The sequence below is a fragment of the Sorex araneus genome, chromosome 7 (genome assembly GCF_027595985.1).
Source record: "Sorex araneus isolate mSorAra2 chromosome 7, mSorAra2.pri, whole genome shotgun sequence".
NCBI lineage: Eukaryota > Metazoa > Chordata > Mammalia > Eulipotyphla > Soricidae > Sorex > Sorex araneus.
Genome location: NC_073308.1, coordinates 76,991,197 through 77,043,297, shown reverse-complemented (window position 1 = coordinate 77,043,297; position 52,101 = coordinate 76,991,197). Strand labels below are relative to the sequence as shown.

At 40.2% G+C, this 52,101-nt stretch overlaps 1 protein-coding gene across 2 annotated transcripts; it reads left to right on the top strand.

Moving 5' to 3' along the window:
• The first annotated feature begins 1,849 nt into the window (after nucleotides 1–1,849).
• ADAD1 (adenosine deaminase domain containing 1) lies at nucleotides 1,850–43,416 on the top strand. Of its 2 annotated transcripts, none has more exons than XM_004606217.2 (11): nucleotides 1,850–2,024; nucleotides 2,420–2,608; nucleotides 4,795–4,962; nucleotides 13,820–13,888; nucleotides 16,123–16,248; nucleotides 18,160–18,283; nucleotides 22,324–22,494; nucleotides 25,644–25,873; nucleotides 28,884–29,121; nucleotides 35,948–36,080; nucleotides 43,303–43,416. In XM_004606217.2, exons 1-11 carry the CDS (start codon nucleotides 1,853–1,855, stop codon nucleotides 43,414–43,416), a joined length of 1,734 nt encoding a protein of 577 aa, XP_004606274.1. In that variant the 5' UTR covers nucleotides 1,850–1,852. The 2 variants fall into 2 exon arrangements, with proteins under 2 accessions (XP_004606274.1, XP_004606273.1); XM_004606216.2 differs by having other exon boundaries at nucleotides 1,853–2,024; nucleotides 22,357–22,494.
• Nucleotides 43,417–52,101: the final 8,685 nt, after the last annotated feature.

Sequence of the window (52,101 nt, the reverse complement as noted above, 5' to 3'; positions counted from 1 at the left end):
CTCGCTATTCCTCTCACATGAGCGCGCGAGGCCACACACGCACTCGCCCCCGCCCGCACACGCCTCCACACCACACGAGCCCGCACACATACCCCCGCAGGTGTGCCCGAGCACACGCCCCACGTGACCATACACCTCCACACGCACACCGCCCCACACCACATGCCCCCACATGTACACGCGTGCCCGCGCACACGCCCTCACACGCACACGCCCCACACCTGCGTGCTGGGGCCGCCTCACGCACACCCCGCCCCCTCGGCACCATCTGGGTTCATTGCGGCCCAGTCCGGCTCAGGAGCCGCCCCGCTGGAACCCCCGGAGCCGTGGGCCCGGACCCGGGGCTCACGCAGGATCCAACCGCCCTGCTTGTGAGTGGGCACCCGTGGCCCTGAGGCGAGGCCGCCCCCTGTGGGTGGGGTCGCGCTCCAGGTTAGGGCGGGGATCCCCCCATCCGGGCTGCAGCCTTTTCCAAGAGGCAGGCCAGGTGCACGCAGGGGCCCGGCCTGAGGCGAGGCGAGGAGCGAGGTTAGCCGTCGCGCCGTCCCACGGCCTCTTCCGGCCGCGCAGCCAGGCGGTCTCACGCAGGCGTTGCGTGCAGGCCCCTCCCCCTGGCTCCAACTGCGCAGGCGCGGCTCCCCGCCCTGCTGCTCTGGGGCGGTTGGTGATTGGACGAGAGGGTCACGGGGCCCACCGGGCGACGCCAGCTTTTGAAGGACTCGGCGCTGCCGCGTGACGCTCGCACAGAACGGCCACAGCGAGGTCGAGGCTGGGACGCGGCAACGGTGGCGGTGCTGTGGGCCTAGCCCGCCTGGCCGCCGCGCCGGCAAGAGGGCAGCGTCGGTGGGTGGGGTGTGCGGCCCGGGGCCTCTCAGTCCTGAGGCGGGCGGCTGCGGGTGCGGGGGTCCCACGGGGCGCCCTGAGGTGAGGGGGGCAGTGGGGGCCGGGGCTCAGCCCTCAGCCCTGAGGCAGGCGGCTGCGGGCCCGGGGGTCCCACGGGGCGCCCAGAAGTGAAGGAGGAGGAAAGGGGGGCTGGGGCTCTTCTCAGCCCTGAGGCGGGCGGCTGCGGGCCCGGGGGTCCCATGGGTTGCCCGGAGGTGGGGGGAAAGGGGGGTCGGGGGCGGGCGGCTTTGGACGCGGGGGTCACACGGGGCGCCCCGGAGGTGAGGTAGGGGAGAAGGGGGGCCCGGGGCTCTTCCCTCAGCCCTGAGGCAGGCGGCTGCGGGCCCGGGGGTCCCATGGGTTGCCCGAAGGTGGGGGGAAAAGGGGGGCCGGGGCTCTTCCCTCAGCCCTGAGGCAGGCGGCTGCGGGCCCGGGGGTCCCATGGGTTGCCCGGAGGTGGGGGGGAGGGGGGCCGGGGCTCTTCCCTTAGCCCTGAGGTAGGCGGCTGCGGGCCCGGGGGTCCCATGGGTTGCCCGGAGGTGGGGGGGGAAGGGGGGCCGGGGCTCTTCCCTTAGCCCTGAGGCAGGCGGCTTTGGACGCGGGGGTCACACGGGGCGCCCCGGAGGTGAGGTAGGGGGGAAGGGGGCCCCGGGGCTCTTCCCTCAGCCCTGAGGCAGGCGGCTCCAGGCGGGGAGTGGGGAACCCCGAGGCATGCGGGACAGGGAGCCTCGCAACCCCGAGGTGAGGGAGGAGACGGTAGGCAATCCTGGGGCTCTAGGTGAGGGATCGCAGGGACAGATCCAGTGGGTTGGAGGGTCGAAGAAGGGATTGACTGGGGAATCACGGGCCGGAGGAGCAGGAAAAATGGCGTGTGTGTCAGGGGTCTGAAGAGTGGGAGCACCATGGGGGCTGAGGCATCTCATCGCGCAACTCTTCCTCCACAGTTTGCCTGTGATTGGCGGGTGAGAAAATGTCAGGCCACAACGACTGGTTCCAGAGCTCCCGGGTCCCCAGCTTCGCACAGATGCTGAAGAAGAACCTGCCGGTGCAGCCACCCACGCACACAGTCACCGCACCGCCCGGTTACTCACGGGAGAGCTACAGCCTGTCCTCCATGGCCTCCAAGGTCACACCAGTGACAGGTGAGGCCCTGCCTTCTGACGTGCACCCCTGAGAGCAGAGTCGGTGACATAGTTGTCACTAGAAACTGTAAAATTGGGTTGACCTAGTTACAAAAGGCAGGAGATGCAGCTGAAGGGTACCAGGTCCCCCACTGCTCGGCCTGGTGAGTACCCTGGCCTTACTAACATCCACAGTGCCCTATTTCAGTGGAAACCGTGGAGTGTCTTCAAAATAATCATCCGTTCTACAGTAACTAGTCACACTGTCCACATGTGCCAAAATGAGCGAGTAGCATCTCTGATGAAAAGTACGGGTGAATGAGTGTGTTTGGCGCAGGCTTACATTTTAGGGGAGAATTTATTTTTTGTGCTTATCTTATGTTACCAAGTTGACAAGTGTAAACGTTTATTTTTAGGTAATTTTCCAGAGCCACTGCTTTCCAAAGGTCTTTCATCTATATCAAATCCTGTCCTTCCTCCAAAGAAAATACCAAAGGAATTTATAATGAAATACAGGCGTGGAGAGATAAACCCTGTGTCAGCCTTGCACCAATTTGCACAAATGCAGAGGGTTCAGCTTGACCTTAAGGAAACTGTAACAACAGGCAAGTTTAAAACTGGTTATTACTAGAAAATTATTTCCTATTAAAAGCAGAAAATAAAACTGATACTAAATTTATTCTCTATATTCATATAATGTTTGGCTCAGTCCAACAATTAAATGTTTTGAGAACTATACTTTTAAGAAATTTTTATGCTCACACTTCTCGGTTATTTTGTTTTGTTTTTGGATTATGCCCACTAGTGCTCAGAACTTACTCCTGGCTTTGTGCTCAGGGATCACTCCTGATGGGGCTCAAGGTATTATGTTGTACCGAGGATTGAACCCCTGGTCAACCACATGAAAGTCAAGTTCCCTACCCATTGTATTATCTCTCCAGCCCCACACTTAACTATTGAAGCTTTCGTGAGTGATACACATCACTGAATTTTAACTTGTAAATTATGCCTGAGTAGTGGAACTGAGAGCCCGGCAAGCTACTGAGAGTATCCCACCCGCACAACGGAGCCTGTCGAGCTACCCGTGGCGTATTCAATATGCCAAAGACAGTAACAACAAGTCTCACAATGGAGAAGTTACTGGTGCCCCCCTGAGCAAATCGATGAACAATGGGACGACAGTGCTGCAGTGGAAGGTTCTTTGTTCTCTTAACCACCTCTAAGACACTCTTGAAGGCATTCCATGCCACTCTCTTCCTCCTGCGCAGCTCAGGTGCCAGGTCATTCATCATGTTGAGTTCTCGACCTAGGTACACATAACTGCTGCATTCGGAGATGTTCATTCCATTGAGAGCAAATGGAACGTCAGGAACTAGTTTGTTTCTCATGAACATTGTCTTCGTGAAATTCAGCTACAGTCCAACCTTTCCACACTCATGGTCAAAGTTGGCCAGCATTCGTGTCACTTGGCTAATGTTTGGTGTTATTAGAAGCGGAGGTGGTGTAGTTGCCAACCATCTATCTTCAGTCCCATTCCAGTCATTGCATGGTGTTCTCGAGGGTGGCACTGAAGAGTTTCGGTGAAATGGTATCGCCCTGCTAAACCCCTCTCTTTACATTGATGATCACTTCTTTGTAGAATGGTGAGATACTGGTGGTGAATCCGTAATACAGCTCACAGAGGATCCAGATGTACTGAGTTTGAATGGCCTGTTTGGCTAGGGCTTCAGTGACCACTTCAGTCTCAACAGAATCAAAGGCCTTCTTTAAATCAGTGAATGTTGATTCATTGCGGCATCTTGTCTAATGGTTGTCTAAGTCTAAATGTCATCTTGTCTAAGCAGTTAATGTAATATCTGGTAAAATGATAATGATGAAATACTAGCCATCCATAATTAGTACTGAGACATAACCCTAAAAGCTTAATGTTTGAATACCAACAAAGGTAACTTGAAACTGGAAAAACTTGGGGGAAAAAAAATGTAGATGATTTTAATTTTTTATCGAAGTAACTGTAGATTCATGGAGAGAACTTGGTGATATAGAGCATATACCTTGTGTGTGCAAGTCCCAGGCTTTTATTCCCAGCGCCACCAGGATGATTCTAGTGGCCCCTAGCCTACCAGGTCCAAGGAGTGCTGCATTACCAGGATGACCACTAAAAACTCAGGCCAGCCCCACCAGCTTGAGCATTGCTGAAAATGACCCCCTAGAAAGGGTCCTATATGAAAGTAAATGTGTAAAATTAAAACTTCTAGTTGTTTCTGGTGTTTGGATGTCAAATTATTCAGGATGTATTTTAAGCATATGTGTTGATTTTCCTTGTGAGTCCTCCTGAGGAAGTGATGGGTTGAATTGCTTAACACGACTTCTTTTATTTGGTGCATCTTAAAGAACTTAACAGGAATCCTTTTTCTGGAGATTGTGAGGGTATTCGTAGTAAAGGTTTGAAGACTAGAGATATTTCCAGAATCTATACATTTTACCTCTCATTGGTCATTTGATAAATATGACCATTGCTGGATTATATAAGACATTGTCACTTCCTGTTTGACCTATACTTTAAAGCTGGCACCACTGTTCACCCTAAATCTGTAGCAAGTGTGACTACTATTTCCTCAGCTATTTTAGAGGCTCTCCTATATTTCCTTTAGCTTGTGTTGACCCTATAGAAAAACTTAAGGCCAAGATAGTTTCTAGAATATTTGTATTGGGATGTTTTCCCACATAAGGTATCTTTTGCAGTTGATTACTAAAGTATTGTAGCATTCATTCTGAGTTCCTTTTCTAGGCAATGTGATGGGACCATATTTTGCTTTTTGTGCTGTGGTGGATGGTATTCAGTACAAGACTGGACTTGGACAAAATAAAAAGGAGTCTAGATCCAATGCAGCAAAATTGGCTCTGGATGAGCTTCTACAATTGGAAGAACCTGAACCAAGAATTACAGAAACATCAGGTAAAAATTCTTATTATGAAGTGTTTGTAAAAGGTATCATTTTCCAGAAGCAGTTACCAGAAAATAAAGAGTTACTTGGCGAATACTGGTAGCACTGTAGCACTGTTGTCCTGTTGTTCATCAATTTGCTCGAGCGGGCACCAATAACATCTCCATTGTGAGACTTGTTGTTACTGTTTTTGGCATAACGAATACGCCATGGGTAGCTTGCCAGGCTATGTCATGCGGGCAGGATACTCTCAGTAGCTTGCTGGGCTCTCCAAGAGAGATGAAAGAATCGAATCTGGGTCGGCCACATGCAAGGCAAACTCCCTACCCACTGTGCTATCGCTCCAGTCTGGCAAATACTGGTATTTCATAGTAATTAAGGTGATTTTAAACAGCACCAAAAGATGTGGCTGAATTGCCTAATACCTTGTCAGATTTCCAGTGGGTGACAGTCCTGAAATGGCTTTCTCTCGTTTATTATACTTTCATTGTGTACTGTAATTTTGTGTAGGTTTTTTATGTAGTTTTGTGAAATTTTCCTGTGTGAAACTTAGTAATGGTAGAACTACTTGAGAAAATAATGAACTCTCAGTAGTGGAGCAAATAGGTTAAGAATGTATCACAAATCACGAAATCCCGTTAATCACCGATTTCTCGGGCAGGCTCAGTAACATCTCATTTCGTCCTTTCCCTGAGATCTTAGAAGTCCATCTCGACTCAGCCCTCCTAATGATGTTGCACTGGGGGCTTTTCAGGGTCAGGGGAGTGAGAGCCAGCTTGTTACTGGATTTTGCATATGAATATACCATGGGAAGCTTGCAAGGCTGTCCCATGTGGGCAGGAAACTCTCAGAAGATTGCCAGTTTCTCCCAGAGGGAGAAGTAGGTTATAAGATATCGCTTCTGAGAGCTTACTTTTAAGTCTCTTTCTGGATGTTGGCCGTTGATGGAATTACACACACCTCTGCCGGTACGTTCATGCATGAGGCCTGTCCGAATGTGTGGAGAGGGGCCTCCAGCATGGCTGTAGCTAGGTTCGGGTGGTCTTCGGCCACCGGGAGCTCTGCTTGGGGTGGGGAGGGAAGCTGGAGCCCATCCCCTCCGAGGGGCCCCGGGGAAGACAGCCAGGCATGCGGGCAAGAGACTCTTGCCGCCACAGTGGGGCTAAGCGAGCACACGGGGTCGGCGGTGATGTCGGCCACCCCCCCAACCCGTCTTGAAACACGGACCAAGGAGTCTTAACACATGCTCGAGTAAACTCCAAAAATAGGATGAATATTTCAGCTGAACTGTAGATCCTGAAAGGACAAGAATTTGCCGTCTAAACCAGCATATATTTACTGAGAGGCAGAATATTCAAAGTGGGTCACAGCCTCAAATTGCATAAATGGGAGGACCACAGCACAAGGCAAGGAAGCCAGTCTGTAAGGCAGGGGGGACCAACAGGAAGTGAAAGAACTCAGAAGGGGGCTGTAGTCTGAAAAAGTTTGAAAAGCATCACTCTAAATCTGTTTGAACATTTGAAGACTGTAGACACAGTGATGGTCACTACCTTCTATGGCTGTCATAAATAATAGTATATCTAAGCCTTTAACAAGTGCCTGGTAAGCAATATATAATCAAATGATAGGAGGTCATATAAATATTAATCAGAGCATTTTATACATAATACCATAATGTGCTCTTTTGTCAATATTCATGCTCTATATTTTATCTGTGAGTCAACTTTGAAAGATATTTGTTTAGCAGTCATGATAAGTGCATTCTTTTTTCAAATTGCTAATTTATTTTTACTACTGTGCTATTAAAGTTTTGGTTTTGCTTTTAAAACTTTTTGTTTCAATCATCGTGAACAACTTTGTAAACCACAGTGTTTATATAAAGTGTAGCACTGTAGTACTGTCCACTGTCCTCCCGTTGTTCATTGATTCGCTTGAGCAGGCACCAGTAACGTCTCCATTGTGAGACTTGTTGTTACTGTTTTTGGCATATCGAATACGCCATGGGTAGCTTGCCAGGCTATGCCGTGCGGGCAGGATACTCTTGGTAGCTTGCTGGGCTCTGCAAGAGGGACAGAAGAATCGAACCTGGGTCGGCCACATGCAAGGCAAACGCCCTACCTGCTGTGCTATCACTCCAGCCCATATATAAAGTGTAAGGGGAAAATAAAATTTAAAATACCCAGAACTTTTTGTTTCCAGGAATCAGAGAAGTAGCTCAATGGGCAAAGTGCGTTCTTTGCATGCAGAGGTTCTGTTTCAGTCCTTGGCACTATGTGTTCTCCTGCACACCTCCAGGAGTGACACCCCTGAGCACAAAGCCAGGAGTAGTGCTATCTCTAAGCACCATACGATGTGACTTAAAAATAAAAGGACTGGAGCAAAAGCACAGTGAGAAGGGCATTTGCTTTGCATGCGGCCGACCCGGGTTCCTGGTGGCACTCAGGGAACCTTTGGGAATACTGGGGATTGAAACCAGGTCAGCTGTGTACAAGGCAAATGGCCTACCTGTTATACTCTCGCGCTGGTCCCATTCAGCTTTTCTATCATATTTTTCTTAGTCACTTTGTGATTTTTTAATTTGAATTCTTACATGATTTTTAATTTAAAAAAGTTAACAATTTAAAACTATATTCAGCCATATGGGCTGGAGTGATAGCACAACAGTAGGCCATTTGCCTTACACACAGCTGACCTGAGTTAGATTCCTCTGTCCCTCTCGGAGAGCCCGGCAAGCTACCAAGAGTATCTCGCCCGCACGACAGAGCCTGGGCAAGCTACCTATGGATATTCGATATGCCAAAAAATAGTAACAAGTCTCACAATGGAGACGTTACTGGTACCCGTTCGAGCAAATCGATGAGCAATGGATGACAGTGACAGTGACAAATTCAGCCATATCTCATGAATTGTGAAGTGAAATCTTATTTACATAGTTTGTCATAAGTACTTGGAAAAGAAAGTATTTTCTAAATTTTGATGCTATTTTTTGTTCACCATTTTTTATATTTACTAATTTTTAAGGCTTTGTATGATTTTGGTAGATGTCCTACAAGTGCTGTCACTAAAAGTCATTTTATTCTTTATCAAAATATTTTCCTTTTTGCATTATTTGATCTATGTAAAACAATGAGGCAGTGCTCTCCTTTTGTTTGCAGTTTACAGGTTTTTTGGTTCAATAAAAAACCACCAGGGGCTGAAGAGATGGTACAGTGGGTAGGACATGTGTCTTGCATAGGACTGACCTGGTTTTAGTCCCCAACACTCCATATGATTCAAGGGTAAAACCAATAGTAAGCCTTGAGCAAAACCAGGTTGTTGCCCAGAAGCCAAAAAATTACTTTTGCTCAGAAGAGATGGGAGATTGGGGAAAATTTTAGGTTATTGGCTTTGCCTCTGTACTCAGGAGTGACCCATAAGAGGCTATACAGACCGTATGTGGCACCAGGAGCTTTAACAGGGGTGCATTCAAGGAAAGTGCTTTACCCCTGTACTCTCTCTCTGGCCCTAAAATTGCTATTTTATATATCTATAAATTTCTTGGCTTGGAATCTTGCAAAAGGGCCAAGAAGTGATGGTCTTGGAATCTCGTTCTAATATCCCTGATATTGCTTCTAGTTAACTTTTTATTTTATGAGTGTCTCTGATTTTATTTATTTATTTTGCCTTTGAACCACACCTGGAGATGCTCAGGGGTTACTTCTGACTCTGAACACAGAAATTACTCCTGATGGTGCTCAGAAACCATATGGTAAGCCAGAGATTGAACCTGGGTTGGCCGCGTGCAAGGCAAGAACCCTACCAGCTGTACTGTCTCTGGCCCAGATTATTTATTTTTTTTTTTTGCTTTTTGGGTCACACCTGGCGATGCACAGGGGTTACTCCTGGCTCTGCACTCAGGAATTACCCCTGGCCATGCTCAGGGGACCATGTGGGATGCTGGGACCTGAACCCGGGTCGGCCGCGTGCAAGGCAAACGCCCTACCCGCTGTGCTATCTCTCCAGCCCCCCAGATTATTTTTATTTTAATGATTTTAGGCATAAAATTAGGTGCTTGTGACATAGAACATATTTTAATATGTTACTCAGTAGAACACAAGATTTAAAGGCATGAGGCCCTAGATTTAACCTCCACTGCCAAAAATAAAACAAAATATTTTAATAGCATTTAGCATTTGAAATTTTTGTTGTTGGGTTTTTTCTTAGTTGGGGCACATCCAATGATGCTCAGGAGTTTTTCCTGGCTCTGCACTCAGGAATTACTCTTGTGATCCTTGGGGGACCATATTTGATGCTGGGGGCTCTAATCTGGTTCAGCTACATGCAGAGCAAATGCCCTACTTGGTATGCTATCTTCAACCCCAACATTGAATTTATTATACATATCACATGAGTGTCATGTTTCTTCATTTCATTTTGTCCTCTTTAATATGTATAACTTTTTTGAGATAATGATTTTAGCCTAGATTCTGTTTTATTATAATATGAAGTCAGTTTTGACAGCTTGATTTTTATCTCTTTATAATTTTGCTATTCTTCCCAACTCTTTGTTTTTGAGCCACACCCAGTGTTGCTCAGTGATCATTACTGGTGGACTGGGGGGACCAAATGGGGTGCTAGAGATTGAACTCAGGTCAGTCACATGCAAGGCAAATGCCTTACACACTATATTATTGCTCTGGCCCCACAATTCCTATCGTTGTAATTGATCTGTTTGCTCCTACACTCTTTATTATAGAACATACCCTACCCACCTGGAGCTTAGTGTGGTTATCTTTCAGGTTTTTAAAATACATGTTACTTTTTTAAAAGTGCTTACTGCTGAAGAGATACTACAGCAGGGAAGATGCTAGCCTTGCATGTGACCTACCTGGTTCAATCCCTGGCACCCCATGATTCCCTGAGACTGCCATGAGTGACCCCTGAGCACCTCTGGGTATGACCCCAAAACAAAACCAAAAAAATGTAAAGTGTTTACTTAATAAGTCAATGTGTCTGGGGGGGAACTCCAAACAATAATAGTGAGTTTTTTGTTTGAATGTAATCAAAGTAAAGAGAGAGTAAACTGAAATTTATCAGCTACACAGGCGGGGTGGGAGGAGGTTTACTGTGGTTCTTGGTGGTGGAATATGTGCACTGGTGAAGGGATGGGTGTTTGAGCATTATGTAACTGAGACTTAAGCCTGAAAGCTTTGTAACTTTCCTGGTGATTCAATAAAAAAAAGTAAGTCAATGTGAAATATAGATCCCTTGACAAATACTCTTTTAAGGCATTCCTTCCATGAACGAACAGAAATCCTTTATAAGATTATTGTCAACAATCATCCCCTTAGTTTTATTACCCAAGGAACCCATTAAAGAACCCTCCCCCTCTACTAAGCCTATGACATTTGCCCTCATACTTTGTTCTACAAATATGACTACTATAGATACTACATATAAGTGGTGTCATTTTTACGACTGGCTTATTTTACTTAATGTCCTCAAAAGTCACTTTGTAGCAGGTGTCCATTTCCTTTATAGAACAAAAAATGCATTATATTTAATATTTTGCTATTCACTCATCTTTTGGAAATTGGGGTTCCCTCTAGGCTGCTGTGAAATAATGTAACTGTGAACATAGATATGCAAACATACTGTTGTACTCACTCCCTACTTCAAATACTTGACTTCTATACCCAGAGGTATAGAGCATGATAATTTTACTCTTTTCTTTAAGAACTGCCAGGTTGTTTTCCATAATAGCTATACCATTTTACATTCCTATTTAAAGTGCACAAGTGTTCCATTTCTACACATTACTACCAACACTTAATAGAGTAGCAATCCCAGTAGGTTTGAGATACGGTGAAGTCATTCTGATTTTATGATTTCAGTTTGCATTTTCTAATTAGTAAGATTGTGTTTTTTTCATGTGCTTAGTAAGCACTTGGTGTATAATCAGAGAAAAGTTCTCAAGTCCTTTGTCCATTTTTTAATTGGATTTTTGTTTTAGGAGTTCTTTATATAATATAAATATCAATCCCTTAATTGATCTAAATAGATCTGTGGTATTTTCTCCATATGAGAATAATGTTATTACCCTGTTAATAATGGACTTATGTTCTTGAAAGTTTTTGACAGTTTATTTTGTCACTTTTTACTCTGATTTCCTGAATTTTTGTGTCATACCAAAGGAATTTTGCCAAATTCAATCTTAGTACATTTTTTCCTGTTTTTTTTTTCTGTTTTACAGGTTTAACACTTGTGCTATGATCTTTGATTCATTTTGTAATTTTGTATATATGTTACTAGATAAGGACCCAAATTCTTTAGCATGTGGCCATCCAGTTTTCCTATATCATTTCTTGGAAAATATTTCTTTTCTCCACTGAATAGTATTATAGTAGTGTTAGTATTAACCTTGTTGAAAATCATTTGACCAAATATATAGATATTCGTTTCTTGACTTCCTTTCTGTCATTTGTGTATATATCTTCATGCATTACTACATAATGGCATTTTGACTATTGTCATATTGTAATTGGCACATTTGATCACTCTGTCTTTATTTTGTACTTTGTGTTATATTTTGAATTCAGGAAGTATGAGTCCAACTTTTTCATGACTATTTTGCTTGTTTGTATATGCTGTGTGTTTATGTACCAACTTGTGTTGTTAAGTTTTTGAAATCATTGAAATTATTTGAAGCTACTAATATATTTAATAGCTTTTTATTTCATTTGAACCCAATTCTTGAATAAATGGGAAAATATTTCTTTGAATTTTTGAAGTCCTGGAAGCTGAAGTCGGATGTGTGTATATAAAATCAGAGGTTTGTATCAGTATTCTAATTTCTATATAATATCACCTCTTGCTCAAAATAAAGTCTGGATCATCAGTTCTTTTTCCTTTGTGATCCTTGAGAGATCATGATGACTCTAGAACTTTGCATAGAGCCTCTTCATTTAAGCTCTTTTCAACTTTTTCTTCCTGTTTTCTTCTTGTTTTTCTTTTTTTTTCCTGTTCCCTAACTTGAGAACCAAATTGGAAAGTTAATACAAATAAAGGGATTAAAAGCTTTCAATATCCATTTATATATAGATCTCATGACTTCATTTTTCCTGTGGCTGTGTAGTATTCCATTGTGTAGATGTTCTATAATTTATCAGTCATCTATTCTCAGATTGTTTCCAGATTCTGGCTAATGTGAGTAATGCTACAATGAATATTAAAGTGAAGATGGCTCTTCTGCAGTGTTTCATGCTGAGTGAAATGATTCAGAGAGGGACAGACATAGAATAACTGAACTCATATGTGGGATATAAAAAAAAAACATAGTATGAGACTAATACCCATGGACAGTAGAAACAAGGGCCAGGAGGACTGGTCCTTGGTTGGAAGCGTGCCACAAGTGGTGGGGGGGAAGGGCAGTTAGGATAGGGAAGGGACCACTATGATAAAGATTGTTGGAAATGATTACTCTGGATAAGAACTGAGTGCTGAAAATAGGTAAAGGGACAAACAAACATGATAACCTTTCAGTACCTTTATTACAAACCAAAATGCCCAAAAGGAAAGAGAGTGAGTGAGTGAGTGAGTGAGAGAGAAAGAAAGAAGAAAAGGCATGCTAGGGTGAGGGGGTGGGAGGGAAACAAGGGACATTGGTGGTGGGGAATGTACACTGGTGAAGGAACATTGTATGACTGAAACCCAATCATAAACAACTTTGTAACTGTGTATCTCGCAGTGATTCCATTTTTTTTAAAGCTTCAATATAACATTTTCCTGGACAAAACTGCACTGTACTGTACTGTCATCCCATTGTTCATCGATTTGCTTGAGCGGGCACCAGTAACGTATTCATTGTGAGACTTGTTACTATTTTTGGCATATAGAATACGCCATGGGTAGCTTGCCAGGCTCTGCTGTGTGGGCGGGATACTCTCAGTAGCTTGTCGGGCTCTCTGAGAGGGATGGAGGAATCGCATGCAAGGCAAATGGGCCAACCCGGGTTCGATTCCCAATATCCCATATGGTACCCCAAGCACCACCAGGAGTAATTCCTGAGTAGATAAGCCAGGAGAAACCCCTGTGCATCATTGGGTGTGACTCAAAAAGGAAAAAAAATGTGGAACAAAACTAAGTAAATTACCGTTTTGATAGAATATTAATTTGTTTGCAGAACATTACTAAATATAGAAAATATTTCATGAGTATCTAAAACAGGTGTCATGAAGACTGGAGCAATAAGACAGTGGGTAGGGCACTTTGCCTTGCATGAAGCTGACTCAGGTTCAATCCTTAGCATCCCATGTGGTCCTCTGAGTCCACCAGTAATAATCCCTGTGCAGAGCCAGGAGTAAGAACTGAGTACTGCCATGTGTGGTCTTCCAAAAAACAAAACAGGTGTCATGCTAACAATGTTCTAATAATGAATCTATTATGGAACAAGCTATTATAGCAGCATAAAATTAGGAAACCCAGAAATTTGTTTGCATAATTGATTTTACTATCACTTGTATCACTTGTCATCACATTGCTCATCAATTTGCTCAAGCGGGCATTAGTAACATCTCCATTCGTCCCTGTCACGTGCTAGTGTAGCCCAACAGTGTCTCCTCGCTCCAGGAACACGAAGAGCCTCAAACAGTTCATTCAGGCTCTTGACGAAGAAGTCTGACCATCTCGTAGGTGGGCAGCCAGGCATTCTTTTGACAACCTGTGGATTTCACTATGGGAAAAAAATATATCAAGGCTGAGCTTAATAGATATTTGGTAGTACATAATTATTATTATTATTCTTGGATTTTTCTATCACTGATCAGTAAGGTGTGATGTGTTCTTTGAAACAGACATTTCTTCATATGTTCTGTTTTGCTTTGTTTATAGGTCCTCCTCCGATCCCTGCAGAACCTATTGTTTCACCTGAACCAGTGTATGTTTCAAAAGTACATTACGGTAGGAAAATTGTTTATAATATCTTTCAGAAGAATTAAATCCAATTAAAAATTTATAATGGAGGTGCCAGATCTATAGTACAGTGTGTAATGTGCATGTTTTGCATATGGCCAACCTGGATTCAATCCCTAGCACCTCATATGGACCCCTGAGCCCACCAGGAATGATTCCTGAGCATAGAACCAGGAGTAAGCCCTGAACACTGCCAGACCCCCCCCCAAGTTAAATCATAATGGGAAAATAAATTGTAAGCCATATTTAATATATAAATATTGAAACTATTTTAGTCAAGCTATTAAGTGGAGACCTTCTTTAATATTTTCATGGAATTAGGGACCAGAGAGATGGTACAACAGGTAGGTTGCTTGCCTTGCATGCAAGCGACTTGGGTTTGATCTATGGCATCCCATATTATCTCCAGGCATCATCAGGACTAATCCCTGAGCACAGAGCCGGTAATAACTCCTAAGAAGCACTGAGTATGGCCCCAAAACAAACAAATTTGAAAAAAACATCATAGAATTAGAGAACAAAGATAAAAAGATGGAAGAAATGTTCTTTTTTTCCCTATAATAAAAGAGAGGCAGGAATAGGTACTAGGATAATGGTAGAGGGAACTGACATGCAGGTGGAGGGTGTGGTGCTGGAATGATTTGTGCAAGAACCCCTACCATTAATAGTATTATAAATCACTGCCTAAAATAAAATAATTTTTTAAAAAATAGAAAAGAAAAAGGAACTGGTTTATCAATTTTATATAATTGCTTTTTTGACACTTCTCTGCTTAAGTGGACTTGAAATTAATGAAAACCTTTGGTTTTCCTGGTGCTTTGTGGTGGCTTGGAACATTAATTTCAAATAACCTACATTCACTTAATTTTAATGGAAATTTGACACTAAAACCCTTTCAAAACTACAAAGACAATTGAAGTTATTAGTTGAGTGACCTAGGACTACTTACTTTGTATACCTTCATATGTAAAATGGCCCTATCAGCAATTACCTGTAGGATTGTTTGAAGAGTAAATGAATGTAGGTAATTAGGGTCTAGCACACAGTAGGTACTCACTAAATAGTAATTATTATTTTATTAAGCACATAACAATACTTTCAGTATTCAAAGTAACCTTTATATTAGTTTCCATAATGACTACCAATAATATGTTTTGGTATTTGGGGTTTTTTTTATTTTTTATTTTAATGAATCATCATGAGATGAGATACAATTACAGACTTACAGACTTTCATGATTGTATTTCAGTGAAACAATGTTCAAGTACCCATCCCTCCACCAATAATATATTTTAATTGTCATAAAGATTGGGAATGACTGACATTGTTCAGGGATTATTGCCTATGTGGCAATATATTAGACAGTCTTGTAAGCAAAGAATTGCCAGGGTCCTCAATGACTTAAATATTTCAATTGTAAATTATTGATCTTCATGTAATGCTAAGACATCTTTTTTTTTTATTTTTTTTTAATTTTTTATTTATTTATTTATTTATTTTTATTTTTTTTTAATTTTATTAGTTTATTTTTAATTAGAGAGTCATCGTGAGGGTACAGTTACAGATCCATACATCTTTATGCTCATGCTTCCCCCATACAAAGTTCAATAACCCATCCCTTCACCAGTGCCCATTCTCCACCACCCGTAAACCCAACATCCCTCCCCCCCTCCCCAGACCCGTCTCCCCCCACCCCACCCTGCCACTATGGCAGGGAATTCCCTTTTGTTCTCTCTCTCTGATTAGGTGTTGTGGTTTGCAAAAGAGGTGTTGAGTGGCCATTGTGTTCAGTCTCTAGTCTGTATTCCGCCCGCCTCACCCTTCCCCCACATGACCTCCAACCACATTTTGCTTGGTGGTCCCTTCCCTGAGTTACCCAGAATGAGAGACCAGCCTCCAAGCCATGGAAACAATCTCCTGGTACTTATTTTTACTATTCTTGGGCGTTAGTCTTATAGTCTATTATTCTATATTCCACAGATGAGTGCAATCTTTCTATGCTAAGACATCTTTTTATAAGAAAGAATACTGTTATCCAAGAATCTTAATAGCTTGTGTTATTTTTTAATTGAATGCTTAAAATCTCATCTATAACTTAGATTACAACTTTTTTCTTAGCCTTTATAAATTATCTCAATTTTAAGGTGATAATCTGAATAATTGAGATATTGAGAAAAAGCACAGTGTTCATAAAATTCACATGCATTTAATTTTTTTTCTAGAAGGAAGAAATGTTCAGTATGCAAAAATTTCACAGATTGTTCAAGAAACATTTAATCAACTAATCTCTAATCATTCAGATTATCTAAAATGTAGCAATTCACTGGCTGCATTTATAATTGAAAGAGGTAAGTCCATATATTTTTTATGTGTTTGTGAAAAGCTACTACTTTTCACAAAACTACTGTCTTGCAGCGGTTTTGAGCTTTTACTCCTGTTGACAAACTGACTTATTTGAACAGAGTCCTTTTCTGTTCTCAAAGGTAAAGACAAAATCTGATCAGCAGCCAAAAGAAATCTGCAGAATGCCATAATGGCTCACATTAAAAAAAAAAAATAGTATGTGGAACCCTTACTAGTCTAATGTTACCATGACATATTGGAAAGGGCTGTATAAAAATCAACATTTTTTTCTTTTCGAATGAGAAATGATTAATGTATGAAATATTATGAACCTCTACTTTCCCCATAGTATTTAATTGTAATCACATGATTACATGTAGTCATGTGATTACAATTAAATACTATGTTTTTTAACCCTCTGGCATTCTAGATTAGTTATTAATTCAAAGTGTTTAAAGTTTATAATGATTTATGAATCAGCTATTAAGCAGTATTTGAGGTATTTTGAGTGAGAGGTATTTTGAGTGATTTTGTGGTCTGGGCTGGAGAGAGAAGGTATGTATACTAGTTAAAAGTCTTAAGATGGTAAGACTTTCATGGAGAGAGGAGGAATTTTAAACTACCACCAAGGTATTAAGTATTTGGATTAAGGACAGGCCCTGAGTTTAACTCCAGCATCACCCCCTGAACACTGCCAGGTGTTGCCAGAAGTGGCTCCTGAGCACTGCTGGTGAGGCCCCCGCAACAACAAGAAAACCCAAGTAAAGCCCTGACTGTGGCTTTTGCTCCCGTATATTGAGAAGCTTTGTCATAACTCTTGAGTCAAGTACACAACTCTTTAGAATAGTTGTTGATGACTTTTTTACCTTATCTGATGTCTCTCCCTCTCTGAGGAAGTGCCTGTGGCCCCTCTGCCTAGATCTATGGAGTTAGATCTTTTGACTGGCATGCCCTTAACCTAAAGCTGAAACTTAGATTTCAGTCTGATTGGAGAGGAATTTGCATATAGAGATAACCGTCCCAGTGCTCTTAATGTCAGCTCTACATTGTTGATCTGTTTTGTTCTTACTCCTAGTCAGAGTTCATTGCCAGCACATATCAGTGCTTATTATACTTCGTAGAACCTTAACAGTTTTTGTTGAATTAGAGGAAACCTTTCATGGCAAATGTAAAACTGTACTTAAAAAAAAAAAAAAAGGAAGCTATCAGCACAAGTAATGAGAAGTAATGAGCTAGTGACTAGTTTATAGAAAGCCTTCAGCTGGACTGTGAAAGGAAAACACTGTTCAGCATCTCAAAGAAATCTCATAGAATTAAGCAAAAAGTAAATGGATCAAAATTGCAGGAAAAAAGTGTTAAGTGGCTTGACTCCTAAAAAAAGTCTTTTTCCATCTGAAACCTATATGTGTGTGTGTGTGTGTGTGTGTGTGTGTGTGTGTGTGTGTGTGTTTCTGTGGGTGTGTACATATATATATATTCTCTCCCTCTGTCCCAATCTCTCTCCATCTCTCCCTCCCTTTCCCCTTCTCCCCCTTTCCCCTTCTCTCTCTCTTTCCCTCTCCTTTCCCTCTCCCTCTCCTCCTCCCTCTCCCTCCCTCTGCCACACACACATTTCTCTAAGTAAATCTATTTTTCACAAAAAGGAGAAGGAAGCCTAGTCTCAGTAAAATGTAGAAACTATTATTTGCTTTGTCGAGATAGAAAATGGATTAAAAAATTAGAGGCATTGCGTGTAGATAATTTGCTTAAGACAGAAGTAGATGCCAATTAAAATCTCCTGGAAAACAAAAGTAATCTAGCTGTAGAAGAAATAGATTCATATTTGAAAATCATGTCTGTCAATTTGGTTGTGGTAAAAAATTTAGGTGAAATGTAATAAAAGACACTGCTTTTTAAAATTGAAACTTTCCTTTCAGCTGGACAGCATGAAGTGGTAGCCATAGGCACAGGTGAATACAATTACAGCCAGTGCATCAAGCCCGATGGACGGGTGCTACATGACACCCATGCTGTTGTGACAGCAAGGCGGTCTCTCCTCAGGTAGGAACACAGAGAAAGTCAAGCCTTCACCCAAATGAGCCATTACATTATAGGATGCTTACAGCCAAGATGAAACAGGCTATTACTCATTCAAACCATTGTTTTCCTTTTGTTTTATATAGATAAAGTTTTATATAGATAATGCAAACTCAGCCTTTGCATTATCTATATAAAACTTTATGTAAAAGTTTACATAAACTTTTTGGGAAAACATCATAGTCACTGCAGTATCTAATGTGTGGATTCAGTAACTTCTGTTATAAAAACGTTTTAAAAGGCAAGAGCTTTATTTTAGTATATAAGTGTTAAAAAAAAACTTTTCCAGTGCCAAGAATAGGACCTAGGACTTCCCACAGGCAAGGCAATCACTGCCACTCGTTCACATCTCTGCCCCTATTAAATTTATCTTTTTCTTTAAAATATAAAATATATATATAAAACGTTACCAATTAGAAAGTACATTTTTAGGTATAGACTGCAAGCTGAAGTGTTGCTATTGATTATAGCAATACCCTTTGGTCAGACTGTTCTTAATGGCTATGAAGTTTGCTATTTTGCAGAACATAGATAAAGTATTTCTTAAGCTGGTAATTCTCAAAAAGAAGTGAAAGAGTTGGAATGGGAATGACTAGGCTTCTTTTTCCAAATACATGATTCATTGCTAGAAGTGCATTGCATGTAGGAAAGAGAAGCCAGGAATATTCTTCTGGATCTTCCTTGGTACAAAAATATGAAAAGTAGATTAGTGTTACTACCTACAATATCTACCAACTTTTGATTCTCAAGATGTTTTGAACAGGAGTCAGACCCATGTGAGGCAAACTCAGCCTTTGCATTATCTATATAAAACTTTATATAAAAGTTTACATAAACTTTTTGGGAAAATTTTAAACATGTGAAAATAGGGTAATGCTACTCGATAAAAAATTCTGATATCCAAAGGTAACTAAAGTAGAGAAAGAGTATTTTGCAAATTCTCTGCCACACAGGCAGAGGGAGGTGTGGAATGGGGGCTTGAGGGGATACGGGGGATTTGGGTGGTGGAAAATGTGCACTGGTGAAGGGATGGGTGTTTGGTGATTGTATGATCAAAGTTTAAACATGAAATTGTTACTGTACCTCACGGTGAATTAATAAAAAAAAATTAAAAAGAAAATATTCTGATATCTGTAGTCAGTGATACCCAGCTATCAGCATTTTGCTGTTCTTAATCCTTTTTTTTAAATTTAGGTAGATCTTAAAAACTTAGAGTCATATAGATAGTACAAGGGATAAGGTGATTGTTTCCATGTGGCTGACCCTGGTTTGACTCCTGGCACTGTGTATGGTTCCCCAAGCACTGCTGGGTTCCCTCTGAACAGAGGCAGGAGAAACACCTGGATACTGCTGGGCATGGTCCAGAAAACAAAATAAACAAATTTAATTACAAAAGAATTCTATCATATTAGGAGGGAAGACTTATATGGTCTATGAAAGTAATGCTGCTCATTGTCCTCCCATAGCCCTTGATGCTTACTGAATTATTTAAAACTACAGTCACCTCTCTGAGCTTTATTCTTGCCAAACTGTTACCTACTGGTGCTTGATTTTTTTTTTTGTTTGTTTGTTTTGATCACGATCACAAAATCCCGTTGATCGTCGAATTGCTCAAGCGGTCTCAGCAACCTCTCTATTCGTCCTGTCCCTGAGATTTTAGAAGCCTTTCTCTACTCGGCCTTCCCAGCAATGCCGCATTGGAGGCTCTTTCAGGGTCAGGGGAATGAGATCCAGCTGGTTACGGCTTTGGCATATGAATACACCATGGGAAGCTTGCAAGGCTTTCCCATGTGGGCAGGAAAGTCTCAGTAGCTTGCCAGTTTCTCCCAGAGGGAGAAGTAGGTTATAAGATACCACTTCTGGGAGCTTCTTTTTAAGTCTCTGGATGTTGGCTGTTGATGGGCTTACACACACCTGTGTTCCTCTGCCAGTACCTTCATGCGTGAGGCTTGTCCGAACGTGTGGAGAGGGGCCTTGAGTATGGCTGTGGCTAGGTTCCGGTGGTCTTCAGCCGCCAGGAGCTCTGCTCGGGGAGGAGGGTGGGGGTTGGGGGGTGGGGGGAAGCTGGAGCCCATCCCCTCCGAGGAGCCCTAGGGAAGACAGCCAGGCATGTGGGCAAGAGACTCTGTTTTGATAGTAGCAAAACTGTTTTGATAGTTTGTTTTGATAGTAGCATTAAAGTGTGTTCCACAGCAGAGCCTGGCAAGCTACCGTGGCATATTCAATATGCCAAAAACCGTAACAAGTCTTACAAAGGAGACTTGTAAGACTTATAATGGAGTTACTGGTGCCCGCTCGAGCAAATCGATGAGCAACGGGATAACAGTAATACAATGTTACAGTGATTAAATTTTTTTAATTTTGGAACAGATAATAGTCTCCCCAATTTAATTAGTAGCCATCTTTCACTGGTTCTTCCATTTTAAACACAACTTACAGGGGCTGGAAAAATAGTACAGTGGGTCAGTCTTGCACACAGCCCACCTGGGTTCAATCCCTGGCATCCCATGTGGATATATAGAACCAGGAGTAACTTTTGAACAACACCAGGTATGGCTCAAAAACCAAAACAAGAAATGAACACAGTTTACAGTTTTCACAGCATTATTTGTATGCACCTGTGCTTTTCAGAACCACTAAGGAGCAGGAACCAGAGTTGTGTGTGTAACTTCCTGGATAGGAAAGAAGAATAGAAAAAAGTGAGACAAGACAGGGACACTTACCTCTGTTGGGTGCAGAGCTGTTGGAAAAAGAAAGTAGGATTTAGTAGACTATTAGTTCTGTTGGGTGGGAGTCCTCCAGGAGTGTCCCCAGGCTGGTCCTTTGCTGTCCACCTTTCATACTTTAGGTTGATCACAGAGTCAGGGCTAAAGTCATTTTTTCTCATCAAAGGGACCTGGGGCACGTTCTTTCTTTTTTTTAAAAAATCTCTTTTTTGCCATGGCCAATACTTTTCTGGGTTACTCGTGGCTCTGCACTCAGGGGCCTCTCCTGTTGGTACTCAGGGCATCCTTTGGGATACCGGAGCACAATCCAAGTCCGTGCCTGCAAGGCAAATGCCCTCCCAGTGTACTAACCTCCTGCCCTCTGGGGGAGTGGAGTTTCTTCACGTGTTTGGGGCTCAAAAACATTTGGCAGAGTATTTTGATTGTCATATGTTCCTCATGCATTCAGTCTATTCTGGGGGGTCCAGGGAGGTGCAGAACTTTTAGAGAACACAGAGTGGAGGTGGGGGAATGCATCAGTGTGGGTTCACTCCTCCTGCCTCTGCACTTAGTCATCACTCATGCAGTGCTCAGGAACCTTTTGCAAGATAAGAACCTCACCCACTTTGCTGTATCTCCAGCCACTTTGTACAGGAAATTTTGAATTATTTTTAATTGCAGTTTGGTACCAAACCACACAGTGCTCAGGACTTACTCTTGGATCTGAGCTCAGGCATCGTTCCTGGTAGTGCTGTGGGGAACCTTTGGACTCTTGAAAATTGAACCTGACTTAGCTGCTAGTGTGAAAAGCAGCCTGTCAACTATCCTATCTCTGCTAACCCTCTATAATTTTACTTTGCCCCAGAAAAAAAGTTTCTGCTTCACCTGCCAAGTTTCTGAGCACCAGGTTCGATTCCTCCACCCCTCTCAGAGAGCCCAGCAAGCTACCAAGAGTATCCTGCCTGCACGGCAGAGCCTGGCAAGCTCCCCGTGGCGTATTTGATATGCCAAAAACAATAACATCTTAAGTGGAGATGTTACTGGTGCCCGATCTAGCAAATCAATGAACAGTGGGACGACAGTTAGTTCTTCAATAGAACTCAGAGTGTAACAGAGGGGCCATAAGAATGATCTCTCTTGCAAGTCAGAAAGGTTCTATCTGAGAGCTTCTCAAAGGTCTTAAAGGCTGAGACAATTTTAGGAGACAGAGGGAAATTCATTGCATGTGTTGATACTGTACTCATTAGGATACATTATTTTAAAATATCGTTTGATAAAGATGTAATTCATTTATTTTAGGTACTTTTATAGACAGCTTCTACTCTTCTACAGCAAAAATCCTGCTATGATGGAAAAGTCAGTATTTTGTACAGAACCAGCTTCTAATTTGCTAACTTTTAAACAGAATATCAACATTTACCTCTATATGAACCAGTTGCCTAAAGGATCAGCCCAGATAAAGTCACAACTGTAAGTATCACAGTTTTTTTAGGCAGCTAGGATGTTTGTCTTGATTTCAGTCCCTGCAGCAGTTTGACAAGTATGTCTATCGTCTATCCATCTTCTCCCTTCAGCCTTGAAGTATAGACTTGGAAGCCACAATCAATTCTTTCATTTAGTTCTTTCCACTCAGTCCTACCACTTCATACTGAAAATATTACTTGTGTTTTTCTCTTCTACTGAAAATCCATTGAATTTTCAATAGAAAGATTCCTTTCTACTTCTTTTAATTTAATCTCTCTTCACATCTTTAATGTAGAAGTTAAGGAATACAGTTTGTATTCCCTGGTCAGTCTATAGTCAAAATGTCATTATCTTGATAAATGAGTAGCATCAGTCAACATTAAACTGTATAGACAAGCACAAAAAGATAGTAAGAGTCTCCTCAACTTCAATAATCTTGAGATAATCATGGTTCAAAAATCCTTTCCGTTACAACTTTGTTTTTTATTATTATTTAAATTTTTTTCACTGACAGAAGGAAGTTAACACTGGTAGAGGGATTGGTATTGAATTATTGTATGCCTAAAACTCAACTATCAGTAACCTTGTAAGTCATGGCTCTTTAACTTAAAAAAAAAATTGTGGGGTTATTATTGCTCAGGGCTTACTTCTGGCTCTCCTCTCAAGGATCATTTCTGACTGGACTTGGGAAACCATATGTGGTGCGGGGGATTCAGCCTGATTGACCATGTGCAAGGCAAGTGCACTATCCACTAAACTGTTGCTCCCATTTCCTCTTTAAAAACTTTGAAGGCAAGAGGAGTGGACATTCCTATAAAGTTCATGAAGATTAATTATTTTTTACATCATTTCTTGGAGATACATCTTGTTTTATAAACTTGCTTTATATTTAATTTTTTTCATATGAAACTAGAGAGATAGTACAAAAATTAAGGCTCTTACCTTGCACACATCTGGCCCTGTTTCAATTTTCAGCACTGCATATGGTCCCCAAACAATACCAGGAGCAATCTCTGAGCACCAACAAAGAATTTTCATATAAAGATAAAAATAATATACAGATAATAGACTAGTAGGAATACAGTTTAGGCTTTCAACAATATGTCCAATAATAAATGAGTGGATGAAGAAATTCTGATAGGAAAGAAATTCTGATAGACACACCCTGAAATACACTATTCAGCTATAGGAAGAGGTGAAAGCTTTAGTTTCCCACGGTGTGGGGTGACATGCTGAGTGAAATGAGTCAAAGTAAGAGCAAATATAAAATGGTATCACTCATGGGGAGTCTCTGTCACTGTCATCCCGTTGCTCATCGATTTGCTCGAGTGAGCACCAGTAATATCTCCATTGTGAGACTTGTTGTTACTGATTTTGGCATATTGAATACGCCACGGGTAGCTTGCCAGGCTCTGCCATGTGGGCGAGATACACTTGGTAGCTTGCCAGGCTCTCCAAGAGGGGCTGAGGTATCGAACACGGGTCGGCCGCCTTCAAGGCAAATGCCCTACCATTGTGCTATAGCTCCAGCCCACTCATGGGGAGTATAAAGAAAAATAATAAGGGAATAAAATAGCAACAGACCCTGAGAGTTTTCCTATAGAACAGAGTTTTCTAAGAAGAGATAGAGGTTGGAAGGGACTCTAGAAACTGGTGCAGGGATACTCACACTCTGATGGGCATGGGATATCAATGTCGTATTCTTGAGACAGTATTGTCACTGTTGTACAGGATGTGTCTTAGAAATAAAGGACTTCAGGGGCTGGGGAACTAATTCAAGTGGTAGAGCACATGCCTGTTTCGTATGAGGCCCTTTTTTTGATTACAGTACCATATCCCCCACCAGACCCCCAACCCCACAAGCACTAGCCAACTGAGCATAGCTGGTATGTGACATCTATTATTTTTTTAATTTTAATTTAATTAAAGAACTGATTTACAAAGTTATTGATATTTGGGTTTTCACTTGTATCACTTGTCATTCCATTGCTCATCATTTGCTCGAGCAAGTGCCAGTAATGTCTCCGTTCATCTCTGTCACGTGCTAGTGTAGCCCAATGGCATCTGCTCGCTCCAGGAACACGAAGAGCCTCAAACCGTTTGTTCAGGATCTTGACAAAGAAGTCTGACCATCTCGTAGGTGGGCGGCCAGGCATTCTTTTGACATCCGGTGGAATCCAGTCAGTAATGGCTCTTGTCCAGCGGTCGTCTCCAAATCGCAATACATATCCAGCCCATCTGAGTTTTGATGCCTTGGCAAACAAGGCAGCAACCCTGATTCTCAATCATCGACGGAGGTCGGCGTTGAGTTTTAGGATATAATGTTTTAACATCTCACCACTAATATCAACTTCCCCTCCACCAGTGTTCCCCATATTTCATCCCCAGTCCCAAACACTGCCCCATCCCCTGCCTTTCATGTTAACAGGCACATTACAAATTTCCAGTGGTTGACGCTTCGATCTTATTTTCAGTATTGGGTCTGTGTTTAGATATATGGCTATACCTCTCACTCATAGACCAGTGTAACTGAAGCCCTGACCCCTGTATGTCCATTACTTCTCATTCTCTTCTTACCTCCCTCCCCTTTGATTTCTTTCCTTCTCCTCTCTAAACTCTGGGGTCAGGGGTGGTCTAGGCATCTCCTCTTTACTACAGTACATTTCTTCATCCAGTATTCTATATACCACAAATAAGTGAGATCATCCTGGCTTTACCTTTATTCTGTGTGTTCTCTGTTTAAAAAAAAAGTTACATTTGGGGGCAGAGGGAGTGTAGGGTGCGGGGGATGGGGGTAAGGTATTTTTGTAGCATGCAGTCAATCCCATTAGATCGCTGACACCACATGTAGATCCTTGAGGACTTCTGATCACAGAGCCAGAAGTACTGCCAAGTGTGGCCCAGAAAAAAATTTTCATTAACTTTTAAGAGAGTAAAGAATGGCAGTAATACCAAACTTTGCCAGATGCTCTAAATATAGTTCATTTCTGTTTGACATTAATTTTGTCTAACTCCATTTCTGCTTTGCCTGTGTTTATATCTACTTTGGCATTGAAGCTAAGTGCATGCTGACTGGTCCACATGTGTGTAAAACAGTTCTTTGATACGTGTAGATTTTAGTCAACTTTGTTTTTAATAAATTAATTTTTCTCTAGGCGTCTTAATCCACATTCTATATCTGCATTTGAAGCCAATGAGGAACTGAGTCTCCATGTAGCTGTTGAAGGGAAGATTTATCTGACTGTCTACTGTCCTGCAGATGTTGTCAACAGAGTCAGTAGTATGTCTTCCAGTGACAAGCTGACCAGATGGGAAGTGCTGGGTGTGCAGGGAGCATTGCTGAGCCACTTCATTCAGCCTGTTTATGTCAGCAGTATTCTTGTTGGTGAGTGGGATGTTATGACTCCTGCCTCTTCCACCTAAATGCGCCTCTTCCACTTAGTTGCATTTATTAGTATAAAATCAGATGTTGGTTGCATATACAAAGCAACATTATTTACAGTAAAAAATTTACATTGTTTCATTGAGCTTCTCATTTCTTTTTTTTTTTTTTTGCTTTTGCTTTTTGGGTCACACCCGGCGAAGCACAGGGGTGCAGAGCTAGGAGTAACCCTATGCGTTGCCGGGTGTGACCCAAAAAGGAAAAAAAATGTATTTTGGAAATTTTGTGGGGTAAGTATATAAAAGTTATATACTGTTATATAGTTATAACATAACAGTTATTCCATATATTAATGGAATTAATACACTTTATAGTTATAAAGTTATATACTGTTATACTTGGTTGGTTGTATCTGGTGGGGGCATGGAGTAAGTCATAATCCATCAGTACTCCAGGACTAGCTGCTGGCTCTGTACTCAGGGATCACTCCTGGCAGTACTTGTGAGACCATATGGGGTACTAGGGATCAAACCCAGGTAAGCAAGGCAAGTGCCCTGCCCACTGTATTATCTCTCAGGCCCCTGTATTTCTTTATATAAGTGTATCACTGTATCACTATCATCCTGTTGCTCATCAGTTTGCTCGAGTGGGCACCAGTAACGTCTCCATTGTGATACTTGTTGTAACTGTTTTTGGCATATCAAATACACCATGGGTAGCTTGCCAGGCTCTGCCATGCAGGCGAGATATTCTCGGTAGCTTGCCGGGCTCTTGAAGAGGGGCAGAGGAATTGAACCCAGGTCGGCCGAGTGCAAGGCAAACAAACAAAACAAAACAAAAAAAAGGGACCACAGAGACTGTGGTAGGGCACAGTACTGTGGTAGGGCATGAGCCTTGCACAAGCTGGGTTCAATCCCCAGCATCCCAGATTGTCTTCCCAATGAAGGGATCCCTAAACACAGAGCTGGGAGTAAACTCTAAGCACTTCCAGGTATGACCTGAAAACAAGAAGCAAAGCAAACAACAGCAAAATGTTAAACTCCAGAAACTATTTTATAGAAAAATGGAAACCAAAGTCCTTCACATTAATCATTTCTCTAAATGTCAATGGACTGTACTTTCCTATCAAAAGACACAGAATGGGTGAGTGGACAAGGAAACTGTCTTTTCCAACCTTCTACTGCTTACAGGAAAGACTGGAATTCACAGCACAAACACAGGCTCAGAGTAAAAGGATGAAAAACAATCATACAAGGCAGTAAATTGAAGAAGACAGACCTTACTTGTATCAGACAGGAGCACTCAAGTGTATATAAATGTATCACAATTTTTACAGACTGTAGGTTGAGGCTATTTTGGATAGTTTCTGAATTTTTGTAGCTTAATTTGTTGTTCTTGCATGTTAATTGAGTGCCTGTAGTGAAACTGCTTGTCAGTGATATACAACTTTGATAACAAATAACCACCTCACTCCCCAGCTTAATTCACACTCATTGTATGGGCAGACCTGTTGCTGTCTATTGTCTACTCTAGGTATTTCTGATTATCCTTTGTGTATATAATTCTTATAGAGGGTGCACTACTTAAATTTTCTAATTTGGATATAAAAGTTCATCTTCAGGGGCTGAAGAAATCGTACAACTAGTGGGACACTTGTCTTGCATACAGCTCATCCAGGTTCAGTCTCTATCATAATAGTCCACCTAGCCCTGCTAGGAGTGGTCTCTGAACTCAGAGCCAGAAATAAGCCTTAAGCACCATCAGCTCTGGCCCAAAACACACAAACAAAATTATATATGTTTTTTTAACCTATTCAATTTGATCATTGCAGACATTCCACCCTTTTCTCTGTCTCCTTCAGGAAAGTAACTGAGAAAATGTACTTCCTCTAGCAGGTAGCTTTGTCAAGTAAAACTTCCTTTACTTTGTAAAGGAAATTTTTTGTTTAATTTGTCATTTGTATGACTTAATTGATGTTAAAAGGATGATCATAATGTTTTCTTTTCAAAAAGAGAAAAAAGAAAAAATAGATTTTTAGAGGGTCAGGATGATAGTAGAGTGGGTAGGGCACTTACCTTACATGAAGCCAATCCAGGTTTGATCTCCAGAACCCTATATAATCCCCTGAGCATCACCAGGAGTGATACTTGGGTGTAGGGCCAGAAGTAGGCCTTGAGCACCACTGGGTGTGGCACATAAACAAAAAACAAAACAAAACAAAAAGCTATATATTTATTGATTGGAGGGACAGGAGCTTTAAAAATCTAGAGCTCAGGGCTGGAGCAATAGACAGTGGGTAGGATGTTTGCCTTGCACACAGCCAACGGGGGTTCAATTCTGGCACCCTGTATGGTCCCCCAAGCCTGCAGAGACAGGAGTAAGCCCTGAGACCCGCCAGATGTAGCCCAAAAACAAAATAAATAACTAGAACTCATTTTTTTACTGCATGTTTGGCAACATGTTTATTTTTGGGGGGGTGAGGGGTTGGTTTGGGATTTTTTTTTTCTTTTTGAGTCACACCCAGCAATGCTCAGGGGTTACTCTGAGTGCAGTAATTCCTGGCTCTGCACTCAGGAATTACTCCTGGCAGTGCATTGGGGACCATATGGGATGCCGGGGATTGAACCCGGGTTGGCAGTGTGCGAGGCAAATGCCCTACCTGCTGTACTATTGCTCCGGCCCCCAAGGGTGTGTTTTGAGGTCTGGGAATACACATTTTTAAAAAGTCACAAAACAAGATTCTCAAATTCCTTGAATAGCTAGGATACCATGTGGTACTAGGAATCAAACTCAGACCTCTCACATGCAATGCATGAAAATTAACTCCATTGAGCTATCTCCCCGGGTCCTGTGTAGAAATTCTGTCTTTACTTTGTATGCTAGAGAATATAAAAGCTAAGTGATTAGATATTAGAAGATTACTGCAAACCAGGAAATGGACTTTAGAATATTATAATGATTTATTCTGTTCTTGGTATTGAGCTGTTCTGAGTATTTTGTTTTTGCTTTCCAGGTGATGGAAATTGCAATGATACTAGAGGCTTAGAAATTGCTATAAAGCAGCGTGTTGATGATGCACTCACTTCAAAACTCCCAATGTTTTACTTGGTCAACAGGCCTCAAATTAGTTTAGTTCCTTCTGTATATTCTCTTCAAACAAACTCAGAGTATAAATCCCTGAGTTTGAACTGGGCACAAGGGGACATTTCTTTGGAGATTGTGGATGGTCTAAGTGGGAAGATCACTGAAAGGTCAGTATTGCTAAATTCCCTGAAATCACATTATAAGTAGAAGGCATTTTAATATAGTTTTTATTATCAAGACTTTTTGCTATATTTATAATTAAAAACACTAATAGTAAACTATTCATTAATTGTAACTGTGTTGTAAACAAAGTGTTAATCCAAAGAAATATTTTTCTGATGATATGACAGCCCTGGAGAAGTCCCATACAGACCCCCTATTTTCCAGTAGCTTGACAGCACACCCACAAACTGCCCCCAGCACCCTGTAATCCCTAACAGCCAAAATCCAGAGACTATAAAACAACGCTTCTGGAAGCACGTGGCCTCAATCTCTTATTGTCTAGTTCTCCGTCTCAGAGAACCTGGCAAGGTAACGAGAGCATCCTGCCCACATGGCAGAGCCTAGCAAGCTCTCCGTGGCGTATTCAATATGCCAAATACAGTAACAATGATGGGTCTCATTCCTCTTACCCTGAAAGAGCCTCCAGTGTGGCACCACTGGGAAGAATGAGTAAAGAGAGGCTGCTAAAATCTCAGGGCAAAATAAAATAAAATAAAATCTCAGGGCTAGGATGAATGGAGACATTATTGGCGCCCACTAGAGCAAATAGATGATCAACAGGATTACAGTGATTACAGTGATACAGTGCTTAGGGAGTGATGGAGCCAACACTCATAATCATCTTTAGAACTAGTTCACCAGCATCATTTCATGATCTTAGGGTTAGAATCATGTAATGCATTAGTTTTAAAATTCCATTTATTAAAAAAAAAATTCCATTTATTCTGCTGAATCTAGGACTTAGGAATGTATTTTTAATGTGTTGTGCAAAATACTACTTGAATGCATTCACTTTAAGATATAAAAAGCTTGTGCCATGTTTTTCTGCCTTCTGATAATAACCATGTAGATTATGTGGTATTGTTTACAGATAAAGACACTGAGTTTCAAGCCAAGTTAAATATCTTGCTTAAAGTCATCAATTGGTATTGATACCTGGGATTCTGATACCGACATTTTATCTCCAAACCCATAAAACCTATACCTTTCAGATCTTCCTTTATAATATCCCTGCCATTAATTATTAAATAAGACGAAAATCACTTTATATAAAATCACTTTATTGTGAACATATATTTATAATGAGGTGGTTAATGTTAAAAGGTTAGCACTGTTGTAGCACTGTCGTCCTGTTGTTCCTCGATTTACTCGAGCCGGCACCAGTAAAGTCTCCATTGTGAGACTTGTAGTTACTGTTTTTGGCATATAGAATATGCCACAGGTAACTTGCCAGGCTCTGCCGTGAGGGCGGGATACTCTCAGTAGCTTGCCAGGCTCTCCGAGAGGGACGAAGGAATCTAACCGGATTGGCTGCATGCAAGGCAAACGCCCTACCCACTGTGCTATTGCTCTAGTCCTGGGCTTGACAAATATAGAGTAATTTGTACTTGCCACTAATAGCTGCTGTGAAGAGTTTTACTATCCTAAAAATACCTTGGTACTTCATATTTATTTCATCTAATCCCTGAAACACCTGCTCCACTGCCTTTCCCAGGATGTCCACTGGTCTACTACAGAAACACTGTCCTCTCTGATCAGCCTTTTCCTGCTAGGTACATATGCATTTGAGTTTCCTCCACAGCTTTTCTTAGTTGGATATCGCATGTCATTCTTAGCATGGGACAGTAGTTTATTGCCAAGATATGCCAGTTTATCAATACATCTACTGAAGGTTATCTTGCTTCCAAGTTTTAGAATTATAAATAAAATCTTTGTGATTTTATTTTGCTTCTTTGAGTAAACAATCATGCTTTTTCTTAGTGGCTGTGCTGGTGCTAGCAATATACTTTTACAATTAATCAAAGTCTTCTTGAGTTTTTAATTGGGACCTGCAAGACTCAGGGCTTCTCCCCTGATGCTCAGCCTGGCAGTGCTCTGGGACCAGCATGGCACCATGGCTGAGTTTAGGAGCCGCCAAGGACAACTCAATGGTGCTAAGGGGTCCATGTAGTACAGAGACTCAAACCCAGGGCTTTGCACATACTATCCAGGTGATCCATCACTTGAGTTCTTGTCCTGGATCCCAAATTTACTTTCAAACAACACTGAATTGCTTCACAGTAGCTGATATTACAAAATATTCCTAATTTTGCCTCTGGTTCCCTTTGCATTCATTTATACATATTAGGAAGTATAGAATGTTATTTTGAGGGCTGGAGTGATATTACAGTGGATAGGACGCTTGTCTTGCATGAAACTGACCTGAGTTCGATCCCTAGCACCCCGTATAGTTTCCCCCCAAGTCCCACCAGGAGTGATCCCTGAGCAGAGCTGGAAGTGATCCCAAAGATTTTGTTGTTAAATCAACCCTGCAGCATTCCTCAGACAAATGCAACTTTTACAGATTACTGAACTGAATTTAATAGTATCTTGTTTAGAATATTTGTGTTGAATTTGTGAAAACATAATACAGTTTTCCATTTCTGTAAAATCTTAACATTGATTTTAATATCTCTGGTAAGCGAGTGATCAACTGAATGGAATATTCCCTCTTTTACTATTCTTTGGGAGAGTAGAAAGGTTGCAAGGTTAACAGGTTACAAATTCAGAGACTGTGGATTTGGATAGGAATCAGGAATCAGTTAATAGTCGAGGTGAAAGACTTCTGTAAACAACAGATCTTTTAATTCTTCTACCAGAGCAAGTGAAAAGATTGATTTGTCACAAGATCATGATAATGCTGTCTCTGAAAGGTAAACACTCCTACAAAAATTCACTAAACTTACCTAAAATTATGCCCATAAAATACATTCCCTTTTGTTTTACATACCCTTTTCTTACCTTAGGCATAAAAATAGCTTTAAAGCTTTATATTCAGATGAACATTATTTTTTGTCCCTTATAGAAGAATGGAATTGGTTCTCCAAAGCTTTTCATCATTGTTGTTTTAACAGTAATAAAATTGTTTAACTTGATGAGGTAATCAGTTTCTCATTGCAATGCTTTCCATCTTTAGTAGATGATCAATTGGGCCATTTAGTGATCAATTGGGCCATTCTTATACTTTACAGTTCTACACACGGAAATGTCTGTATTTTCTAAAATACTGGTTAAAACTAATACACAAAAGAGTAAGGAAGCCCTGAAAGTATCTAAGTTCAATTTCCCAAATATTTAAGCTATGATAGCTTCAAATTAGAATGAACAGGTTAATTTGTCATGTTGAGTCACAAAACAGCTGAGACATGGAATTTACATGTGATAGTGTAATAGGAGGTGGGGCTTCTGGGGAAAATTAGTTTATTTTAACAATAAAATATAATTGGTGATCCTAACATGGATGGATATTTTAGGGTTGGAGATGGGAAAACTGTTTAGTTTGAGCCAGGAAGATCCTACAAAGGATGTATTTTAATGATGATAGCAAGAATTACATGTCAGTAAATTTCTGTTGTTATTATGTGCTGAAACGTTAAGTGATAAAAAGTAAAAGGACCTGGGGCTGGAGAGATAGCACAGTGGGTAAGATATTTGCTTTGCCATGTGGCCTGCCCTGGTTTCGTCTCCAGGATGTGTTCAGGGGTAAAAGTGCACACCTTTCGTGTGGACCCTGGGTTCCATCCCCCTCACCAAAAAGAATTTAAGGAAGAAGCAGCATCACTTTCTACTCTCCCAAAGAATAGTTAAAAGTTTAATTACATAAATTTTTGTTGTGAAAGATGCTTTCTTTAAATTAGGATCACATGTAAATTGTACAAATGTTTCTTGCTGTGATTTCAGCCAAAAAGTTACTGATGATTCCATGAGAATGAGTTATATTTACTTCGAGTTAACATAGAGAAGTGTGCTCTTGTCATTACCTACTAGCACACAAAATATGGCTCTAAAGTTACAAACTAGAAGAACAAAGATGGAATTAATACACTTAAAAGAGCTTAACTCTGTTAAGGCTAAATGCTTGTCGCATATTACAAACACAAAGTATATGAAATATGAATATTGCATAAGGTGTAATTAAGCATCCAGAACCTACTTGAAAGGACATTGGCAATATAAAGATGCAATTTAAAAGGTAGACAGTAAAGAATATTGAACTACAGATAACATAGCATCAATATTCATAATTTTTAAAAAGTAAAAATAGGGGCACTACTACTTGAAATGATAATTCACCTCTTTTATTTTATGGTATATCACTGTATCACTGTCATCCCGTTGTTCGTCAATTTACTCAAGCGGGCACCAGTAACGTCTGTATTCCTCCCAGCCCTGAGATTTTAGCAGCTTCTCCTTACTCATCTTTCCCAACGATTGGAGGCTCTTTCAAAGTCAGGGGAATGAGACCTATCATTACTGTTTTTGCCATATAGAATATGCCACGGGTAGCTTGCTAGATAGATAGATAGATAGATAGATAGATAGATAGATAGATAGATAGATAGATAGACAGACAGGTAGATTAGAGAGAGAGAGAGAGAGAGAGAGAGAGCCAGGCTCTCCAAGAGAGATAGATAACTCAAATCAAATATGGTGTTGTAATTATGAAGAATTGGCAGGAAGTGTCTTGTCATGTGTCACACGGCCGCTTCACAGCTGCGCAGTCCAGAAAGCAGCCTGGAGCATGGCAGTGGTTGGGCAGTGGAGGTCGGCTACCAGGGCTGGGTCCCTTGGGGCGGGGAGGGTTCTCACCCGCCCCCCTCTGGGGCGCCCCAAGTGAAAACAACCTGGTGCGGAGTCTCTCATGGTATATCAAGTAGACAAAATAATGAGCAGGGTCAGATAAATTTTAACATAGGTGTATATTTGACTAAAATGTCTGTATTATAATGTGTAAAATATATATGTATATTTCAAGAACCCACAGAACATTGATAAAATTGAACAACTGTTAGGCTAAAATGAAGATCTCATATTTTGATAAGTAAAATCAAAGCAGATCACCTTATTTGTGATGTAATAAAATTTTAATATAAAAATCAGAATGCTAGAAATTTCTGTCATTAATAAAATGCCTTCTTATTTTGGTTCAAAAGGGAACTATAAACAAAACTACCAAGTGTCTAGAAAACCAGGAATTAAAAGCATTCAAATAAGAATTTGTAGGTGTCATTAAAAATTTTTTAAATAAAAAATTAATTAAAAGAAAATTTGTAGGTGAGCCAGCTAAAGGAACGCTGAATGGAAAAGATAGTACCTTGAAGTAGTTTTTCAAGTAATGGAAATAAGTTAAGCAGAATAAAGAAATCAAGCTAGAAATTCAAAAAATAGGAGACTATAGAGCAAGTTATAGACAGTCATGGAAAGCTGATTTTCTGTGAAAAATATACCAAAGACTGGAGAGATAATGCAAAGTTTAAGGAGCTTACCCTGCACAACTTTCCCTGCACAGGTTGGACTGGAGTGATAGCACAGAGGGTGGGATGTTTTCCTTACACACAGCTGACCCGGGTTCAATTCTTCCGTCCCTCTCGGTGAGCCCGGCAAGCTACTGAGAGTATCCTGTCTGCACGGCAGAGCCTGGCAAGCTGCCCGTGATATACGATATGCCAAAAACAGTAACAACAAGTCTCACAATGGAGACATACCTGTGCCTGCTCGAACAAATCAATGCACAACGGGCCGACAGTGCTATAGTGCTACCCTGCACAGATTGGACTCTGGTGCCACAAATGGTGTCCCAAGTACTGCCAGAATAACCCCTTAGTACTGCCAAATGTGTCCACCCCAAAATAAAACCCCAAGAATATCTAATATCTCATATGGTCTCTTGAGGCCCAGCTTCAGAACTGACATATTGTCTATCTGTTCACCAAAATGTCAAAAGATAACAAAGATGAAAGAGGAGGGAACTCAAAACAGTGATGGAGAATCTGTATGGAGTCTGGTGGCCAAGAGAAATGAAAGATTTAGACAATATTTATAGTCACACAAGAAACTAATCTGATATACTTATTACAGTAGCAGAAGGGGTCCTGGCCTATGGGCCCACTTTTATTTGAACCAGAAATAGTATTTACCTATGCATACATAAATGGAAGGTGGGAATATAGTGTACCATTTTTTACTTAAAATTACATGTCAGGATGGATCACTAATTCATGAGTTTTGATAGATGTTTATGCTATAATATACTTGTAGCTCAAGTCAGAATTTAGGACTTGTCGTTTTCCTCTAAAACATTTTTTTTTCATGACCCCGTGCCCTGAGCCCCGCCTCTGCGCCCTGCTCTAAAACATTTTTTTTTTTTAAGAGGTAAATTCGAAATTTTATTCCTTGACCAGAGTGGAGGGATTTGTCTTAAGCATTCACAAACACTTTTTTTACATAAAATTTACATAACATGGCTACAATAGTGTTAACAATTTTTGTTATTTTTGTTATAATTAGCAAAGTTATTGCATCACCACCAAAGTGCCCTCGTTCCTCCACCACTATTTTTTAATTATTATCATTTGGGACTGGAGCAATAGCATAGCAGGTAGGGCATTTGCCTTGCATGTGGCCAACCCAGGACCTCTAAAACATTTTTATAGCCTTTTTTCTAGACAATTCCTGATAGTCAATATTTTAATGTAGATTATGATAGGTTAATTTTACTTCAAATAATACAGTTGTTTCAAATATTCATCACCTACTTTAGTTTCATAATCAAAAACTATTTTAAGAAATTAATTCATAAAGTAAACTTTCAGACAGTAAATATTTACTGACTTTTGCATAAAAATTCAATAAAGTACATCAAGTGATTGAGTATTAATAGACTTATCCCTAGAATGTTCATCATGAGGTACTGAATAATGATGAGTGAATTTTTTCCTTCCTTTCTGCTAGTTCCCCATTTAAAAGTGGTGTGTCGATGGCAAGTCGGCTTTGTAAAGCTGCTATGTTAAATCGATTTAACCTGCTTGCCAAGGAAGCGAAGAAAGATGATTTACTAGAAGCTAGTACATATCATGCAGCTAAGGTAAGCCTTTTAAAAGAGTCACACTGATCTTGGAAATAAAATTTAAGATAATGTGTCAGTTTGATAGTGATATATCAAATATTTGTGAAATAGTCCCTGAATGTAAGATACTGCCTTATTTTCACATATAATGGTAAAATTAATTTTTAATTCACTGGATTTGTAAAACGGATTACCACTTAAAGTAGCAACTTTAGTTTATACTTATTCTGACAGTATTGCTTGAAACCTGTCACATCTAAGAAAATGATAATAAAATTTCTTCTGTACATTAGTCATGATAACTGTAAAATGTTAAGTATTCTAAAATAATATATTAAAATTAGCATACAAATATTTCAAAAAGTTATGAGACTCTTGGACTGGAGTGATAGTACAGCAGGTAGGGCGTTTGCCTTGCACGCACCGATTCCTCCATCCCTCTTGGAGAGCCCGGCAAGCTACCGAGAATGTTCCGCCGCATGGCAGAGCCTGGCAAGCTACCCGTGGCGTATTCAATATGCCAAAATCAGTAACAACAAATCTCAAGAGACGTTACTGGTGCCTGCTCGAGTAAATCAATGAACAAAGGGACAATAGTGCAACAGTGCTATAAGACTCTTAATTCCAGCTTGTGATTTGAGCCATACTCAAATACATGATAGAATTTTTCTCTTTAAAAATATGGTTTCCTTTTTGTTTTCTAAGCATAATACAGGTTTCAATAGAGGATTTGGAAATTTTAAAAAACTGTAAGTCCACTCGCGTATTCTTAATTAGTAAACATATTTCAGTTTCTTGCCTTATGTATTTTGGTTATATGCTACATGTTTTATTGATGTTTGTGAAGCAAACATGTTTTTTTGGGTTTTTTTTTTTTTTTTTTTTTTTTTTTTGCTTTTTGGGTCATACCCGGCAATGCACAGGGGTTACTCCTGGCTCTTCACTCAGGAATTACTACTGGCAGTGCTCAGGGGACCATATGGGATGCTGGGATTCGAACCCAGGTTGGCCGCGTGTAAGGCAAACGCCCTACTCGCTGTGCTATCGCTCCAGCCCCATGTGAAGCAAACATTTTTATTGAAAGAAATTGAGAGGGGAGGAAGAGAGGAGACACGTGTTCAAAAGAGAGCAGGGTCTTCTCCAGAGTGGAAAGACCTATGTTACCTATATTTTAAAATACTATAGTCATAGTAGATATGTTTTTTAATCTGCCTTTTTTCACTCAACATAACATTTATGACAGGAGCAATGATGTTGCCATAATATGATATACTTAAGACATCAGCTTATTAAACATTAAGATAAACCTAATTTTATTATCAGTATTGATAGAGTATAAAAACCTTAATTTCATCAATATCTGTGTTAAAACTGTTTAATTTCTGTCTTAAAATTATTTACTCTAGATTTATATATATGTGCACCTATTTTTAAGTACAAAGATTTATCAAAGTTTATTTCTGGGTTTGGTGGCATCAAAATGCTGTAAATTTCTAAAGAATAAAAAAGAATCATAACACTAGATCAAGGGTTGGGGATGAGGCTCAAGTGGTAGAGCCCCTATCTGGCATATGTGCAGTCCTGAGTCCATTCCCATTCCCTGCTCCATCCTAACCCCCATACCAAGACAGGTTTTTAATTCTTTAATTTTTTTGTTTATAATACTGTTAATAATAGTTTCTCATGGACATAATTCCAACACCACACCCATCACTAGTGTTTCTCCAACTCCTGCCCCTCTGATTCCCCCAACTCAATTGTGTGGATCAGTCCCCCCCCCTTATGTTACTTTGAAGCTCGATGTGTATCTAAGTCACAAACACAAGACAGAGCATTCTCTATCTGTCCCTTTCATGCTTAATGACTTTACTCAGCATGATATCCCCTAGTTTTATCCATGTTGCTGCAAATTGCATGATTTTCTTCTTTCTTAGAGATTCATATAATTCCATTGTATGTATACCACACAGTTTGTTAATTATTTCTTCTGTAGGTAGACATGTAGGCTGTCTCATATGTTGGCTATTGTACTAAGTACAGTGATGTGGGGGAAAGTGTTCTTCATTCATAATTAAGAAAATACAAATCAGGATGAAATTTTTTAAATAAAATCACCTTTTCATAACTCTGAAAATAAACCAAGACATAAAGCTGTGTTTACTACTGAAGAGCACCTAAACTTTGGGTGAGAACCACTGGATGGGCCTGAGAGATAGTATAGGGGTTAAGGTACATGCTTTGCATATGACTGACACTTGACTGACCCCAGTTTGATTCCTGGGACCTCATCTGTCTGAGCACTGCCAGAGATCATACCTGAGCACAGAGCTGAGAATAGCCCCTGCTATTTGTGGCCCTAAAACTAAAACTAATAATAATCCATGCACTATAAAATCATAATAGTAAAACTGCTTAAGAGAAAGGCAGAAAATCTTGAAAGCAGCAAGATTTAAAGTACTTATTTATGGAATAACAGGCTTGCTTTGTTGTTTGTTATTTTAGGTCACACCTGGCAATGTTCATGGCTTACTCCTGGCTCTGCACTCAGGAATTACTGCAGGTTGTGCTCAAGGAGGGCCATACAGAATGCTGGGAGTCAAACCCGGTTTGGCCACTTGCAGGGCAAACTCCTTACCTGCTGTACTACCTCTTCATTTCCTCAGAGAAAAACACATTTAAAGGCTTATTTTCCTTACTATTAAAGGAAGTTAACACAAAGTCAAAGCTCTTTGAAAAAAAAGATTTAGAAAGAATTTGAAGAATTTATACTTGCTAATTTCAAAGCCATAGTAAATGATACTATATAATTAATGATATCATTAATTATATGATAAAAATATAAGAATGAATTTATATTGGACCAGAGAGATAGACTCAATGGATTGAGTACATATGTTGCACACAAAAGGCCTCAGATTCAGGTTCCCAAGGCCACTTGCATGCATTCTATACTATAACATAGCATAGCATGGTTCCACGCGAACACTGCAGGGAATGACCCCTGCTCAGCAGGTATGATTGGAAAAGAAAAACGAAAAGCGGGGGTCATAGAGATAGTATAGCAGATAAAGCAATTGCCTGGCATGTGACCCAGCCAGGTTCCGATACTCAGCACCCCATAGGGTGCCCCAAAACCTGGTAGAGTGATCCCTGAGGCAGAAGTAGGAATAATCCCTGAGCCCTGCAAGGAATGATTCCTAAGCACAGAGCTAGAAGTAAGCCCTGAGTACTGACAGATGTGGCCACAAAAAATTAAGGAGATGGCGAATAAATTTAGAGGTGCTTGGGCTATAACAGACAGTCCAGGAATATACACTGGTATTTTTGATCAGTTGATTATTTTACAAGAGTGCCAAGAAAATACAAGGGGGGAAAAGTGAACTTTTAAGCAAATAGTCTTGAGACTACTTGAAATAGACATAAAAAAGAAGAGCTTAGGGGCCGGAGCGATAGCACAGCGGGTAGGGCGTTTGCCTTGCACGGGGCCAACCCGGGTTTGATCCCCGGCATCCCATATGGTCCCCCAAGCACCGCCAGGAGTAATTCCTGAGTGCAAAGCCAGGAGTAACCCCTGAGCATAGCTGGGTGTGACCCAAAAAGCAAAAAAAAAAAAAGAAGAGCTTAGACCTCCAAGACCTCACATCACATATAGAATTAACTCAGAATGGGTTGTAGACTGCGTAAGTACTAAAACCATAAAATGCTCAGAAGCAATAGAATAGAAACATGCTTGTATCCAGAATCTTCAAAGAACTTTTGCACTCAGTAATAAAAAGTTAAAGTGAGCAAAAGATTTGTCATTTTTCTGCAAAGATTATAGAAAATAACCAGTAAATTAAGAAATTATGATCCATTATTAAGGAAATACACATAAATCACTATGGTTCACCAATTTACACAATAAGGCACAACAATAATAAAATTAGGTATTGACAAGAACAATCTTGTGTTGCTGATGGGAATGTAAAATTGTGCACTTGCTTTGGGAAAACAGTGGTTAAATACAGAGTTAATAACCCAGTATTTCGCTCACAAGTATTTGCATAACTAAGTAGAAAACATGCATGCACAAAAAACTTGAACATAAATGATCATAATACACAAAAAAAGTGTTCATAATACACAAAAGATAGAAAGACCCAGATACATGCTAGATGAAAAATTGACAAAATGTGGAATATGCATACAGTGGCCTATTTTTCATCCATGAAAGTAATGAAAATACGGATTTATTCTGCAGCATAGGTCATCCTGTAAACATCAAGTTGGAAGAAGCCAGTTCATTTAGCAAATAGCCAGGAGTGGCCCCCAAAATAAAAATTTAAGAAATTTTGGGACTGGAGCAATAGCACAGCAGGTAGGGCATTTGCCTTGCACATGGCAAACCCAGGTTCGATTCCTCCGCCCCTCTTGGAGAGCCCAGCAAGCTACCGAGAATATCCTGCCTGCACAGCAGAGCCTGGCAAGCTACCCAAGCTACCCGTGGCGTATTCAATATGCCAGAAACAGTAACAACAAGTCTCACAATGGAGACATTATTGGTGCCTGCTCGAGCAAATTGAAGAGCAATGGGATGACAGTGCTACAGTTTAAGAAATTTTACATTACATTACAGTTGATTTATAATGTATATTTATGTATAGGTACAATAAGTACATGGAGTAAAATAAGTTGACTTTTGTACCTGAAGAAGCTTCTGTTCATCTCTTTTCCCCCTCCCTTATTTTATTATTTTGCGGGGGGCGGGGGGCGGCAGGGGACACCTGGCATTGCTTAGTGGTTACTCCTGGCTCTGCACTCAGCAATTACTCTTGGTAGTATTCAGGGGACCATATGAGATGCCAGGGTACAACCCTGGTCAGCTACCTGCAAGGCAGGCATCTACCCAATGTACTATCACACCAGCCTGAGAAAACATTTGTATCTTGTTTTTTATTTATTTTGGTTTGGGGGCCAACCCACAGTGCTCAGGACTTAACTACTGACTCTGCTCAGAGATCTCCCTGGCAAGGGTTAAGGTACTGTAGGTTAGGGTACTGTCCAGGGGAATCAAACCCTGATTGACTGAATGCAAGGCAAGGGCCTTATCCGTTTCTCTCTCTCCAACACTGAAAATATTTGTATTCTTAAGGTTTTTTTTTTTCTTAACTATTCCACCAAAACCATAATCCTAATAGAAAAAGTACTCTTTAGACTAGAATTTTAAACTACATATGGTAGTCACTTGAAACATAAAATCAAGCATTTCAATCAAGTTGAGATGCTGCTGTTCACCCAGAATACTGATCATACTGGCGTTGTTGCAGAGAAACTAGAAAGCTCTTGTACTTTTGAGAGGAATATGAAAAGGGCAGTCACTTTGGAAAACAGCTTAGTAGCGTCTTTCCGAGTGAAAATACACTTATCAAGTGATCCAGCCCTTCCACTGGCATCTGAGCAAGAGAAACTTATGCTTACATTGATATCAACTCAAATATAAATGTCTGCAGCAGTGTTTCCAGGTGGTGACTGCATAGACGTTGTTGTAGAGTCTTATAATGTAATACTAACAGCAATAAAATGGAACAGAGTACCTTTGAATCAAACAACAGGAATGACTCATTATGCATCTGAAAGAAGCTGACCCAACAGACCACAAGGTGTGTGAATTACGTGGAATTTCTAGAAATAAAAAAAAAATTCCAGAGGGGCCGGAGTGATAGCACAGCGGGTAGGGTGTTTACCTTGCACTCGGCCGACCCGGGTTCGATCCCCGGCATCCCATATAGTCCCCCAAGCACTGCCAGGAGTAATTCCTGAGTACAAAGCCAGGAGTAACCCCTGAGCATCGCTGGGTGTGACCCAAAAAGCAAAAAAAGAAAAAAAAATTCCAGAAATATAAAGTAAATCTGTGCTTTTCTGGGACTGACGTCACTAACTCAGATTGGATATAGGGGCAAATGGACCTGTAGATCACAGAATTGTTTTTCTGTCGGAGTGTGGTTATGATTGCACACAATTATAAATATGCATGAAACATCAAACTGAGAAGGTATATAAATTTACCCTCAGTAGAGCCCTGGGATATTTTTAGTTTATGCGGTTATAAAAAGTGAAAGGAAAAAAATATTTTGTAATTGAATCACCATGAGATAGTTAACAAAGCTTTCATGTTTGAGTTTCAGTCGTACAGTGATCGAACACTCATCCCTCCACCAGTGCATATTTTCCACCACCCGTCTCCCCAATATCTCCTCCCATCCCGTCCCTCCCTCTGTCTCTGTGGCAGACAATTTCCCTCATGGTTTGCATTTATGGTATGCAGTATAGATACTGAGAGGCTATCACGTTAGGTCCTTATCTACTTTCAACACACATCTCCCATCCCGAGCGATCCCTCCAATCATCATTGACTTCGTGATCCCTTCTCTATTCCAGCTTCCTTCTCCCACAGCTCATAAGGCAGGCTTCCAACCATGGAGCAATCTTTGTCTTTGCATGGGTGTCAGCCTCATATTATGTTTTTCACTATCATCCCCTTGCTCATAGATTTTTTTAAGCGGGCACCAGTAACGTCTCTCATTGAGAGACTTATTGTTACTGTTTTTGGCATATCCAGTACGCACGGGTAGCTTGCCAGGCTCTGCCACACGGGCTCAATACTCTCAGTAGCTTGCCGGGCTCTCCAAGAGGGACGGAGGAATCAAACTCAGGTCGGCCGTGTGAAAGGTTAATGCCCAACTGCTGTACTATCGTGGCAATCCACAAATGAGTGTAGTCATTCTATGTCTTCCCTCTCTTTCTGACTTATTTCACTTAGCATGATACTCTCAGTGACCATCCACTTATAAGCAAATTTGATGACTTCATCTTTCCTAACAGCTGCATAGTATTCCATCGTGTAGATGTACCGTCTTTAACCAGTCATCTGTTCTCAGGCACTCAAGTTGTTTCCAGATTCTGGCTATTGTGAACAGCGCTACAAGAAATACACAGGTGCAGATGTCATTTCTGCCGTGCTTAAAAATTATAATAAAGTTAGTAGCAATCTATAGTTTTCTGTAACAATTGTGTTTAAGTGGTAAGATGCAGTGCCTTCTAGTTGTGTTCAGAAGGAGAAATTTTCAGCTTCAGAATACTGAGAAAAATGGGAATTCAAAAAGTTGAACTTCTCAAATGTCAGACTAATGGTAAGAAATTCGTTCTACTTAATTTTCATAAGTCATTATGCCTACATTCTTATATCTCTTTTTCTTTCTAGTGTATGTCTGGTTCCTATCAAGAAGCTAAAACTTTGTTGAAATCCTACTTACAGCAACACGGCTATGGCTCCTGGATCGTGAAATCTCCCTGTATTGAGCAGTTTAGTATGTGAATTAGGAAATCCATTGTCATATTAAAAATCTTCTATTTTTGGTGTATTTCACTAGTAAGTGTGTTTAAAAATTTTGGTGGTTTTCGGCTTTCAAAATCAATCTTAAAACAACAATGTAAAAAGATTGCTGAAAATTTGTAAATATATGTTTCAATTTTCATTAAGACACTAGGATTCAAAATATTTTTATAATTCTGTAGCCATTTTGTAGTTATCACTAATGTTACAAAGCCATCACCATTTTTGTGTTTGTTTTGTTTTCTTTCAAGTTTTTTCCTTAACGTTCTCCATACAGCTTGTATGGTATCTAAGATCTTTTCTTACAATCTAAGAAGTAAAATAATAATTCTTACTCATCAGATATTTGAGTACCTAATATTTGTCAGTCACCATGCTATGTGATAGTTTTTAAAAAGCTGTAACTAAATATTTCTCATGTCAAAGAAGTTGATTAGTTTAGATTGCACATATCAATTCAAAAAAGTTAACCATGTTAGGAAATAATTTGGGAATTATTAATGCCTTAAATAAAGCCACTTATTTTGGGGGTTGGAGTGATAGTGCAGTGGGTAGGGTCCTTGCTTTGTATGCAGTCAGCCTAAGTTTGATTTCTAGCTCCCCATGTGGTCCCCCTGAATCTACCAGGAGTGATTCCTGAGTGCAGTGCCAGTAGTAAACCCTGAGCACTGTCTGGTCTGGCCCCAAAACAAACAAATTTTCTATAAAAAAAAAAATTAAGCTGCTCATTTTGAAATATACTCTTAAGATTCATCCAAGTGTGATTTAATTATTTATGGATTATAGGAATTTATAATAATCAGCAAAAGATGGAATTTCTATTTGTATTTGTTTATATTATAGTAAGTAGGTAAAAGGGGAAAGTTTAGTTACTCATGAGTTAAGATATATATTCTTAGTGAAATTGTCCCTTGTTTTCTATCACTGGCAAATTCAATGTAATTGGTTCTTAGAGTTTGTTTGATATGGTTTGGATCACTTCATTTAAACTATTGTACTTTCTGATGAGGCAGAGATAGATTTGAGGGCTGTTCTAAAAGTTTTACAGTTTTTTTATGAATAGTGAAGTTATTCTGAAAAGACACATAGGTGTCTTTCAGTAATCTAGACTCCAAATATGTTAATGTGAACTTGAATCTTGTGAAATTTCCTCTTTTTTTGTAGAATGAATTGTCAAATGTGGACATTTTGATATGGATCTACATAATATGCCATTAATAAGTTTCATTTACATTAACAAACCATTGCATTTAGAGAAATAAACTTTCTCTGAACTGCCTTGTAAAAATTTTTATGTTTCACAGAGAATTTCCAATTTCTGTTATTTCAAAATTATTTTTGGTAGTTATTTTTAGTAGTGATTTTGCTTTGAAAATACAAGATTGAATTTGATCTTCTCTTAGCTCTTCCAATGGTTATTCAACTTTTGACCATCACAAAGAGACCACCAAGTGACTAGTTCTTTTTTTGTTGGGGGGGGGGAGTGGTGTCACACCGGCAGTGTACATGGGTTACTCCTGACTTTTGCACTCAGGAATTACTCCTGGCAGTTCTCGGGGACCATATGGGATGCACGGAATCAAACCCAGGTCGAGTACAAGGCAAACTACTTGCTGTGCTATTGCTCCAGCCCCACCCCACCGCCCAGTGACTAATTCTTGCCTCTGAACATTCATCGTGTATTAGACATGGCCATGAAATTCAGTAAAATATCATCTATTTTCTCTAGAAAATGTACTGTTTTGATGGTAAGTTGGAACAAACAGAGCCCACTGATGTATAGGCAGCATTTGTTGAGCAAATAATCACTGAGTACATTTATCTCTATGCAGTTGAATGTGTATTGGTTTAGAGAAGTGGAAGATGATGTCAATGTCCAGCACTGTCCAGGGAGACTAGATGCAGAATTAGGGAGATGTTGGGCATTTATTTAGTAGAGCAGGCAGAAGACTTGCCTGTGACAGGAATGATTTCATCTCTCTGAGCTCAGCTCTTTATCTTTGAAGTGGTGAAATTGATGCTAGTGGTATGGTTCTTCAACATAACAAGCAAGAGGTTTGACTCTGAAAGGGTTCCTTTGCCTAAAGCAACTATACTTATTATCTCTTTGGTGTATTTTTACTGGGATGGAACAATGTTTTGCTTGAAGAAAAGCAGACTTCTAAATTCAGATTTCCTTATATGCTACAACCTCCAAAATCGTTTAAAATCCATTAAACTAGCTAGATTCATCTAAGTTTAACTGTCTATTACCTTTTAGATTCTGAGAGATTAAGAAAGCACGGGTTGCTAGAAAAATTTTTAAAGGCTGATGAGGAGAGAAATAGGGAGAGAGAGAGAGAGTATATTATTTTCCATTTGGGAGTCATAAGTCAAAGAACCAGGCTTAAAACACAGGATAAAAAGGTTGGCAGATGATTCCAAAAAAAGTTCTTAACTGGGAAGGCAAGCCCTATGTATATTTTATGTGGAGAAGACTTATAGTATCATTCCACATTTGCTTTATTTGCTGATGAAAATTTTCAAACATATAGAAGATAATAATCCCCACATACCATGATTGTTAAAGCAAGACAGTCTTTCTTTATATATACTTTTTAAACTGGATTATATTCGAAACTGTCATTTTTTTGTTGTTGTTTTTTGCTTTTTTTTGGGGGGTCACACCCAGAGATGCTCAGGAGTTATACATGGCTCTACACTCAGGAGTTATTCCTGGCGGTGCTTGGGGTACCTATGGGATGCCAGGAATTGAACCCAGGTTGGCCACATGCAAGGAAAACTCCCTTCCTGCTGTACTATCTCTCCAGCACCAGAAACTGTCAATTTTTTGTCTGAAATTATTTCGATATTTATCAGTATAATGTTACGTCTTCAAATACATACACATATGTACAACTACAACATTTATAACTGCAATAAATTTAGCACACTAAAACATTATAACATTGATAGTGAGTCTCCCAGTTATCTCATAAAGGTGTGGATTGTTGAGCCTATAAGATAAAAATATTGAGATATGTATCAGTGTTTGCTATGTATGTTAATCTATAGATATTTCACTTCTTTTTCTTCAAGATTGGTTCTTGAACATAGTACCAAGAACTTTATTTTCAAAGTTTGTGCAGTCCTAGCTTTGCTACTCATATCTCCATGATGTCATTAATGTCATACTCCTAAACTCTCTCATTTTCTGAAGCTGATGGTTAATAAGTAGAAAGGTTTTCAAGTTTGGGCTCAGTTTTTAACAAGAATTCTCTGTAGAAAATATTGTGTACTTTTATCAGAAGATATATGCCCGGGTTGTCTTTTTTTTTTTCAATGTTAATTAGAATGGTCTTGGCCTAAACTCATTACATTATTTCATTTAAGATTGGTTGTAGGTGATATTCCTTATCTCATTAGGTAGAATATGTCTACTAAAAGAAAAGTCTGTGTCTAAATTATTACCTTGAAACATACAGAAAGGGCTGGAATATTTCTCATTGTCTTGTTTTAGAACCATACCCAGCGATGCTGTAGGGTTACTCGTGGTTCTGCACTCAGGAATTACTCCTGGTGGTGCTCAGGGGACCATGTGGGATGTCAGGGTCAATCAGAGGTTGGTTGTGTGCAAGGGAAATGCCTTAGCCACTGTAGCTCCAGCCCCTATAAACCATAATTTGTATACTATGTCTGCCTGTTGATTAAATTGGCAGTTCTTCCATAGATCTTTGTAGAAAACATGCTTGGGAATGCATATACTGACTTAAGGTAAAATAATATTTTTGTTCATATTGATATTTTCATTTAAAATGTACCTTTACCCATGAAAGTTGTTCTCAGAAAAAGAAAAACAATTTAAAAGTTTGTTTTTGTGTTTTTTTTATATTGTTCCATATGTGTACAATTAAATTTGTGTTTAAAAGCTAAGTATTCATGTGAGTTATGCTTGCAACTCAAGATACATTTTTCATTATTCACTTAATTTTGCTTTAGATGTCTGAAATTGATGTTTTAAATTATTACATAAAATATGACAAATTAGAAATACATAATAATACATGATATACAGGGTGCTTTTTTATCTATTCCTTGAGAAAGCATTGTATGTGCATGTATGGGTTTGCACATAGTCTTTGCACACTGATGCCTCTGTAAGTTGTACACCTTGATGCACTTAAACTTAAACTTGGGGTTTTGGGGGCTGGAGCGATAGGACAGCAGGTAGGGTGTTTCCCCTGCATGCAGCTGACTCGGGTTCAGTTCCTCCGTCTCTCTCAGAGAGCCCGGCAAGCTACCGAGAGTATCCTGCCCGCACGGCAGAGCCTGGCCAGCTGCTCATGGCGTATTCAATATGCGAAGAGCAGTAACAACAAATCTCATAATGGAGATGTTACTGGTACCCGCTCAAGCAAATTGATGAACTGCTACAGTGCAGTGCTATTGTTTCTAGTGTGAACATACATATTCACAGACACAAAGGTGTGTGTTTTTTGCTATTTTTGATTATCCTAGCAACTGTTGGCAGTCCTAGGTTAGGAAGTAGCCTCGATGAGAAGTGTTAATGATCAGCATCAGGGAGTGGCTGACTACTAAGGCGAAGAGAATTTGAAGCAGTGGAAGATACAAAGGACCTGAATACACATGAGGTATAGAGATACAGGAGATGGTGAAGTCAGAGGTGACTCTGGTTTTGAGCTCCATATTGAAAAGTACTAAGTAGAGAAGTCAAGAATGGAATCTGATTTGGCTGAAAAGTTTTGAAACTTTGACATATATTTTCAAGTGGAATATTGTCAAATGGAAATGTTCACCAATTAGAAATATAGAAGAGACTTGGAGAAAGCTTGGAAGAAAGATAGAAATTTAGTGGTCACTTTACTTACAAAAAGGTAATTAAGTTGTGAGGAAAAATCCATGCATCTTCTAGGGAGCATTAGGGCTAGAACCCCAAGGAACACACTTTGGTTTTGAATTTGAGAAAGGAAGAGGCAGTAAGGAGTTGTGTGAGGGTGGCACAAAGAATAGAGTTGCCATTTTCAAGGGTTGCAAAGAAGTTGAGGAGGAGGACTGAGAGGTCTGAGGCATCATTGGATTTAGAACCCAGAAGTCCCTGATGACAAAGGCAGAAGTTCCCAAACAGACCTTGTAATTCTGGTAAGCAGGCCCCAAATCTGCATTTTAGGAAGTTCAGATTCTGATATAGTAGTACTTTGACCATGCTTTGAAAAACACCATCCCACAGAAGAGTGAAAAGTTGGGAGCTGAAGTCAGTTTGCCAGGATTAAAGAGTATTGCATGGGAGATGAGCATGTGGAGGTTATGACTGAATTCTGGGCTGTGGAGCAATAGCAGTTTAGCAGCAGTAAGAACATGAAAGTTGTTGGCTCTGAGGAACCAATGTTCCACTGCATGCCTGCGTTTTCCATGGAGCCACATAATGGGTTCCTTATTACTTATTTGGGGGACTGTAAGTTGAGCCTGATCAGAGAATTGGCTTGACTACAGTTGGGCCAGGGACTGGATTGATAGCACAGATGGGTGGGCGTCTTCCTTGGCACGTGGCTGACATGGGTTTGATTCCTCTGTCCCTCTCAGAGAGCTCGGAAAACTACCGAGAGTATCCTGCCTGCATTGCAAAGCCTGGCAAGCTACCCGTGGCATATTTGATATGCCAAAAACAGTAACAAGAAGTCTCACAATGGAGATGTTACTGGTGCCCGCTTGAGCAAATCAGTGGACAACAGGAAGACAGTGCTACATTTGGGCCAGCTCTGTCTGCATGGAGAGTTTGGCTGTGGGGGGTAGCAGGGTGGGGTGTCAGTGCAGTCTGAAATAGGTCTAGCTGAGGTGGGTATGAGGGACTACATACACTCTGAGTAAAGAGGAGTTCCCTGGACATGCTGTGAAGTCTCTGGGTCTTGGCAATTCTTTCTCCCCTCGGTCTTGCCCAGGCATTTGGGGGCAGTTGGAGTACACTAATTGAAGGCGGGAGTGATGGCTTCCGAATGGAGAGGACAGTGCTTAGTGCCTCCAGCCTCTAAGGGGTGTGGGCAGGATGGCACTGGGCCGAGGCACACCGTCAAAACTGACCACTGCTAGCATGACTAGAAGCAGCTCTTTAGTTGGGAGATTTTTTTATAGATAATCATATTTCTGTTTTCCTGTAAGGTAAGATGCCTTGACTTTATTTTGAGGAATACAAACTAAAACTTAGGGAAAATATTTTGTACATAAAATAAGTGCAAACACTGTGAAACTATTGATGAGGCTGAATCTGGACATTGTCAGACTCCTGACAGTAAGCAACGAGTTACTGTGATTCTGAAATGCAAGCTTATTTTTCTGAGAATAGGCCAAAACGGATTTTTCCTAGATAAAAGTAATTGTTGTTTTATGTGAGAAAGGAAGAAGAATTTTGTTAAGTAAACAAGAAGCATGGGAATTTCCTCGCGAAATCTTTCAATCCTGATACCATACTGTAAATTGAGTTAAGAGACAGTTCCCTGGTCACTAATATAGTAGATATAAACACATTGTCTTATGCTTTATTCAGTTTAAGATCTTTGTACCAAAGGAATTTCTAAGTACCAAATCATTACTTGCTCTGGAAATAACATTCATTGTTTCGGTTGTAAAATTACGCTGAGGGGACAGAGAAATGATATGGCAAGTAAAGCATTTGCCTTCTCCGCTGTCAGTCCAAGTTCAGGCCCTAGCACACCATATGCCATGTAGTCCTCTGAGCCCCCGCCAAGCTCACGTGATCCCTTAGAACACTGGATGTGGTGGTAAAAACAGAATAATCTACTGAGCCTGACTTACCTTTCTGCATAGTCATAAATAAGGACTCTTTCCTGTTTTCATGAAAAATTTAGAGTTACATAAGAGTTAAAATGAAAAGGCATACTATTCCAAAAAGAGTGTTAGAACTTCGAGAAATGTAAAGGAAAATCATTTTCTGAAAGTTACAGTTTTAATTATTTAACATGTATTAGTATGTTAGGCTTTTATGTTAGAGTCTATTACTTTTGACTATGAAGTGGAGGAAATTGGAGAGATCACTGTGAAATTCTGGTGATATATTTATCATTATGCTATTCTATTAATACCAAAATACAGCCAGATATTTTATAATTTCATGAAAGTTAAAACATTATGGAAACAACTAATTTGGTTTTGAATGACTGTCTAAAGCCTCATTTTCTTTGGTAATAAACCCTGATCAAAGCATTTAGATTTTTAAATACATATTATCAGTGGTTGCGTATTTTAGATTATTTATCTACAAATCCTAAGAAGTTTATATTTGAAATAATTTAGAATACACTGTAAATGTCACTGTCATCCCGTTGCTCATCGATTTGTTCGAGCGGGCACCAGTAACGTCTCTCATTGAGAGACTTATTGTTACTATTTTTGGCATATCCAATACGCATGGGTAGCTTGCTAGGCTCTGCCGCGTGGGCGCGATACTCTCGGTAGCCTGCCGGGCTCTCCGAGAGGGGTGGAGGAATCGAACTCCGGTCGGCTGCATGAAAGGCGAATGCCCAACCACTGTGCTATCGCTCCAGCCCAATTTAGAACACGTTTTCAAAAATGTTTTTATGAGTTAAAATGCAATGAAAAGTTGCCACCAGTATGGATAATACGGTACATCTAGACCAGGGCTTCTCAAAGTGGAAGATAGTGCCTCCTAGTGGCCCAGAATGATGCTGGGGACGGGGACTCAGGAATCGGGGGGGGGGGGTTGTTGAATAGAAACGAAGCATATTCGTTCTTAGGCTTTACACGGCTGCCGCACCACTGCCCGAGGCCCCTCCCCAACAGACTTCTTCAGACTAGCAGACTGAATTTCAGAGTTTGTTTTTATTGGCCATTGTCTAATTCCCTAGCCTTTAAAAAAAAAAAAATCTGTTACCTAGCTGTATTTAAAGATGCTTGCATAAAATAAATAATTTGTAACTTTTTCCTCTTTTGAATTATTTTACTAATGGAAATATAATTTAAGATAGAGATTTACATCATTTTCCAATCATACTTTGCATGTTGTGGTTCTGAGACTATGTTTGAGAATTTCAGTTGGGGTGGTGCCATGCCCACAAGAAGGTGACATGTGCAATCGTTTGTCCATTCCTAGCTTCCTTCTGCTGCTGTTATGCTTGCAGATTTCCTAAACAGAGATACCCAGTTTTCATGCTCTCTTCTTCTCTTTCCTCATTGCTCAACAAAACCAAACATTGCCTACTCTTTAGTTAGACTATTCTTATTTGGGTGACAGTTTGAAAACATTTTTCCCTCAACGTTTCCCTCAGACCTTCCTTTACATATCTAATCACTATTGCTCATTTGTAAATTCATTCCTTTTTACTGCCTCTTGGACAATGACTTCCCTGTAGTAATTGATTAATAAATAGTTGCTTGAAACGCATCAGTTTTTTTGTGTGTGTTTGTTGGGTCAGAAGCTCCCCAGCAGTGTTCAGGTGGTGGTCAGCACCCCTCCAGGCAATTCTGACCAGTTGGGCTTGCTTCTGTGTAGATATGGTGAACATTCATGTATGGTTTATAGTGATCATATTTCGACCACAGAATTTTCTGTTTTGACTGTTTTAGATGTACATTTCTGTATTACTAAGTACTGGATTACAGTGGCATGCAGTTGTCACCACCATCCATGTCCAGAAT

Coding starts and splice junctions, on each gene's coding strand:
- ADAD1 (XM_004606217.2), top strand. CDS start 1,853: ATGTCAGGCCACAACGACTGGTTCCAGAGCTCCCGGGTCCCCAGCTTC. Junction 13,889..16,122: donor TGTTTCAAAAGTACATTACG/GTAGGAAAATTG, acceptor TTTTTTTTCTAG/AAGGAAGAAATGTTCAGTAT. Junction 29,122..35,947: donor AGTGGGAAGATCACTGAAAG/GTCAGTATTGCT, acceptor CCTTTCTGCTAG/TTCCCCATTTAAAAGTGGTG.